Source organism: Carica papaya, chromosome 7, assembly GCF_054855325.1.
Source record: "Carica papaya isolate Zhongbai chromosome 7, ASM5485532v1, whole genome shotgun sequence".
NCBI classification, from domain to species: Eukaryota; Viridiplantae; Streptophyta; class Magnoliopsida; order Brassicales; family Caricaceae; genus Carica; species Carica papaya.
In genome coordinates this window covers 25,518,332-25,590,420 of record NC_142315.1, presented here as the reverse complement: position 1 = coordinate 25,590,420, position 72,089 = coordinate 25,518,332, and the positions used below count along the sequence as shown (strand labels likewise).

The following is a 72,089-nucleotide window of genomic DNA, read 5'->3' as shown; positions in this document are numbered from 1 at the left end:
CTATATATATATATATATATACATATATATACATACATATATACATATATGCAGAAAGAAAGTTGTTTTACAAGCATTCCTTGAGTTAGGTTTTCATGATTACAGAGGCTTCATTTTTCTTTTGTGGATCATCCTGCTTTCCCGTTTGCTGGGACCCTTTTGCTTTTCTTGTTCAATTATTTCAATATTCTGTCCCCATAATTTTTTAACTTCATCTACTCAATCTCTTTTAATATGTTAAAAACAATCCATTTCTTTTCTCCCAAACATGATTTTTTTATTTTTTTTTTCATATGCAGATAGTCTGAAAGAAATTTGCTAACTATTGTTTTCTACCCAAAAACTAAAATTTAATTTATGAAGTCTTAAGTTTGTATATGATATTCGAAAATTATAAATGCACTCGAATATCAATTTTCATTTTGAAACATAATCACACACACAAAAGATCACAAAAATACTCGAAATGTCATTTCTAAGGTTTTATCGCTCAATACCGTTTATGTCATCGTCGAGAAAATGCGAAATGAATTCTCCCATCGCATGGATAGCATACACACATAAATCACACAATGACCACAGCAGTTACGTTTGTTAGGTGACCTACACTCACACAAATATCTATTCACGTCTGAATTATGTTTTAGACACTATCCATGTGCAGGTTCACTATGTTTGCTGAACTTCAGCCACACTCACACACTCCCCACCTTGATTCAGACTAAACGATAAGGTATTCAAGATATCTACCATATTCATTCCTACCCTCTCATTTCAAAATCCTTAATTCGTTTACATGATCATTTCTTAATCTCAATTATTTCTTTTCTTTTCTATTTTTACATTTTTATTTTATTTCTTTTTCTTTTTTAATTTTTTCTTAATTGAAAATTTTTCTTTTCAATTTTATATTCATCAGTCCAAATAACTTTCAATCCATTGGGTCTATTTTCTAGTTTCGTCTCCTCATAGGGTTCTAATTACTTAAATTTACTGATCATAATTTGGATTCTATTTTTCCATCGAAATTGGGCCAATATCCGTTCAAATTTCAAAATTTATAATTTTTATAAAATAAATATACATTTCGAAATTTAACCTGATTAAGATTTAGAAATACTTACTCTCGTACGCATTTTTCTGGATCCGCTTGAATGTGCAAATTTTTCTGTACACACGACATAATTTAATTAAAATACTTCAAAATTCGAATTACGGTTTCAAACAACCACCCAACAGAATACTCGAAGTTATCGGGATCCGTGCTTGTACTCTCGTACGCGTCTTTCCAGATCCGCTTGAATGTGCAAATTTTTCTATACACACCACATAATTTAATTAAAATACTTTAAAATTCGAATTACAGTTTCAAACAACCACCCAACAGAATACCTGAAGTTATCGGGATCCGTACCTGAAAAATCTTCTTACTCTCTGTTTGGCGAATCAAATTCTCATTTTTCGAGAAAGACCTTTTAGCTTTTCAAACGGCAAATCAGATTCTCATTTTTCAAGAAAAATATTTTAGCTTCCCGAACGACGAATCAGAACACCAAAATGGTGGATCAGGTTTCCATGATTGGGGAAGACCCTTCAGCTTCCCGAATGGGTCAACTTTTCTCATTCTCATGGAAACCTCCTCGGTTCCCGCGTGGGTGGGTGGCCAGCTAAGCCCGTGCGGCTAGCCCGACACCAGCTCGTCCCATTGACGCTCAGCCACCCCCAAAACTAGAAAAAAAAATATTTTACCTTTCGGCTTGGCTCCCCGTCGCCTCCTCTCGGTCACCCCGTGGTGCTTTAGCTCCTAAATCTACAACACATACATGAACAATTGTTTGGTCAAAAGCACAAACCGAAAGAAGAAAAGGAACGCACCTAACTCAGGTGCAGTTTCTTCGAAAACCCGAATAACTTTAGTTTTGGATTCTACCGTCATACGGTGCTCATCGGCCACGATTCCCTTTCTTCTTCTTCCTCCTCCTCTATTCTCCCTCTCTCCTTGCCCTTTGTACGGTCATTCTTGGCTTCCCTTCCTCCTGCTCGGCCAATCCCTTTCGTATTCTGCCATCACACGGTGCTCCTCATCCACGATTCCTTTTCTTCTTCTTCCTCCTCCGCAATTCTCTCTCTCTCATTTCCCCTTATGTGGCCATTCTTGGCTTCCCTTCCTCCCGCTCAGCCACTCCCTTTCTCTTCCCTTTTCTCTTCTTTCCTCTTTCTTTTCTCTCTCTCAGCTTCCTAGCGCGACAGTTTCCTTTCTTCCCTCTTCTGCTCGGCCACTTTTTTTTTTCTCCTTCCTTTTCTCCTTCTCCGGTCTCCCTCTTCTTTTCCTCTCCTTTTTTCTTCTCTCTCGAATTCCCGTGCGATTGTCTTCTTCCTCGTCTCCCCGATCGCCTCTCTCTCTCTCTCTTTTTCCCTTCTTCTTTTCGGCTTCTCCTCTCAAAATGAAAAAAAAACCCTAATCTTTTCCCCTTTTACACCTGTTCTCTCAACTGTTGGATCTTCATTACTCGATTTAGACCGTCTGTTTTCTTTTAAATCTCCTCCATCCGATCTGGGCCGTCAATTTTTCCGATTTCCTTTGCCCCCTTCTACTTCTCCTTATTTACGTTTTTGCCCCCTTTTTCTTATCCACTTTCATTTAAGTCTCTAAAATTAATTAAAAATCTCAATTTTTTTTAAAAAAAATTCATTTACATCCAAACTCTAATTTTATTTTATTTTTCTTAGGTGGATATTACATAAAATATCAAAAAATAAATTTATTATGAAAAATAAAAGTTTATTTTTTATAGTTAGTATAAAAAATTAATTTAAAACTATAATTTTTAATTTTTAATTATAAATTTAAAAAATCTAAAAAATTATCTACTGCATAATATTTATTATTTTTATTTTTATGACATAAATAAGGTAAATAAATAAATTAATATATTATTAGAATTGTCTGCTTAATTTATATCTGATTTTTTATTTAACTTTTTTTATAGTAAAAATTTAAAAAGTGAAGGTACAATTTTTTATTTAAATACTTTAAATAGAAGCAGATCGACTGATGATTGATAAACAAATCAAGAAGAAGAGAAACAGATTGATAAACAAATCGAGAAGAAAAGAAAAAAAATAGGTTGGGCTGTTGAATAAAGGTTTTTTTGAGGGTAAAATGATAATTATAAAAATTTAATGAGTGTATAAATAGAACAAAAATGTTAGCCCATCAAAAATCACCAAATCAGTAGTTTTAAAAAATTGTCTAAATTTTTCTTTTAGATAACCCTACTATTAGCAAAAAAATATGATTTTGTCATCCCATTATCATACCCTACATTAATGAATCGCATTTTACTATAATCCAAACAAAGTCTAAGTAATCAATTGGACGTAAATTACCAACTGACCAAAATATCCCCAATAATGTTTATTGCTGAAGATAGCAATATTGGAGCATTAAAAACCTAAGTATTTATAAAAATACTGGTATGAAAAGTAAGAGACTAAAAGTTGTCTCAATTCAGAAAAAAATCTTTTATGATGAAAACTCGAATAATATCCATATGATAAGTAAATCAAGTAAATAGGTTGCATTAAAGCTCTCTAAAATGAAATAATGGTCCAGATCTCTAAACTCTCTATATGTCATGATTTTGATGCAGATCTTGACATAATCAGCAATAACAAACTCTTTAGTCCTTTATTTCACAACATAGCAAGTTTATAACTTATATTACAAATTGCAATCTTACATTTAATATCTCTATGCAAACTGAGAATTAGTTGGGTGATCAGATATGGTTGCTTAAGAAATATAAGAATCATCATAAATAACTATGAAGAAAAATAGGTGTATCAGTAAACATTAATGAAGAAAACTTGAAAGACATGATTCAACAATGGACTAGATAGCATAAGTGTTATAAGTAAATCTAATTGTAGCAAAAGCTTAAGCCCAAATGTCTTGTATTGATTCGAAAGTGCATTTAAACAAGTCCTCAAACTATAACTCAAACTACCTCTTTGAACACATTATTACATTGTTAAAAAGAAATGATTTAAAACATATCGACATTATCCAAGAGCTAGACACTTCATACTCCTTCACATCTGCAAATATTTTGGAGAAAGTCCAAAAACATCTCCTAAGGTGTGTATTACCTAATTTCTTTTGACTTTAAACCTCATAAGAATCCTAAACCTCATGATATAAGGAATGGTTCTGAGGAACGTGGGCTCTTATATCAATTGTAACAACTCACTATCTCTATTGAGAAATAAGCGTTATTCCACGTATATAACCTGATAATTATACGCAGCAATAAGCGAAAACTTAAGATTCAATCATCCACTATACGGAATTACAAGTCATGAGGCTTACAAAATTCTTTATATTATATCATTATAATATAATCAAATCGAATTTACAACACAAAATTCTTTATATCTTACATTTAATATCCCTATGCAAACCGATAATTAGTTGGGTGATCAGATATGGTTGCTTAAGAAATATAAGAATCATCATAAATAACTATGAAGAAAAATAGGTGTATCAGTAAACATTAATGAAGAAAACTTGAAAGACATGATTCAACAATGGACTAGATAGCATAAGTGTTATAAGTAAATCTAATTGTAGCAAAAGCTTAAGCCCAAATGTCTTGTATTGATTCGAAAGTGCATTTAAACAAGTCCTCAAACTATAACTCAAACTACCTCTTTGAACACATTATTACATTGTTAAAAAGAAATGGTTTAAAACATATCGACATTATCCAAGAGCTAGACACTTCCTACTCCCTCACATCTGCAAATATTTTGGAGAAAGTTCAAAAACATCTCCTAAGGTGTGTATTACCTAATTTTTTTTTACTTTAAACCTCATAAGAATCCTAAACCTCATGATATAAGGAATGGTTCTGAAGAACGTGGGCTCTTATATCAATTGTAACAACTCACTATCTCTATTGAGAAATGAGCGTTATTCCACGTATATAACCTGATAATTATATGCAGCAATAAGCGAAAACTTAAGATTCAATCATCCCCTATACGGAATTACAAGTCATGAGGCTTACAAAATTCTTTATATTATATCATTATAATATAATCAAATCGAATTTACAACACAAAACTTTTAAGATCACTAAAGATTCTTTAAGTCTTTTTTCGACCTTGAACTTATTCTTGATCTGGACTAATCTGCATTGGAAAATGTGAATTTGGGTTAGCTTCACGGATCAGTAAAGAAAAGGGGCAATGTCCATAACAAAGATATGCACATACTCAATCACACAAAATTTACAAAATATATGCATATTTTCTTTAAAACCAAATTCAATTAACACAGTAACCATAGTTTCACATATTTTAATAATTTTCTTATTTATATATTATTTTATAGACATCACAGATATCCTAACATCATATTTACATAAATAAATAATGTTATTCATTAGTTTCATAACACTTGCACTTATACTTTTTGACAATCATTTGTATTTATCACTAAATTACTTATCATTACATATGTTAGTATCACTTTTATTTTGCATTATTCACGTATCATTTTCAGTTGCACTTTCATTCTTAGTTCACATTTTTATTAAGATTTATAATTTTTATTTTTTTGTCTTTTAAGAGTTTCATCGATGTCGTTTCCGGCAACATCAACGATGGCACTAATGATCCCCTCTACCACGTGGATACATCACATATCACTTTTCACTTTTCACTTTTACTTTTACTTTTCACTTTCTCAGTATACCCCGACACGGAATGGTTATGCATTGAGTATCACTAATCATTTTCCACAATACCCAAACACGGAACGGTTATGTATGGGACTTCATAACCACGTCTGGCTATGGCCATATCCATGGGTAGGGTTCACCATACTTCACTTGCCAAAATGGCTACAAACACACCGTCCCTCTGTTGATACCGATTAAACAGATTTTCTCATCTTTTAAATGTCTTTATATTATTCTTTTACTAATCAAATCATCACTAGATGACCTACTCATGCATGCACCTACATATACATCATATGTATTGTACACAAACGTGCTTACATAATAACATAATATATATATATATATATCTTATATGCACGGTCATCGACTTAAACAAATATATGTATACACATAACACATACAACATAGGTATACTAGCATATTTACACATGGGATATATGTATTCCATAACATGTACATACAAGTCATTTACTCATATCCACTAATAGTATATATATAAATACGCCATACAACATACAATTAAATATATATATATGTATGCATCATGCACACATTCAACTAACAACTAGATTATAAAAAATCTGCATATGCATACATAAACATAAATCACACACAACACCAATCATATGCAATTGCACATGCACACATGATGAGCGGGCAAAAATCACATTAGAAAAATAATTTGTAAGATCTGTAAACAATTCATTTTAAAGGAAAATAAAGTTTTATAAAAACACAGGGGCCTCTGAATGAGACTAACCCAATCCCTTACATATAGTCGATCGGAAAAAGTATCAGAATCCTTATTGGCTCAAGTCCACACTCTCCTCAAAATCAAGCATTGTTTAGACAATTCCCTTATTTACAAATAGAAAATACGTGAGTTAAATGATGGACACATGTGAAAATAATTAGAATACAAAAGTAGATCGAGATTTTACCATATACATGCAATCCTAGTCATCGAAATCACCACACACCACCACACATATGTCCTTGGTTCGCCATCGGACCATCATCAGTCTACCGCACGCCGCTGCGAACCACCACAAAATGCTTCACGCACTCAAATCTAGTGCATATATGGTGAAATCGCACCAGAAGAAGCTAGGGATATGCAGAATCACATGACCAATCACAGTGGATCTCCTTCTTCTTAGGATGCATGCCATCGTGTGATTCTCCTTCCGATTTTCAATCGCACAGAGTGTTGACCACCCAAACTCCTCAGCTTATGGCAAGGAAAGTCGCGCATCATCACAGACCACCTCGTGCAGATCAATGGCAGCCACAACTCCCTCTCACAGGTCTCTTTGTCTCTCTTCGTACAACTCTCTCTCTCTCCATGAACTGATTTCTCTTTCTTTTTTTTTCTTCATTCTTCCCTTTTACAACCGGGAACAAGAAGATTCCCTCATGCCTTGCCTCCTCTTTCTTCTCCGGCGAGTTTCAAAGGGGTATACGCCTCTAGTTCTTTTTTTTTTGTAGAGGTGTATATCAGTCTTATTGTAACGACTTTGAAAATTCAAAAGAAAATACATATAATAATCTGAGTGCGGAAGTGAAATAAAAAATTAAGATTAACATCCCTTATACAATAACTTAAAAGTACTAAACAATATCTCGGAATAAGTTCTCTAAAAGTAATACGAGAAATGAGAAAAATAAAAGAAATTATAAAGCATCTAGCATCTACTCGCCGTATTCTTGTGGATCAGGCTCGGGAACTAGGCTCTCATAATCTGACATGGTTAAATAAGGAATGAACTACACTAATCCAGTAAGGACATCACACTATATCACCGTCACAGAAGCAAAGGTTGGTAGAAAATCGAAAACAACCAATTGAGCACAAATTTTAAACCAATACAATTATTTAAAATAAAACCACTTACCTTTTTTCTTACCATTGGAGAACCTGTGAAAACAACCTATAAAGACAATAACATCATATAAATCACAATTTCATACATAATCAGTAACATAAAACACATCATAAATCTGTATTCATTAACAATAATTGATTATCACCGTTTCTCATTTTCACCAGTCTACTAGTATCCATGGAGATCCATAAGGGTCCCCGCTACATGTCAACCATTCCCCTTAATAATCATAATTCTAGGACTGTCCCCATACCCCGTCCGATATGAGGGTTAAGCGGGCCGTCCCCATACCCCGTCCGGTATGAGCACCAAATGACCAAGTCTTCATACCTCGTCCGGTATGAGACAACGTTCACGGTAGGGTTTCCTATGAACCCGGTCCGTCCACCATCTCTCAGGATATCTAGTGAGGCTGTCATCTTATCCATTTATCAAATCATATCCCATTCCTATTTATCCTTAGTCTCCGTTACCAACTCAAACATAAATACATAAATAAGTAACGTGCGTCCAACAAAACAAGCAATACTTTAGATTCTCAAAATCAAACAATAGTGAAGTAAGCAGTTATACATGCATTTAAAATCATAGAATAGATAAACCAGATACCATAATGCATTTAAACTGTAAAATAAATCAAACAGGAATCGATAGAGAATAATGTCCAGTTTGGTCTCCATTAACAATCGTAATTAATTATGCATATCTATTTAATTTGTACAAAATACAGTATTATCATTTATTCAAACTTCAATTTCATGATAGAAAATAGATTGAGGGGGTCTTCACTTGATTTGATGCCAAAAACTAGATTGTCACTGCGCCTACGGGCGGTCCCTAAGTTTCCTGAATTTTTTCTCGGGAACTGAAATGCGCTTACGATACCTACAAATATCCCAAATAATCCAAAAATTAGACCCAAAGCCTACTCGGCCAATTTCAAAATTCTGGCACGGTGACTCCGTCGTGCTCCAGCGGCGATCCACCTCGGGTTGGCTGTTTTCGGCCGAATTCAGCCAAACTTGCATCAGCTCCTGTGAGAAAACACACTTAGGGCCCTCGATGGGCCAAAAAAACGTAGAAAACCAAAACTCACCGGCGGTGGAGCTCTCCGGTGCGGCTGCTCCTCCAACTCACGTTGCGGTTGGGTGTTTTGCTCCAGTCAACCTGTAGAGGAGGAAACGTTGATCACAACAGTGGAAAAATCACATCGAACGGGAATCAGAAAGGGCCTCATCGGATGTGAAAATTGAAACACCCCGCGGCGGCACGGTTGAGCTTCGGCAGTGTTTTTCGGTCAATTGGTCAGTGCTTTCGCTCCGATTTGGCCATATGTGAGTTTAGAGCAAATGGTAGAATTTTTACCTCATTTAGCGGCTAGAAATTACTTCGGTATGGCGGCGGATGGCGGCGGTCGATTCCCCGGTGGCTGGGCTGTCTTCTCTGGCGGCTAGGGATAGGATTTGGGTGCGAATGAGGTTATTTATACTCATCCGCTTTTGATCTGAGCCATCCATCACTTTTAATCTGGACCGTCCGATCGTGATTAAATAGAGAGTGAATCTGGACCGTTCATCGCGATTCAATCTGGACCGTCCGTGCGCGATTCAATCTGAGCTGTCCGTGCGCGATGCAATCTGGGTTGTCCGTGCGCGTTTTTGATCTGAAATGTCCGTGTGCGCGGGAACGGATCTCAGTCGTTCGATCGCGTGCACGCAGATCGCCCGCGTGGCTCCCTCCCGCGTCAGCATCTCTGCCACCTAGCACGTCCTGGTTGGCCGGGGCTGCTTACCGGGCAGCTGACGTAGTACAACTTTTTTAAATTGCGTTTTGACCTCAGTTTCTGATTTTTCTTTCAAAAATACCCCCAGAATCCAAATTTTCACCCCTTTTCTCCAAAATTATTTTCAATTAAATCCCTAAACACTTTTCACCCATTTTTATTATTATTATTATTATTTCTATTAAAATAAATTAAATTCAATTCAATTCAATTTAAAATTACATAAATAATAATTATATTCATACAATAATAATTAATAAAAGAAAAAAAAAGGAAATGTTGGGTATTACAACTCTCTCCCCCTTAAAAGAAATTTGGTCCCTCAAATTTGCCTCTTACTCTTGATCGAACAGCTGTGGGTACTGGGCTCTAAAGTCTGATTCTAGCTCCCATATGGCCTCCCTTGGTGTGTAGTTATGTCATACGACCTTTACAAAGGATATTTTCCGATTGCGGAGTAATTTACTCTTTCGATCTGTAATGCCGACTAGTACTTCCTCATAGGATAAGTCCTCTTGGAGTGGTAGAGGTTCGTGGGTCAAGACATGAGAGGGGTCTGGGTTGTACTTGCCTAGCATGGACACATGAAACACATTGTGGACCTTGAAAAGCTCTGGAGGCAGTGCTAGTCTGTAGCGGCGGTACCAATCCTGTCTAAGACTTCAAATGGTCTAATAAATCAGAAGTTCAATTTTCTCCTCCTGCCGAACCTACTAATTCCCTTGAAAGAAGTGACCTTAACCAACACCCGGTCGCCTTTCTCAAATGTTAAATTTCTCCTCCGAGTGTCTGCATAGCTTTTTTTCCTGCTCTGAACTGTCTGAATGTTCCTCCTTATCTTAACTATCTTGGATATAGTCTCCTCTACCAGCTACAGGCCGAACAATTTTTTATTGTCCACTTTTTCCCAACAAATCGGCAATCTGCATGGGCGCCTATATAACGTCTCATACGGAGCCATGCCAATGCTCGCTTGGTAGCTGTTGTTGTAGGCAAACTCTATCAGGGGCAGATGGTCATCCCAATGGCCCCCATAGTTAAGGACACAAGCTCAGAGCATATCCTCAAGTGTACGAATTGTTCTTTCTGATTGTCCATCAGTTTGAGGGTGGAAGGCAGTACTGAGGGACAGCTTCGTTCCCATGGCTTGCTGAAAGCTACTTCAAAATCAAGAAGTGAACCTGGGGTCCCTGTCGGACACCACTGGCACTAGGACTCCATGCAATCTGACTATTTCTCGAATATACATTCTTACCAACTTGTCCAAGGGATCGGTCATCCTGATGGCTAAGAAGTGGGAAAACTTGGTAAGCTAGTCAACAACTACCCAAATAGTATCATGTCCTGATCGTGCCTTAGGTAACCTTATCACGAAGTCCATGATGATATGTTCCCACTTCTATTCTGGGATCGGTAAAGGCCGAAGTAACCTGCCTGAGCGCTGATGCTCTGCCTTGACCTACTGACATACCAAGCATTTAGACACAAAGTCAGCTATGTCTCTTTTCATCCCATTCCACCAAAACTGGGGTCGAATGCTTTGGTACATTTTAGTGCTTCTGGGATGCATGGCAAACCTTGAGCTATGGGCCTCGGTCATGATGTCTCTCTTTAACTTACTGTCACCTAGAACACACACCCTGTCCTGAAATCGGAGTAACCCATCGGGGGAGACTCAGAATTTTGAACTAACTCCCTGTTCTGCATTGTTCTTGAGGGCTACTAGGGCGAGATCAGCTGACTAAGTTTTTCTTATTCTCTGGATTAACTTAAGCTGGACGGTCAAATGGCCCAAACATGTGACTATTCTCAAGTCCTAAAGTCGAACCTATTGTGTGACCCCAATTTGCTTGCATTCTGAGACCATCAAATGGGGTAAGATACCTGCACTTTTTTTGCTGAGTGCATTGACTACCACGTTGCCCTTACCTGGATGGTAGAAGATATCACAATCATAGTCCTTAAGAAGTTCTATCCACATTCTCTGACGTATGTTGAGATCTTTCTGAGTGAATATGTATTTCAGACTCCTGTTATCGGTATAGATTTGAAATATCTCTCCATATAAATAATGGCGTCAAGTCTTCAAGGCGTGTATGATTGCGGCAAGCTCTAAGTCATGGATGGGATAATTTTTTTCATGACTCTTCAACTGTCTGGACTCATAGGTTATGACCTTCTCATGCTGCATTAGAACACAACTCAGGCCTAGATAGGAGGTATCACTGTAAACTATATATCCCCCGATCCACTCGGTAAGGCCAGCACAGGTGCAGTAGTCAGCCACTTCTTTAGTTCTAAAAAACTTCTTTCACAGTTCTCATTCTACTCAAACTTGGTATTCTTCTTTGTGAGTCAGGTTAGGGAAGCCGCTAGACTAGAAAATCCTTCAACGAACCTGCGTTAATAGCCCATCATTCCTAGAAAGCTACAAATTTCTTTAACTGATGTCAATTTCTCCCAGTCGAGCACCGATTCAACCTTTTTAGGATTCACTGATACTTCATCCTTTGATATAATGTGTCCTAGGAAAGTTGTCTGCTCAAGCCAGAATCTACACTTACTCAACTTTGCATACAGCTTTTTTCTTCTGAGAACCTGCAAAACCTGAGCTAGATAGTGAGCATGTTTCTCTCTGCTTTTTGAGTAGACCAGGATGTCATCGATGAACACGATAACAAATTGATCTAAAAATTGTCTGAAGACCCTGTTCATCAGATCTATGAATATGGCTGGGGCATTGGTTAGCACAAATGGCATGACCAGAAGCTTATAGTATCCATACCTTGTTCAAAAAGTCATCTTTGGGATGTCTTCTGTCCTTATTTTTACCTAATAGTAACCTGATCGCAGGTCTATTTTGGAGAAGACCTAGGCACCCTGCAACTGATCGAAGAGGTCATTAATCCTGGGAATGGGATACTTGTTCTTGATTGTGACCATGTTCAATCCTCTGTAATTAATACATAGTCTCAACGTTCCATCTCTCTTCCTAGCAAAAGTGACTCCGGCACCTCAAGGGGACACACTATGTCTGATAAAACCACTGTCTTGCAATTCAGTGATTTGTTTCCTCAGCTCCTCCATCTCAACGCAACTCATGCAGTAAGGAGCAATTGAAATAGGCTGGGTGTCTGGCTGTAGATCTATGGTGAACTCGACTTCCCTATCCACTGGCAGTCCGGGTAGTTCATCCGAAAATACATCTGGAAAGTCTTGAACTACCGGAATCTCTTGAATACAATTCTTTTTCTTGGGTTTGCCTAGTTAGAGAAAATAGCAAGGTTAAGGTACTCGACAAATAAGAAAACTGCCATCAAGGAATAAGTACTAAATGATTTTATTAATTTGTAAATGGCTTCTCATTAGGAGGATTGAATATAACCTTCTTACTTAAGCAATTTACGGTGGCGTGATACACCGCTAGTCAATTCATCCCTAAAATTATATCAAAATCCCTTGTGTCTAGTTCTATTAGGTCTACACTCAGTTTCTTATTTGCTATCTCCACAGCACAAGCCATGTAGACAACTTCTCCCAATAGTGTTACACTCCCAGCAATAGACACAAATAACATTGAATCAAGTTTATCAAGTAATATATTAAATTTGGATGCAAAAACAGGTGAAACAAATGAATGCAATGCACCAGTGTCAATCAAGACATGAGCAAGATGGTTACAGATAGTGTACATACCCTGTACCACGTCCGAGTCGGCTTCGGCATCCTGCTGTGTGAGATTGTAAGCCCTGCCCTGGATAGGAGGTCTTCCCTGATTCTGGTTCCTTAGGCACTCTCTCGCATAGTGTTGGGCACTACCACATATGTGACATGTGTTGTTGAGGTGGTAGCATGGTCGGTCCCTGTGATCCCTGCCGCAATGCTGACAGATCTTACCACGTCCTGCCACTAGAGCCTGAGGGGGAGCCTGAATCACCGGTCTGGGCCTCTTGTTCTGTTGGACAGGCGCAGTAGGTGCTGGTCTGCGGGGTGGACCTGAGGGTCTGTGGTTCCCTGCTGACTGAGGGAGGGTGTGGAGGCTCTTTTCCACTAACTATGCCTTGGCCAGAACGGCCGAGTAAGTCCCGAGCTCCAGTACAAACAAATGCTGCTTGATCTCTGGGCGAAAGCCCCACTGGAACCTCCTACCTTCCTGCCCTCATCCATCAACATCTCAGGGGAGTATCGGCCTAATTTCAGGAACTTACGAGCATATTCTGACACCGTCATGTTCCCTTGGACCAACTAGACAAACTCCATCTCCTTCAGATGTTGGATGTGCTCTTGGAGGTACTCTGCATGAAAGGCTGTTAGGAACTGTTCCCAAGTAACTGGAACAGACAAGGTGCTCTGCTTGAGTTCCTACCAGCGGTCTGCTTCTCCCACCAGCATGTAGGTAATAAGGGTGACCCTCTGCTCGGGAGTCACCCTTAGGGTCTTGAAGGCCTTCTCCGTCTCCGCCAACCAGTACTGGACATCTTAAAAAGAGGATTTCCCTATAAAATTAGATGGGTTCACTCTTCTGTACCTCTCTATGTAGCTTGGGTCAATCATAGAAGGAGCTGAGTCCCACGGAAGAGGGACTGAGCTAGGCTGAGGATAGACAGGGGGGCTCTGTGGTGGTACTTGTTGATATGGTGAGGGCACTGGATTATACTGTGGTAGTGTCGGGCAGTACTGTGGCTGGGGCACCATATTATACTGCGACGGTGGTACTGTGGAGGAGCAGGCTCGTACCGGGGTGGCTCGGGATCCTCTCGCTATAGTAGTGGCTTAACCTGTGGCAGCGGGGGAGGGTCAGGTAGCTCCCTTCTCTCCTCTCGACCCTGCTGGGCAACAATGAGTCTCTCCAGCATCTCAAATATCTTGTCAACGTCCTCCTGAAGCGAACCATCCCGGGCTGCTCGGTTTAGTGGGTGTCTTCCTCTTATCATCTCTCTGTACCTACATTTCACAAGGAAATGTTGAGTAATGATTCATTGGTTTGGTGTTTACTTAACAATATCTCGGAATAAGTTCTGTAAAAGAAATACAAAAAATAAGAAAAATAAAGAAAATTATAAAGCATCTAGTATCTACTCGCTGTCTTCTTGTGGATCAGGCTCGGGAACCAAGTCCTCCTTATCTGAAATGGTTAAATAAGGAATGAGTTACACTAGCCCAGTAAGAACATCATACTATACCACCGTCACAGAAGCAAAGGTTGATAGAAAACTGAAAACAATCAATGGAGTACAAATTTTAAACCAATACAATTATTTAAAATAAAATCACTTACCTTTTTTCTTACCATTGGAGAACCTGTGAAAATAACCTATAAAAACAATAACATCATATAGATCACAATTTCATGCATAATCAGTAACATAAAATACATCATAAATTCGTATTCATTAACAATAACTGATTATCACCGTTTCTCATTTTTCCAGCCTACTAGTTAGGGTTTGGGTGCGGATGAGGTTATTTATACCCATATGCTTTTGATCTAAGCCGTCCATCGCTTTTAATCTGGACCATCCGATCGCGATGAAATAGGAAGTAAATCTGGACCGTTCATCACGATTCAATCTGGGCCATCTGTGCGCGATTTAATCTGGGTCATCCATGCGTGATGCAATCTGGGCCATCCGTGCGCGCGAGATTGGATCTCAGCCATTCGATCGCGCGCACGCGGATCGCCCACGTGGCTCCCTCCTTCGTGGCCTCCCACGTCAGCGTCTTTTTCACCTGGCCCGTCTTGGTTGGTCGGGGTTGCTGACCGGGCAGCTGACGTGACACAACTTTTTTAAATTACGTTTTGACCTCCGATTTCTGATTTTTCTTTTAAAAATACCTCAAAACTCAAATTTTCACCAATTTTTCTCAAAATTATTTTTAATTAAATCCCTAAACACTTTTTACCCCTTTTATTATTATTATTATTATTATTTTCATTAAAATAAATTTAATTTAATTTAATTTAATTTAAACTTACATAAATAATAATTATATTCATACAATAATAATTAATAAAAGAAAAAAAAAAAAAAAAAAAAGGTTGGGTGTTACACTTGTACTCATTTTGGGTTTATTTTTCTACCCACACTCTCTCGCACTTCATTAATTATGAACTTTTGTTTATCTCTTTTAAAATGAATTGGAGGTCACTCGCACCAATTTTCATCTCTATTTTGAACGACGACTACATATAAAAATTAAATTTAGATAGTCAAAATAGATAACATATTAATTTTTCAATTGCACTATACTTACGATGCAACATTAATAAGATATTATTTTTTAATAATCAGTAAGTTAAAATAATAAACTTAAAAATCTCATTGGAAAAAAATGGTTCGTATAAAAAAATAATAAAGAAAAAATCAATTTAACCACTAAGGCTATCATGTGGAGTTCAATAAAGCCTTTATATAGAGAATTAATGTAAAGAAAAAGACTTTCTTAAAAACAAAAAAAAAAAAAACAGTTGCAAGGCAATAATGCAGATTCCCTTTTAATCCTTTCTCGCTACTTTTCTTTTACATCTTTTTTGAAAAGGGAAGAATTGGGAGTTGTTTTTTTCTGTTTTATTTCTTTTCATTTGATACATCAAACATCTCTCCATTTTAAAGAATTATTATTTTATTTTTTATATAAAAAAAAAAAAGAAAAAGAATTAGAATTGTTTATCAAACTGGTCTGCTATTTGATTAAATTAATAATGAGGACCCACTGATAGACAGGTTATATCTTTAAAAACAATAGCATTAATGGAGAAGAGGCCAAACATATCCTTTTGCGATATGCTTATACTTAGTGCTTTATACATGTGATGATCATGCTTGTTAAACTTTATTTTGAATTGGGTATTAAATTATTAATGTTTCAAAAAGATCGATATATATATATATATATCTCATTGTATAATAGAACCTTTAAAGCTAACGAAAAAGAGATTATACTATTTCAAAGATGTTAATAGTTTTATCGTCTATAACATTATTAATATGTTAATTAAACTAACAAAAAAAAATCAGCATCAATTTTACTTGCTTCATCTAGCATAATCATCTTCCTTCCCTCTTGTTCTTATGAAAATCTAAGCATGATATGATGCCTTTGTTATAATTTTCTAATCTTCATAGTGATTTCCCAAATTTGATGTGGTAACTTTTTAGTATTATACAATAATTCATATAATACCAAGTTATAAGCAATTCTAATTGAATTAGCTAAATAGTATTATTCATTATTCAACTTGATTATAATTGAAATAGATAACTGCTTCATTCTGTGATTTAATTTTATCATAATTACAGTCCAAAATCTATATTTTTTTTAATTTAGTATTATTACTTTTAGGAGAAAAAATAATTTTATTTTTTATTTTTTAAATTATTATATTTAAAATATTTATAAAATTTTTAATATATTAATAAAAAAAATATTCTATTATTTTTCTCATAAAATTCTATTTATATAATACTAAATAATTAAATAATAAAATATAGTATTTAACACATCATTTCAAATTGGTGCAAAAATATTGCACATGTCAAACTTGTAAACTAAATTCTAAAGAGTCATCATGCAATCTTAATGTACACGCGTTTAACTCGTCTCAAAACCGTTACAGTCCGGCTCAAAACGACTCGGTTCTAAAATTGTTTGAGTTTGACTCTAAAACAACTCAACGTCGGCTCAAAAAATAACTCGAAGTCAGCTTGACTCGCCTTCTCCGAACATATCTCTGAACATGTGCAGAAAAACGGAATAGCACAGCCCTTTTTATCAACCTTTATAGATGTGCAGCCGTAACTTTTTACCAACGTCTGCAAATGTACAGCTACACCGTTTTACTGGCGCTTTAGATGTGTAACTGTACTTTTTATCAATGTGTAACTACAATTTTTTATCGACGACTTCAAAATGCTATTACATTTTCTATCATTTTCTATCAACGCTTGTAGATGTGCAATTCCACTTTTTTACCAGTGCATCACTACCGCTGAAAATCACTGTTTACCACAGAACATTTGGTTGGTTCAAAACTATTTTGGATAGTGATATAAATAGATCTAAATAAAATGGTACCAACTCAGTACATTGTACTATTTTAACATATGAAAAGAGTCATAAAATTATAGCCTTAAAATAATTTTATTTTATTCTGATGCTATGTTAGTTTTAAGAAAATAAATAATTTTTTTTATTTTTTAAATTATTACATTTAAAATATTTATAAAATTCTAGAACCTATTAATAAATAAATTTTTATTCCATTATAATTTTAATAATATAAAATTATTATTTTTATAAAATTTTAATTATATAATATTAAATAATTAACTAATAAAATAAAAAAATGACATTCAACTAATACAGTATAAAAGCTTTCTATTTTACATAAAATCATTTGTTTTCTCATTCCTAATCTTAATTTGGTTACTCTTAAACTCCATGTGTCTAGAAGACAAACAAATAGTTTAATGAAGAAAGACCACAGAAAAATTCAAACCACCTTCTACTAAACTTTTAAAAAAAAAATAACAATAAAAAATCATTTGAATTACACTAGACTGAAGCACGAGAGATAAGACTTTAACTTTCTCCTCAAAATTAAACATGATAATTATGCATTTTCCAAAACAAAACAAAACCTGTCATCAAAACAAAGAATCCACAATTCCAGAAACAAAAGGCAAAGTATGGAACTCCTGTACTGATCACCCAAAAAGCAACACCAAAGTACAATTAATAGAAGAACAAGTTCACAAAAGGGTATCCAAATGTGCAGAAACTTCAAGCTGGTGAAAATACAATCTGTAAAAAAATTGCACAGGAGCTTTGCTATAGGATTGGCCTCGAATATACAACATGGTTACAGGGATAAATTAGTAGGGGGGTTAGAACTGTCAAAGAATAAGACAAGCCAATAAAACCTTGAAACCAGGGAAAAGGAAGCTAGTATACAAAGAATGAAACTAAACTGAGGGCACTAATCTACAATTCTCCGTATATCTATGGGTTTGCCTTGATGGACATATACAAGAGGGTGAAATCAAGATAAAATATTCCCACCCCATAGTGTAAAGAGAATGGCAATTGCAATATCAACTCTGATCTAATTCGAAAGCATTATACCAGAAGAGGAAGAAGCCTCCAGAGGGGATGAAGAAGGATTTGAATTATCAAGTATTCTTTCAACTTCGAGAAGTGGTTTTAGTCTTCTCTCCACCTCGTTCCTTTGTAGATTAATCTCTTCAAGAATCATAGACAAAGCATTTTTGCATGATTCCTCGTCCCGGAAGGCTAGGGTCCATCTTCCATCAACTAAAGATTTTGACTTTAGTTTCCCATATGCACCACGTTTTGCAGGATCCAAAAATGGTAATGTGGATGGGCGGATACGCAAATGCAGCCATCTTGAATGCTTATCATCTATTTGAGGCTAAATGCATAGGAAAAGAAATATTATTTCTTACAATATTACCAATCAGATTATGTGTGTATGTGCACTCGTCAAAATCCCAAGTTGCCCTACTCAAGGAAAAACAATTCTAGATATGGAGTTATAACTTCTATCAAATTAAAAAAGGATATGGAATTAGCAAACACGCAAGCAAGCATGCATGCATGCAGACAAGGAAAGCTACAGGAATATGTGGATGCATGTCTCAAATCTGAAATTGTTCCATGTAATGTGTAAGGGGCAAAGTAGCTATACGTACATTACAGCCAGCTAAAGGTGCAGTAACCCGCACAATCCCATATTGCTCTGTCAATGGTAATTCTTCTGCAAGGACAACCCATCCGGATGTGCCAGCAGAGATTGCTAGAAAGGAAAAATGGCGTTCCTTACCCCTCTCAAATGCAATCCTGCAAGGCACAGCATCAGCTGCACAAGACAAAGACCATAGTGGCAACGAAATTACTTTATCATAACTCTCAATAGACTCAAGATAGTTTTTATTTTAAACAATAGAAAGGACTAGGAAAAAGAAAGGGGGAGACAGAATTAGTTGGGTCCATATGCTGATCATGTAGGCTACTAACCTAGTTTTAATTCGGTGCCTGGCATAGGACCTGAAGCATCCAGACTAGCAGTTGTAGCACGGGGGCTCACAGGTACATCATCTTGGAAATGGATAGACGGCTGCTCAGGCAAGGCCCTACCAAGTGAAAAAATTTGAAGTTGATGAAGAAGAACAAAAACCTGGAAGCAAAGAGTGAATATTAGCAACCTCACCAGGGCATTACGAAAACACTATAAATTAGACTTAAAAAACAAATTACTAAAACAAGAACTGATGAAGGCTATGTACCCCGAAGTACAGGTACTTTCTACTCCAGAGCTCCTCTTCTCAAGCAGGAAAAAGAAAGAAATGTATCGGCACCTCAGGGAGTGCCATCCAAGTACAGAATCAGACTTCCTTTTTACATGTTGTACTTGTAATCATACTAGAGAGTATTACACACGCCACACCCAAATATAAATTGCAGGTGTGCATAAATGCAAAAATCCAATACAGATGTGCCTTTGTCATAGCCTAATATTTTCAGGTCTATAGTAGAAAATCATAAGAGATATTCATTTAATTAACAGACCTCAAAGTCCTACAACGATTTAACAAGGCTCTAAACCTATATATGACATATTTTATGCCCAAACTTAAGAAATATAAATGCATATGCTCAAATAAAAGGATTTTTTCCCTCTATCATGCCTATACAATCCATGACACAAGCACAACCCAAGAGCTTGATTTTTATTTCTTTCAAACATTCACTGATTAAAACTGAGACAGACACACAGCTCCATGCTTCATGGTGCTGCAGTACATCACCTGTCCTACATTCATAAAGCTTAGGTCTATTGAAGAGATGGATGATATAAAGTTTCGGAACAAACCTTCACCAACTCGCACATTTTTTCGCCTGCTGTAAATGATGATTCGCCAGCAATAATATCTATTTGACAGGAACACCAAATTAAGCGCATATGACCAATAATGAAATAAAAGAAAGAGGACACTTCAAACATTTTTAAATGGAGACCAACTAATTCATTTAACAAAGTAAACCCTACCTCTGGTTGAGGAATTCTCAGGCGGTAAGATTATGTCCTTTGGCTCTTTCCGCGGAGATGAGGACTCTATTACTACAGGAAGAAATTTCATTGTTAGACACATCAAGGTCCAACCTCATATAACTAGTACCAGTGGAAGTCTTGTCAATCACCTTTTTTGCACTTTTTCCACTCATCAGTAAGCACCGTTACGAGTAGGTCGGGCCAAATACCTCTAATCTCCTGTTGAAGGGCATTGGCACATTTCTGGTATGAATCCTGCACATAACTCAACTAAGATCAGCATCCATTTATTGGCAGGATGGTCTTAAGATGTTCACTGATAACTCTTCATATAGACAACTTAGATTATGATGAGGAAACTTCACATAACCAGGCTTATAAGGCAAAGGCTCTAAATAAGGACAACTACTGATACCCACAGAAGCTTAGCATCTTCATACCACACATAGCAACACATGAGACAATATTAAGATACTGGCCATTTGCACTCTCTTAGTTCATAACTGAATGTAGAATACCTTCAGCAATTGGAGATGATCACTATTAAACTCTGCCTCGCTGTAGGGGAGCAACTGGCGTAAAAGCCAACCACCATCCCACAATGTTTCTGCAGATATATTCGATCGACAGAAAAGACCAACCAATGCATCAAGTACCTGAAGAAAATTCGATCTCATATGACATTTTTTTCTAGCAGAAGATAAGCATTTGAAATATTTGTGAAGATAATAATTAGAGGCAAGCGAAAATCATTTTTGTTCTTTGGACTCAGACAATTGGTTTTTGATTCCAACTTCTAAAGACTGTTATGTTTAATGCATCCAACTTCTAAAGATTGTAATGTTTTAGATACCTGATGCCTATGTTCACGGGAGCTCATTTCCACATCTGGAGAAGAACAGGACACACCATACTGCTCCTGTCAGACACAGCGATAACAGTTAAAAAAACCACTAAATCTTACGCAAGAATGGAATTCCAATGATAGAGGAAATAAGAAATACCAGATGAATATGGTAAAACCAAACAAGAAAAGAACGAAATAGAAGCAATTCTAAAGCCCATGCCTGTTGCAAAAGAATTACAGCTGGCAGAAATTCGACCAGGAGCACAACATTAAACTCATTGACAAAAATTGCATCAACATGGCAGGTTAAGAGAACAGAGCACAATAATTCCATGAACTAGATCTATCCTAACACAACTTTGCCAGTTAAGAATTCTAGATTTTTCTTTTTCTTGTGGAAGAAAATATTCTAAATTTGTGGTCAACTGAATCACCCCAAACATGTCTATAATATTGTATTCCTGGTGTATGGTATAGTAAATTACTAAAAGATACAGAGGAAATTGTGTCGGAGTAAAAGTGACAGGAGGTAGATACTCGCTGATTCCCTTCCCTGCACTTAGGTTCACATTGTTTTTTTTTTTTTTTGAGATAAAAGAGTACGGAAATATATTAGAGTAGGCACCAAGGGGGTGCTGCCCATGTACAGAGGATTTACAAATTTAAAAGTATATTTACAATAAAACCAAAATCATCAAGGTTACAAAGGTGATGTCCTAATAAGGTGGACCCAAAAAAGTGAAACCATTTGTCCTTAATGTTTCCAAAATTATCCTCTTTGCCTACAAAAGCACGGTTGTTTCTTTCTTTCCAAAGAATCCAAAAAATTGTAAGAGGGATAAGTCGATAATTCTTGTTTCGTTTGCATAAAAATTCCCAAGCATTTAGTTTTCTTTGTATTGAGCCTGCAGTACTCCAGCAAATGCCAAATAACCCCAAGACCATGGACCAAAGTTGACGGAAGAAAGGACAATGTAATTTACACAGAAAGCATCTGTTAGCCAGAATAATACCTTTTTTCATGAGGTTATCAAGAGTGAGAATCCTTTCTTTGGCAGCTTCCCATGTGAAAAAAGAGACCCAAGGAGGGGCAGTGCTGTCCCAGATCAATTTTGTAGGGAAATCCAGACATCTAATTCTATTGTATGGGGTCAGATAATGGTAGAAGGATTTGACTGAGAATATACCATTATTTCCAATTGTCCAGTGAAGTTTGTCATCGTTATCAGTGAGCTTAATTGCATATAAGACAGTTAATAAGCTTTCATATTCAACAATTTCCCAATCTTTCAAATTCTTCGAGATCACAATATTCCAGCTACCATTAACACGGTCAAAAGCATTCTCAACCAACATATTCTTATCTTTAGCAATTGCAAAAATGAGAGGGAATTGATGTTGAAGCTTGGAAGAACCACACCATTTGTCAGTCCAGAATTTAGATTTATTACCTCTGCCAACAGCCCAAGATGAGCAATCCAGTACCAAGTTGTTAATGCAAGAGATGCCTCTCCATAAGCTTTTTCCATAAGTGTTATAGCCCCCTCTACGGTGTGGATAATTCCACTAATGTTCCATTTGCAGACAACAATTTTTTTCCACAAGTTGTCACCTTCATTCCAAAATCTCCAAATCTATTTGCCATATAAAGCTTTATTCATAATGGTTAACGATCTAAGGCTGAGCCCCCCTTGATTTTTGGGCAGTTTTACATCCTCCCATTTTACAAGATGGAATTTCTTTCTATTTTCCTTGCTGCCCCACAGAAAATTGCATTGAATTTTTTCTTATCTGTTAGCAACATTGGCCAGAATAGGGAGGACAGAGAGGTAGTACATTGGGAGGTTGGCAAGTGTACTTTTTATGAGGGTAAGTCTCCCACCTTTGGAGAGGAAATTCCTCTTCCAAATTGCAAGTCTTTTTTTGAAAATATTGCTGACCGGATCTCATGAAGCACTGTCTTTATAGTTAGCACCGAGCGGGACTTCAAGATATTTAATAGGGAGCTGTGACACTTTGCAATTTAAAACTTGGGCTAATGATGTATCAGTGTTAGGACCCAAACCAACCAGCTCAGATTTTGCCAAATTGATGCGCAAACCGGACACCGCTTGAAAACAGAGAAGAATACACCTTAAGTGAAGAAGAGTACTGATGTCAAGTTGGCAGAAAAGTAAAGTATCATCGGCAAAGAATAGGTGCGAGATCTCCATTTTTCCCACATACCCGACAATGACACCTTTGATAAGATTTGAGTGTTCTGGCCAGCAATAGCAATTTATTCAAAGCTTTCATTGTTAAAATAAAGAGCAAATGGGAGAGAGGGTCACCCTATCTTAAACCTTTGGAGGCAGTGAAAAATGATGAAGGGCCACCATTGACCATGACAGCAAAACTAGTAGGGGAAATGCAGGTTCTTATCCATCTCCTCCATTTGATTCCATATCCAGTTTTTTTCGAGCATATAGTCAATGAATTCCCAGCTGACATTATCAAAGACTTTCTCCATGTCCAGTTTGCATAGAAGTCCGCTATTCTTATTGCAGGACAAATCGTCAACCATTTCATTTGCAATCATAATTGCGTCGGTGATTTGCCTTCCATTGATGAAAGCGTGGTGACTATCACCAATAATGGATTTGAGTGATTTGGAGAACCTTTTGGCCAATACCTTTGATAAAAGTTTATAAAAAGAACCGATTAAACTAATCGGCCTGAAATCAATGATACAGTCGACACCCTCTTTCTTGGCAATCAAAACAATGAAAGTAGAATTTATTGGTTTCACAAAAGAGTTATGCATGTGGAACTCATTGAAGAACTTAAGCACATCCGATTTAATTTCATGCCAAACGTCAGGGCCAGGGGTTTTATCACCATCACAATCCTTTAAGCAGGAAAAAATTTCATCCTCGGTGAATTTAGCTTCCAGTAGTAACCGCTCCGACTCCCCGATTTTGTCAAAACAAATGTGATCCAACTTTGGCCTGTTATGTACATTTTCTATGTAAAGGGATTGGAAATGAGATTTAGCAAACTCCCGGCCTGTTATGTACATTTTCTATGTAAAGGGATTGGAAATGAGATTTAGCAAACTCCCGTAGAGCCTTGTTACCAATGATGATCTCATTATTGACCAATAGACTTTCCACGTAATTGGCTCTTCGGTGATGGCTGGCCAAACAGTGAAAGAATTTGGAGTTTTTGTCACCCTTGCGGATCCATTTTTCCTTACCTTTCTATTTCCAAGAAAAAGCTTCCCAATGCATTCTATTATCGAGTTCTACTTTGAGCACGGTTCTTTTGTCTCTGTCATCAGAATTCAAAACCACGGCCTCAGTGTGGTCCAGGTCTGCCAGTTCATCTAATAAATCATTAATCCACATCTGCTCCTTCAGCCCCACCTCTTTGGTCTAGTTTTTTATTTCAGATTTCATATGGCGGACTTTGGAGTGAAGACAATAGTTTGCCGAACCCTGAAAAGCAGCTTCCATCCAGACTTTGGAAACCATAGCTCTAAAATTATCAATCTTTAACCATTTGTTGTAAATATGGAATGGGACCAATCCCCACCTGAGACCATCAGAACCTAAACAAATGGGAAAATGGTCAAAGAGAGGGCGGGGGAGTACCTTTTGTTGCAGACTCGGGAGGGAGTGTAGAAAATCGGAAGAGACAAGAAATCAGTCAATGCAGGAATATGAAGGTACATCCCTCTGGTTACTCCAAGTCCATTGTCCACCACTTAAAGGTAAGTCTTCCAAACCGAGATTATCAATACACTCTTTGAATTCCTGAGAGTGGAGAGTCGAGAACTGACTTCAAGATCTTTCACAACGCCCAAGGATCATGTCGAAGTCACCACCAATCACTCCAGTCGGACCCCACAACGCATGACATTGAGAAAGTTCTGCTCGCAAGCAGTGTCTTTCAGTGGCGCCTATGCAAAAAACACTTGTGAAGAACAACCTTTTGCTGTTGTTTGTGTTTGAAAAGTGGCAAGACAGTGTGCAAGACCACGTGAGATGGTCAATGCAGCTCAAGATGTCCTTATTCCACATAATCAAGATGCCACCCACTGTGTTATTAGCCGGTAGAGATAACCAGCCAAACTCTTTGTAATTCCATAAGCTTTCCACCAAATAGTCATTGATCGAGTCCAGTTTGATTCCTAAAAACAGAACAGATCTGGCTTCCATCGACTAAGGCATCCCGTGATGATGTTCCTTTTTTTCAAATCATTCAGGTCTCTAACGTTCCACGAGATGATTTTATCAATCATAGATCAATGGCTAGAGGGTCCCCACTATCCTTATCGTGTCTCTGTTTACCATCATAATTGATGTCAAATTACAGTCTTTTCAATTCTATGGAACCACCTGCTGTCGTCTTCTTCTTTTCAGATTATGCCCTTTCTTCTCTCTCAAGCATTCCTTTTTCAAGCTCAACAAACAGAGCCATGGCCTGGAATTCATAGCCTTCAAAAGCGACGCCCAACAACTTGCCAACTCTGAGGATCTTTCTGCGCACCCATGAGGAGTAGAAAAACTATGCGTCCGTGTCATCAGCTAACGAGATATCTGAGGGAAGGCCTGTGTCCAAATGAGAGCTTTCTGGAACCAGGGTCAGCTCAAAACCAGATGGAGTATCAGAGTTTAATGGGAGAGTATTGAGCTCAACGGTGGGTTCAACGACTGAAACAGAATAAATTGCTTGCTTGAATCGGGAGGGAGCAGAGGCATTAGTAATTAGGGTTTTGGATTGCGAGGGGGTTTGAGGAGAAACTGAATTTCGAGTGAGTATATCCATAAGTGGTTCCGGGTCAGTAGATTTCGTTCGGGTTGAGGATGGCGCGGTTTTCTTTTTGGGTCTCCATTGCCATAAGTTTTTCTGATGTTTGAGCTTTGGACGAGCGACAATTTAGAGGCCTCCTTGCTGGATCCGATGTGATCAACCCATTTTCCTTTTTCCTCCCTCGAGTATCTAGGTTCCTGAGTAAAGATGGGTTTAGTCAGGCCTGGTTTTGGGTAAGCCCATTTCATAGATATCTGCAATGGAGGTGGACGCCCGCGAAGTCCATTGCGGATTTGAAATTCAAAAGCTGGTTTTTTTGGGGCCAATGATGGGTCAAGAGTCTTCTTTGTCGCCCGACTAGGGTTGATCGAGGAAAAAGACAGAACTTCAGCAAACGACTTCTCAAATAGTGTTATGAGAACAATGCGGACACTGTACTGGTATTTCGGGCAAAATAAGGAGAAGCGTGGGGGTTCAACTTGGACTTGATGAGCGCATTAGTCTTCAACGATAGGGGCCGCTTGTACACGTATATGTGTGAAAGGATTTTTCAGGAGGGTGTCAGTTAGCTCAAAGATAGCTTTCAAGGTTCGCCACCATCCACCTGCTTCAAAGCCGTCAGGAAAGAAGATTCTTTTAACAGAGCGGCCTCTAAAAGCACGAGTTTACGACCTCATCTGTTCCTTACCAAAAGCAAGGAAGAATTGGCGACGATGACCCATGAAATTTCTCCCCCAAGCTTTACCACCTTTATTCCAATAAACGTCACTGAGGTATTCGACCAACTAATCTACTTCTTTCTTGTTGAGACCAATTGAGATTCTGCTTCCTCTTCCATTTACAAAAATTCTTAGTCCGTCAAGTTTTTTTCCTTCACAAACAATGTCAAACAGTTTCCTCCCTATGAGGATAACGCGCTTGGTGTTCTCGTGAGACATTTTGGAAGGACAGGGGATTTGGTAGGCCACGACCAAGAGGTGTACCCCGGGGGCGTGTTGGAATGGTCAAACAGGAGGTGGGGAGAGCCCTTGGTTAGGGTTTGGATGAGCTGTGCGGGTAACAAGTGTAAAGAGATTTTTAGAGAAAGAAGATAACAAAAGTAGAGAAGTATCTTGTTGTGGATGATTAACCTGCTTTCAATCTATGGACGAACTTGCTTTTAAGGCTTGAGCACTGTAAATTGGGAGGAGTCAAAGGATCTGAAAAAATATGCTCTTTGAAGATGACTTTAATTCCCTTTTGCAAGGGTAATACATAAAATGGTTCTTAATTTTCATTTCTTATTAATTTGTTTTCAAGTTTCACATTGTTTATTGGCTAAATACATTAAAAAAAACCCATCTACTTTCCAAACTTATTCAAATAACCCACTATACAATTACAGCCTGTACTCTAAAAATTTATCCAAATAAGTCATTATCCTAATACTCTATATCATTTCACCTAAAAGCCCTTTCTTCCTCATGTTATTCCTTCCTCCTCTACCAAAAAGATTCCCCATCTCCTGAAAGTCAAGACTAATTAATATACCATGACTTACTTCAAAAAAAAGTTAATATACCATGACACCTATACAGCATCTTTAGATATACTCATCTCTTCTGGCTGAATAATGATATCCAGGCATTAAATTCCCAGCATGACTATCAGATTTGTTCCGTCAATGAATACCTGACACTTAAGCTGCTAAATTCACTTTACAGGCTAGAAAAACTTTGTTGGCTAAGGTTCATCAAGAATATCATCACCATGGATCAATAACGTGGTGGAATAAGAAGTCAAGAACTTCCCTCTGTCAGCAAGGTAAGTCCCATTCAGGACGAAGCACTCTGTTGCTTCTGGTACGTGAGTGTATGGGCCAGCATTATCTGGTAAATCCAGTCAGAGTGGGCTGCTTCTATGCTGCCTTCTTGAAACCTACTTATACACATTTGTAATAACACTGAAATTATCCAATCCCAGGAAAAACCTATCCTTGATTCTGCGGGTAATGTAGGTGTCTGAGCTCCCCCTCAGGGCCGAGATGGGGAAGAAAGGACTTTCAGGCAGAAGGTTTGTCGCCAACATGGCATCAAAGTTGATGCTGACCAAATGAAGGCTTAGAAACCTAGGGTAAGTATCTGAATAAATTTTGAAAGTACAGATTTTATTTGAACACAAAATCATAGAGGGGTGGATTTAAAGAAAGTCTGAAGAATATAGGGGCTTTTTATGTATTTAAACCCAAATTCAAGAGAAATGCTCCTTTCTCTGCCTGAAAGAGCAAAAGACTTCAATACCTTCAACTTCTGGAGATAGCCATCAAGCTCACTACTGACACCATCTCTCATAGAGCCCCCTCCAGATGAAAAAAGCTGCTCCTCATCCAAGCCCTCGCCAACCAAAGCTTGCTGCAGGAAGTCAACAACCAAGTTATTTTCCAATTAAAGAAACCTACAAGTAACTAGATTTCATATATTTCCAGAAACTTAGTATAAAAACTTTAAACGGGTGCTATGCACACAGATTAGTAGCCCTAAAACATCCCATTGATAAATTATCAAGTTAGTTGTTAAATAATAAACACTCTCACAAGTAATATTATGGCAACTTTTGTAAAGCACATATTAAATGACTAACAGCTTGAAAATCCAGAAGACTCAGTACCAGAATGTGAGAATGCACAGTGCAAGCTTGAATTGTTAAGAACTCCAATATGAACACATCAGTCAACATCATATAGACCTTCCAATTTAAGATGTTCCCAAATGTAGAAATTTTTTAGTTGTATATATGATATATATCAACCATGAAAGAAAAATTGACAAACACATTTTACCTGTATAGTTCCTTTGAAGTAGATTGGACTCTGAATGTTAAAAGATATTTTCAAGGGGAAAAGACTTCTAAAGCTAATATTTATTTGTAAGAAATTTATTAAAATATTACAAAATATTTTTATGTAATTATTAGTTGATTTCCTATCATTAATAGAGTGACTTCTGTTTTCATATATCCATCCCTCTTTCTCTCTCTATATATATATATATACCTCTAACTCTATGGAATGAAACACAAGAAATATTTTTTTTATTTTTTCTGTTATTTTACATAGTATCAGAACTAGAGTTAGGGGTTTAACAGTCAAATTAGATCAAACCAAAAAAGGGTTGAACAGTTCATTCTCGGTGTCGGAGGAAGTCGACCTCCAACTAGTTTAGATTGCGGCCGGCACGGTGATACACTCAGAAGAAGCGGAGGAAGTCGTTTTCTCAGTTGTTTGAAGTTCGAACGCGTCGGGTGGTGCAGGAGGAGTTAGTTTCACATGCGGGTCGCATCCTGCACTAAGTCAGAAGCTCGGCCACCCGGTTTTGAGCGTGAAACCAGAAGGCCAAAGCAAAGAAAGCTAACACAGAGCAAGTCACGCAACAACAGCATTTTTCGGTTCTCCGGTGCAATTTGAGGTATTTTGCAAGCTCCATTCCAGATTTGAGTGCACGTTTAGATTCTGTGGTGATTTCCGACTGAAAGGAAGTCATTTGGTGATGTCCGGCAGCAATGCATGGCTTCTAACGGCGGCGCGTATGGCAGCGCTCGGTCTTCGATGATAGTAGTGAGGTTTTGAATGTCCTGTTGGCAGCCGTGCGTGAAGATATATTCTATTTTCTTAGAACTTCTTGTTTATTTGCAGTGTTTTCCATGTATCTCTAGTTATTGTGTTTTGAATATTCTGGATGGTATTTTTGTAGTTCTTGAATTAAAATGGGTGATAATATTGTCTGGTACTACTGCCGTGAACAAAAACATATAAAGCAGTACTGTAAGAAATTGCATACTCGCAAGATGACACAGACTATTAATATTATTGCTGCCACGACTAACTCATCTCCTGAAAAAACTATTATGATTTCAGCTAATGAATATGCTAAACTCTCTCAGCATTGAAAAATCTTTTAATAAATTTTCTACTTACTGAATTAGAGAAAAAATATTTTATCTTCTCCTCGAACAGATGGGTGATTAATTCTGATATTATAGATCACATGAAAGATAGTTATAATATTTTTTCTAATTTTCGACCACACAAAGCACCTCTTCCAGTAACCATTGTTGATGAGTCAACCTATAACATTGTGGGTTCTGGGATGACAAAACCAACTTTATCTAATACCCTGTCATCTGTATTAAATCTACCCAAATTTATTTTCAATCTAATTTCTGTTAGTAAACTAACTAAAGATTTGAATTGTTGCATTACATTTTTTCTTGATCATTGTATTCTTCAAGATCTTATGACGAAACTGATTATTAGTAAAGAAAAATATATCAAATTATCCATACATTCTTAATACTTGAATCTCTCGATCGATTATCTATTCTAGTGTTATCTCTCCATTTGAATCACATTATCAATTAAGACATCTTTCTCTACCTATGTTGAAGAACCTATGTCCTCAATTTCATGATATACCCTTCACTGAATTGCGAGTCATGTTGGTTTCCAAGACATCATCGTAGTCCGTCGGTCTAAGGGTCAATAGACGAGCTAAGTCTGCTTTTGAGTTAATTCATTTTGATGTTTGGAGTCCATGTCATGTTCCGTCCAAAACAGATATGAATTATTTCGTTACCTTTGTGAATGGATTTTTCTCAAATAACTTTAATATATTTTATGAAAAATTATTCTGAAGTATTTTCTTATTTTTGTGTTTTTTGTGCTGAAGTGAAAACACAATTCAATATTTTTTGTGCATGTAATGAAAAGTGATAATACCAATGAATATATGTCAGACTCCTTTCATAACTATATGATTCAACACAAGATCATTCAGCAATTCTCGTGTGTTGATACACCCTCTCAAAATGGAGTTGTTGAGAGAAAAAACAGATATTTACTTGACATAAATCGAACCCTCTTGTTCCAAACGTAAGTACCTAAGCAATTTTGTATTGACGTTGTTTCCACGACTTATTTCTTGATTAATCATATGTCATCTACAGTACTTAATAGAGATGTTTATTATAGTTTTCTTTTTCTAAACAAATCTTTATTTTTGGTGCAACTTAAGATATTTCGTAGCACTTGTTATATTCGATATGTGCGACCTAATGTGACAAAATTAGACCCAAAGATCTTCAAGTATGTATTTTTGGGATATTCTTACCTTCAAAAAGGATATTGGTGCTACTCTCCAGATCTCAATAAATATTTGGTATCGATTGATATAGTTTGTTAAGAGAATATACCGTTCTTCTCCCTATTGTTCAAGTTTACAAATCAAGGGACAGACGATGAGTGTCTCATCTATAGTTTCACACCAGGTGCCTCTACTGAGCAAACAAATAATAGTATTTCTCAAGATGATGTGCCTCTTGCTCTACTTGAGCAAGTTGATAATAGTGTTAGTATGCCTGTGACCCAAGAACTACCACCAATTATTCATGTTTATTCCAAAAAACAACAGACTAATGATATATATCCTGCACCAGGTCTGTTGTCATTTGATTCTGCCTCATAAGACCTTGATTTTGCCATTGATCTTTGTAAAGGTAAACGTCAGTGCACTATTCCTAAGTCATCTAACTATTTCAGTATTTCAATAGATTCAATTTCCATATCCAAGACAATTAAGAAAGTTTTGAATCATCCTGTTTGGCATAATGCAATATTTGAGGAGATAAATACTCTCAATGAAAATCATACTTGAAACTTGGCGGGTTTACTCAAAGGAAAAAGGGTCATGGGGTGCAAATAGGTATTTTTAGTCAAAATAAACCTACATAACTCAGTAACAAGACTTAAAATCAGACTTGTACCAAAAGACTATGCTCAAACTTATGGAGAGGATTATTCTGATGTTTTCTCTCCGATGGTCAAATTTACATATGTCTGTTTATTCATCTCTATTGCGGCATCTCGAAATTGGCTCTTACACTAATTAGATATCAAGAATGCATGCCTTCATGATGATCTCTTAGAAAAGTATATATGAAGCAACCACCTAGGTTTGTTGCTCAAGGAGAGTACAAAAAAATCTATCATTTGAAGAAATTTTTATACAGTTTGAAGCAGAATCCCCGTGCGTGATTTGGCAAATTTAGTCAAGTAACTCTAAAATTTGCGCTAAAGAAGAGCAAATATGATCACCGATCTTTTATAGATAGTCAGCAGTTGGTCTTATAATTCTTATTATCTATGTTGATGATATTATCATTACAGAAGATGATTGTGCAGGAATACCCTGTCTCAAATCATTTTTACATACCAAGTTTTACACTAAAGACTTGAGTCAATTAAAATACTTTTTGTCTCCAATGAAGTATGTACTTAATCTACTAACAGAAACTGGAAAGTTAGGAATTAAGCCATATAACATACTAATGGTACCAAATGTACTGCCTCAAATTTGATAACCATGAAAAAATCAAACATATTGAAATTGATTGTCACTTTATTCGTGAAAAAATTCAAAAGAACTTGATTTCTACTGATTATGTGAAAACAGTGAAACAACTAAAAGATATATTCACAAAAACTTTAAATAGAACCCGAATTGAATATCTTCCTTACAAGTTGAGCATGATTAATATCTATACTTCAACTTGAAGGAGAGTGTTGGAATATTACAAAATAAATTATGAAATATTCTTATATAATTATTAGTTGATTTCATAGCATTAATAGGGTGATTTATGTTTGCATATATAGATCCATCTTCTATGTATATATACTCCTAACTCTATGGAATAAAACACAAGAAATATTCTTCCTATTTTCTCTGTTATTTTACAATATTCATATGCTATGTCTAGCACTACCTTGCGTAAAAAAAAGATTTGGAAAGTGATCACAGCGTCCATAGATCATTGCCTAAGAATGAAACAGTACCACAAGTAATATAGCAAACCTAAAGTATTTGCACATGCTAGATTAACTTTGCAAACACCTATACAAAATGGAGCAGCAGTACCCCAGCTCAAGTGGTATTAACCACTTCCATACTCAATTTATAAACTTAACAAGTATATACCTTGAAGGGTGCATCAAAACAGATGTACTATGACAAAGGTGGTGGGATATCTTTTTCTAGTTCAAACACAGAAATAAGTTTCTCAATTTCAGAAAAAGTACCAATGACCATAACTCACCAGCAGAAGTTTCTTATGCTGTTTGCGCTGAGGAAGGATCCCAAGAGCATCAAGCATTGATTCATCCAATTCTACAAAACATGGACATAAATTAGAGAGAAACAAAATGCAGTGAAGACAATGAAATCATAAAAATAGTAAAACAACCTTTTGTTTGCAATAATGTAGCCAGCACACTCAAGGAACCCAAGGCCTGTACATCATTCCCATTCCGTATATACGAAAGCAATGCCTCCCTGGACATATACAAATACAAGTGCATTGAAAATATAAAGCAATTCCGAACAGATACAGCAAAAGAAAACTTTATAAGTTAGTAGGCAAGAAACACTTGTAAATAAAAGATAACCATCATAGATGGAGACATATACAACCATGCAAGAGAGAGAAGCATAGCCAAACTTCATATAAACACCAAAGCAAGCAAATGCACAACAAAAAATCGCATGAGAGAGAGTGGGATAGAGAAAATGTTTGAGAAAACCCAAGGAATTAGGATTCCCTATCATCTCTCCTTCTACCAATTCATACTTACAAGAACTTTTGCAGACTCAAAAACTTGAGGATCAAGGAATGTCAGTAAGCAATCTAATCAGACAACAGGAAGGTTAGCAAAAGAGAAGAGATGTTTTCTTTTTGGAATATTAGAATTTTATTTACTGATACCAAACACAACAGAACCAAAGCAGAGAAGTTTTAGTGAGAAAACCGATTTGATAAAGAACGCCACTAATATCCTTTTATGTTTAGGAGGAAAATTTTGCTTGACGGAATAATTAGTTACCCACAGTTTCTTACAATACTAAATGAGGACGATGACATTAATTTATCAACATGTTGCTAATATCTGATGAATGAGGCAGACAGACTTGTTCTTTTTGATAATCATGATAAAACTCTCATATGTAATGCGTTAAAATTACCCCCACCACCAAGAATTACTTGATGATTTTTTTCCTTTTGAAATAAGAATTACTTGATGATGAGAACTTAATTCCTAACATTTTTGTTTCTTGATAAAAAGATGTGTCATTAAGTGGCGGCAAGGTGGTGCCACCAATGAACGATTGGAAAGGTCATTTATAGTGAGGTTGAATTTTTACATATTAAGGAGGAGGTTAAACTCCCACTGTTGAGGAATTTTTACATATCAATCGCAATAAATTATCTTATACTTATGCATATAAAATTTATATGAAAGTTAGAATTAGGAATTGATGGGATATGAACTAAATGCAGGCTTAATTTTCTCTACCAAGAATTTTACAGTCAAGTCAGATCAGCAGATCCACATCACCTCTGCATGGTTCTGAAAACTGGACAATTATAACATATTAAACAGAGAATATATTCTTTTGTCAATCTCCACTTCAGTCCTGTAACAAATAACACATTACCTCAAACCCACATCTGAACTGCTACAACTACTTTGCGTGGTACCATCTTCAACATGAATTTGAGAACTAGAAGTTCTAGGCACTCTGACACTTAAATGCGCAGTATCCAACTTTCTAACACAATCACTGTCTTGCTGTTGGTTTTCATGCGGCATATTATGACTAGGAACATACCCATTGAGTTTCACTTGAGAACATGGGGTGAAAGCTTCTAGGGGACAGAATAAAGCAGCAGCAATGGTGTTCGCCAAATCTTTGATTTTAACTATTCGTAAGATGCAACAAAGTAGATACAAGGAAGTGATAGAACTAATCCACATCTCCTGGATTCATAAGAAATCAAAAGCTAAGTAAGAAATCATTCTGCCTTCTTTCGACCAAAATGAATGAAAAAAGGAAATAAGAACAGAGAGAAAAAGTCTGATACATGAATCCCATCTGTACATAGAGATGGAAGAAGCAATGGAAGAATCAGATGCAGCAGAATGTTGTCTGTTATCAGCCTCCCAACATCTGGAATGCCAGCAGAAATAACGTCACTAAAATAATAGAGGTTGTCTTCAATTTCATCTACAGCAGCAGAAATTGTTGAAGTTGAATCAGGCCCTGGGGTCCTGTCTCAGTAATCAAAACAATAGCTCTTACGATACAGGAAAGTTCTATCAATTGTCATCATAATATCAATCATTCAACTCTTACTTTAGAGCGTTAGACACCAATCTATTCAAATCTACGCACTGCTGACGGAAGAATGAAACTAAATTTGAAAAATAATCCGCATGAGGGGCAGTTGTGACAAATTTATTGACAGAGTCATCCCCAACTGACAACAAAAGATAGAGAAATTAGAAATTAAAATATAAAATAGAGAAAGAAAAACAAATTGAACAACGATGTAATGCTGGTAGCTCACCATGATAAACATTAAGTGTCAAAGCACGGACGGCAGTGCGAACCATGTTCTCTTCATGAAAAGCGAACCGTATTGCCTCAACATACAGTGGAAAAGAGACTACCTCATCCTAAATTCCACAAAAGAATTAGATGAGCAAAGCAGAGAAACCTTGAGTTTTAAAAACCATAGCTAGTATGTGAGGGAAATTGTAACACACCTAGTTATTTCCTAACACACATTATACTCGAACTCCTTACTTATAAATTCATCCAAGACAAACCATTCCCTGTGCATTTCATCATCAAATCTATCTAAAGAAATCTTCACAACTCGTTTTTCAACTCAACCATATCAAGATAGCAAATGAAAAAATCAGGAAAAGTTTCTATTTACTACAGAGATATAAAATGAATGAATATCCAGTATAATCCAACATGCATCCCGCTTCCTATTAATTCACTTCCCCTAGGTTATGGTCTCACTGGCTAGGGTTTTGGTTCCGTCTCCTGTCCTACTACATCTGCAAATGGTATACAGTGAACATACTCTAACTCAGTAAAATAAATTCAAAACTCAAACAAGGTATAAAAATATATTTTGAACATCTAGCCCATTGTCACATCTAACTCCCACCCTTACATTCCTCTCACCACACATTCTAACCCCATTCCGCCATTCCTGGTTCCACTCTAGTTCTAGCCCCAGCACCACCCGTACACATATAATCCCACTACCTACACCGCCTCCAACCACTCAACGCTCCCACAATCCTAGTCGGCCACCCACGCCCACCCCTCGGCCTCAATCTAGCCACGTACGCGTCCTGACTTTTCAGCCATACATACACACCATCTTTGGCCTTCGCTAGCCACTCACGCACATTTAATTTCCACCACTCCACCATCGGCTCTACTCAGCCATCCACCGGCCTTTGCTCGACCACGCCCGCACACCGACCTTTCCTGGCCACGAACATTGGCAGTATACTGCCACACACGCACACATCGGCCTTCCTGTGGCCGCACGCACACACCGACCCTTCCTGGCCACGAACATCGACAGTATACTGCCACACACGCACATACTGGCCTTCCTGTGGCCACACACACACCGACCTTTCCTGGCTACAAACATCGGCAGTATACTGTCACACACGCACACACCGACCTTCCTATGGCCACACACCCACACTGACCTTCCCTGGCCACGAACATCAGTAGTATACTGTCACACACGCACACATCGACCTTCCTGTGGTCACACACACCGGCCTTAACCCAGCCATGCACACACACTCACCGACTTCAATTTCGGCCACACACACGCGCATCCCGGCCTCAACCAGCCACACACCGGCCTTAACCCAGCCACACACACACTCACCGGCTTTAATTTATGCCACACACGCACACGCATCCCGGCCTCAACCAACCATACACCGGCCTTCACTCCGCCCCACACACACACATCCACCAGCAGTATAAACAAATTACAATATTCAAGCAGAACATCACTGCAAAATACACAATACACGTGCACACCCACCGGCCTCAGTTTGGCCACACACGAAATCACCTATTAGCACCAATATCAGCACCGTAACTTCCCTCCCTGCCGTTGCCAATATTGGCGCACCCGTATTCACCTCCACTAATACCAATATCGACACCTCGATGTATCTGACCAGCAAAATCGCTCCAATCCCGCTATACAACTCAACCTAACTCCATTTCGGTCAACTCTTTTCCTTCTCCCTCACTTCCACTCAGTTCGCTCACCATTCCTCATCTTTCTACTTCCTCACCACTCAAAATCCTCCATCAAACAACCTAAACAAAACTTCAAATCATATTACCATAACAACATTTGAGCATTCAAATTTATTTACCTCTAGCCTCCATCTCTTCCTAGCTCAGTAAAGTCCTCTCTTCTGGTACGTCTCTTCAACCTCTGTAACCGATCTCTCCTTCCCTTCTTCACTCTCCTTCCTTCACTGTCGAGCATCTCTCTCTTTTCCCCCTTTTTCCTGTTTTTTGTTCTTTTTCTTCTTTTTTTTCCTCAGCCCACTCCTCTTTATATATCTCCCTTCCCATCCAATCTCAGCCCTTCATCCTACCAGTCCAATCCTCACCGTTCGCCTAGTTGACTCCTAAACCTACCAAGACCTTACAACACCCCCTCCCCCTTTTTGCTGTGTTACAGGTGAGAAGAGTGGGGCTGGCCTATGGGCTTGGGTCCTTTGGATTAGGCCGAAGAAACATTGGGCTAGCTGGATGTTACAAAAACTTAGTAAGCACAGAGAACACTAATCACCCTAGAGCATGGATATAGCAAATACTTGCTAAGCATCTCATGCCGGTTAGATACTGTAGCATGTGAATAAATGATCTTTTAACTAAGATGAGTTATGTCTCCTTACACCTTCATGGTCAGTCCAAAATCTATAACCAGCCTAACAAGAAAAATTTGAAATCACGATGCAAAAGGCAAATCTGGTACCACATGGTCTTCAGCAAATAACTATTCTCCCAAAAGTATATTTAACCAGATTTCCAGGTAAAAATAAATAGAGATTATTAAGGCATTATAAAATTGAGGATTCACACCTTCACGTTAGTATAAATTTTAAAGAAGAGGAGAAAGGAAGTGACAGCAATGGCTCCCCTCTACTTTAGAAAACTTAACAAAATGTAATTCTGAGGTCACCTTAACAACCTAGGAAGGTCACAAACAGCCACAATGATTATATCTACTTATGACCCGGGCAGAAATCTACCCAAATCTTGCCCTAGACATTCATCACATGCAGCTGCAAGCAAGTAGTAGCTATCAATTTTTAAATAGCTATTTATCAAACACAACAATGTTTTTTCTAAGTAAAATAATGAAAGAACACCTTCTCAAAAAAATAATGGAAGAACATGCCATAATCAGTACAGACTTGGAGAAGATTTTTCTAAAAAAAAAAAACACTTACATCATGTGTCTTTACAAGCAGAGAAATTGTACTCTTGTTTAGCTTTCCACTTATTGCTCTAAGCAAAACACAATATGCAATCAACAAAGATGTTAAAAAGGTGCGCCATGATAAAATTAATAAAGAACCTAAAAATAGACACTATGCTAGAAGAAAAGAAAACAAACCTTAAGAACGATATGTAATAAGATAATAGTTCTTCATTGCGAAAGTCAAATGTATAAGTTATTAAGTAGTTGATATGTTCGTTACTGAACAAGTAGTCTGCAAAAAGTTACATGGGGAAAATCATTAAATGAGAACTTAAGACTTTCATATATAAGTCCTTTATTGAGAACTTACATATAGCATGTTCACTTCTTAGGTTCTGGATCATGATGCTCATTGTCTGCAGCAACTGAAGAGAAACAGAGAGCGTTCTGCTAATACTTAGTAGACGTACAAACTCCCCCATTACTTGCTTCTCCATGAAAATTCTGCAGGAAGCAAGGGTGAAATTTGCCAAAACTGGAATAGTCATATCAAAAAAGCCGTTAACCTTGAGAAGTCTTACTCAAAAAAAGACGAATCGTGCTGATCACCATATGTTAATAACTCTGCTATCGATCTCAATGCCTCTATAACAAACTCCTTCATCAGAGAACATGAAATCAAATATTAGAGACCATGAGGAAAATTCAGATGCAGCAACTAGTTGAAGTACTAGAAAAGAAGTATATTGGCTACCTTGTTAACCTCATTAACAATTTGAACTTTCTGCAGCTGCTCAATTAAATATCTGCAACAAGCAGAGCAAAAAATTAAAATTGTCATATCAAATGGCATAATATGGCATCAGTGGAACAGAGCTCCTGAAATAGACATAGTGTAATGAAGTTTTATGAGCTTAGCGCTCAAACCTCTACTGTAAGCTTTATACAGACTGACACATGAGAGAAATATGTTGAACTCCCACCTAAAAGTTGACATATTTGTTTAAGAATTCTAATGTTTACATCATCTCAAAGCTTTTTCCATAAGTAATGGGATCTATATTAATTATAGCTGTACATAACAAAAATTAAAGTTTGAAAGTTCAGAATAACAAAAATATCTACAAATTAAATTTCATAATGTCCAAGGAAATCTCAGGCCCTTGTTTATAGTAACCCTTACACATTTTCATATACAGTTGCAGAGGGCACAGGCATGACTAGTCATAAGGCAAAGTTTCTGCTGTAAGATCAATACAAGTCATAAACTGTGGAAAAAATTCTTTGTTTAAGTTTCTTAATGCACCAAAAAGAACATCTAAACTAAAACATGACCAAAAAATCATTCAAACTAAATAAACAAAAAGAACAAATGAAAAAGGTTAAGAGTATGTTCGAAAGAAATGACCTGTTTTCATTAAATCCATTTGGAAATATACATTTAGTTCAATCATTAGAAAAATTATAAAATTTGAGATGTATTACTTAAATTTCCTTTAGAAGTCATTTCGGGTTGAGTTTTTCCTCTATTCCATTCATGCTTAAACAGAGTCGTAAATATTAGCGTCAGTTAAACATTCCCCTAAGCTAAAAAGCTCCAAAAAACTCAAATCACATTGCTTAAACTCTACATGTACGTTAGTGACCTAAGGGTGTATCCATCTATAAGAAAGGGTTTACATAGTTGAATTCTCATTTGAAAAAAATCCTAAGAAATCTATTTCCACACTCCTCCTGTCCTCCATCCACACCAACCAGCCAAGTGAAGAAGCAGTTCAGTGTTTCATAGCGGCTAATGTATGTATTAACGAGCTACAATAAAAATACAAATGCATAAATGAATACGCGTATACGTGGATATAGACATACAGTGGCTACAAATATATGCATTAAAATAGCTCCCTTTTTATCAATTTTCAACAGAAATAGACTCTGAAGTTGAACTTTCTAATCAGCCAAATTCTCGATCAAAACAGAGTTAATTTCACCGACACGTCATACCAAGCAGTACTTAACTACAACAGTAATTCCTTAATAGACACTTGCTGACAATTAAACGATCAAAAAACAGAAACCCTAAATGTTACAAAATCGAAGTCATGTAAAAAAAAAAAAAAAAAGAATACATTAAGAGTCTCGAGAAAAAAACCTGAGTTCCACTGCGGAGAATCGATCTCTGGATCGCCAGAAGGAGAACCACATGGTTGAACGATCAAACCTCTGAACTACGCTCACTGTAATTCATTATCACTCCCGATTGCAATCCGTTCTTTATTCAAAAATAATTCCGTTTCCAGAAACCCCCCAAAAACATAAACACCGAAAGAATAAAGAATTAAAAGTGTGTTTGTATCGATCGAAACGCAGCTTCGAGAATAGAGCGACAGGGTATCGACTTTTGAGTACGGAGAGGGAGACGGTGGATCGTAATGGAAAGAGAAGATTGTTGAGGGGAAGAAGACGACAGAGTGTGATTGTATAAAGTTGAAGTCGTGGAAGAATTTGGTGAAAGATTGTTACAATTATCGCAGTGAAGAAAAACACCAAACAAAATAAAATTCAGAAATTGCCAGAGAGGCAAAAGGATCTTCTTGGATGTGAGGGAGCTGGCATGCTTATGGGTTTCCGGGTCCGGGTTTCGGTGCGGATCCGGGAAGAACGAGTGGATGGTGGATTTTTATTGAATTTTTTTAGGAAAAAAAAAAAAAAAACTGTCTGCTAAATTTTATTTTGTAACAAAAACACATAACCCTTTTAGATTTGGATTTTGTTGCTTTCCTTTTTTAAAGTTAAAACTCTCCCTTTTGGATTTTTACAAAAATAATTATTACTTATTAAAATTGAAAAAACTAATTTAAATTTTTAACTTTATGATTATTTAATTAAAAAATATAACTATCACAAAACAATTATTTAATAAAATTTTCAATTAAAACAACTGCATAAAATTACAGACATAAATATCAAATTGGATGATTATTTTATAATATTTATTTTAATAAAATTAAAACTTAATTTATAAATATATTAATAAAATTACAGTAATAAAATTAAATTTTTTTAAATAAATTATGATATATCTTAATAAAAAAATATATTTCGTAGTAATCAAATTATTTACGTTATGATAATCATAACGGTATAAAAATTTGATGATATAAAATTAATTAAGATTATTATAAAAATCTTAATAGATAAATATTAAAATTTTAAAATATGCATTCACTATCTTTAATAATCAATTCGTATTCTCAACGATGATATTGGTTTTTACTAAAATTAAATAATAACTCAAATTTTAATAAATTGGTGTATAAATTATTTGAGAAAGTGCACGTAAAATATATATAATTATATACAATCATACTACATTATAACACTCACTCGTCTCATGTAAAGGTTTAACTTGCGAGACAATCGTGGGACAAATGGGTTTGAATAAGATTTGAAGCATCTCTAGAAACAAACATTCCTTGCTGATTCCTTACTCCACTATGAAATCAATTATTTATATAAAAATATGCATGCATTTAATTAAATCCAAAAGGATCATTTGGCGTAATTTGAAAGCCTTGTTTGTCACCATGTAATATAGATTAAATTTTGTAGTTGATTTACACGAATTGAATTACAGGAGGTGTTTGAATCAATTTTTAACTTTAGCATTTGTGTTTAAAAATATGAGTAAAATACAATATTTGTAATAATAATTAAAATCTAAAAAATAATTTTAATTTTTACAAAACACCAACTTATTTATACAAGTATTACATTTATTTACCATAAAAGACAACATCGACATAACGGAAATTGACAGGCAGTCAGACAAGACAATCATCAAACACTTACCGTGCATTTTTCACTTCTAAACACACAAAGCAACCTGCAAATCTCCAAACCCCAAAACAAAATTTACAGTAAACGCCATTAACAAAGAGCTCAACACCGAGATTACAACTCCTTAATACTAGCACACACAAACTCATCAACCCGTGATTTCCACAACCCTAATATTACGCGAGTTCGCGGCAACCTCCTTAGCCACACTAACAATAAGAAACCCATTATCCATAGAAGCTGTCACCTGGTCAGCTCTCGCGTTATCGGGCAGCTTGAATCTGCTCGTGAACTTGTTGTCGTCGGTGGAAATTTGCAGCACGTTGTCTTCGTCGACAAATACAATCACCTCGTCGCTCGTGAGGCCCGGAAGGTACGCCTTGAAGACGTGCGCGTTACCTGTCTCGGTCCGTGTGATCTGGGTCTCGACGGAGGGGAAAATTTCTCGAGGAAATTGAGGGAAGAAAGAATTTGGAGGGAAAGGGAAATCAGTGAATGGGTTCCAGATTTCAAGATTCTTGAAAGGATCCCATGTGTCTATGTAGGAGAAGGGATTATAGATGGAGCCTTGTTGATCTCTGATGGGTATTAGTGACATGGTCCTTGTTTGGGAGTGGAGAAAAAGAGAAGGAAAGTGGAGGGAAAATGGTGGAAAATAGGAAAATTATAGGTGTGATGATAAATGCTCACCCACTCGGGGAGTTTCTAGAAATGTCCGAGGGAAGTATCAGGCCCAGGCCCATGCGTTTGACCCTGGTCAGCGGCAGGTGCATGGTCCTGAGCTTTAAAACGAGTCGTTTTGGGCTTTAGGGGGAATATAAATCTTTGAAACGATCTAGCCCATGTTCTGAACTAGATAGAGAGAATACGACCTTAAAACGATTCGTATTGGGGCCTCGATTTTGAATTTTAGTAACACAGTGCGTATAAATTTGTTCAAACTATAATATAAATAAATAAATAAAATTTTAGTATAAAATAAAAAATGAAAATTAAATTTTAAATCAAATCCAATTTAAACTCACTGCTGTAGCCATCAGACAAAATTACCTAAATTTTTAAGTCAAGATTAAATTTTGTGAATCAAAATCCGCTATTCAAGAGTGGGAGAATGGCTGGCGCCATGTCACTGTGAAAATTACGGGCCGCTAAGTACGACGGAGTCAATGGTCTAATTAACATGTGTTTTATGGTTAAAATTCATGCTTTGATTAAGAATTTCCCGCGATGCTTCCAATTTTCCTTCCCATTAAATTATCTACTCAGCCTACAAATTTGTACGTTTAAATGATTAAATTGCACATTAATATTTATCAATTAAAATTAATTATGTAATAAGTTTTAAATTTTAAATAAATTATCATTGGATTGAAAGGATACAAATCGATTAGTTTCACCGTTCCCATTAGTTGTATGTCAAATAAATCTATTTTTTTAAAAATAGATTTATAAAATTAGTAAGAATTATGAAAATTTTATTTTGTATGATATTAGACTATTCGTGAGGTTATTTTGTTGGCTAATTAATATCATGTTTTATTAATTTTGACCATTGTAGTTTATATTATATTATATTATACGGAAATATATTGAACTTTAGTCAGAGGGTGACAGTTAAAAGTTTGCATATATATAATATGTATGTTAAAGATGCGGGGAATATATATTTGAATATCTTAGGTCATAGCCATTGTAGTGAGTCGTATTGGATAGGCGATGGCTTTGGACATTAATTTTTACGGTTTTTATGTAAATTAATGTCATTTATTATAAGAATTAGTCCGTAGATAATTATTGACAAATATTATATACATATATATTTATGGTTTACGTCAACAATTAATAAAATTTGATAAGATTTTAATAAATTAAACAAATGATGGGAAATTTTACTTTATGTTTTATATATATTCTTATTTTATAGAATTGAACTCAATATTTTAATAATAAATTATTTAATCTTAACCAAACAAACAAAAAAACGTACACAACATCAACATGCAAATTCTGATCCGAAATTATCGGATAAAATAAAAGGAAATATTAAATATTGATAATTTATTATTGAGGAAAAAAATAAATTAAAGAGGTTTTCGTTTTCAATAAGTAAATACCAGTTGTAGAAAAATACAAAGTTGAAAGCAAACAAGATTTGTCTATTTGCTGTGATAAAGTTGTGATATAATTAACGGCTTTGTCGAACGACGTCGCATTAGCCAACTAATCCCGTAGGCGCTCACGTCACTGACTCTCGTGCGCCGCAGTTCGCGATTTCTCTCGCACCAATACCATCACTTTCTTAACCGCCAATTTTTATTTAATTGTTTAATTATATATTTTAAATTATCATTTAATTTATTTAAGTTACGATTATTTAAAAAACTAAAACCGAAAATATTTTTTAAATTATAAAAAATAATTAAAAAAATGTAAGTGGGAGAGAGCATAAATAATAAAATAATAATTTATTGAATATTAAATTAATTTATTTTAGATCAGGAGTGAACGACGTACAAGTTTAATAAAGATAAATAATTAAAAAATGAAGTTGAATCTGACGGTCAAAAAATAGCACGTGGGCCATCATATTGCAGTTTTGTACTGGGACCCACGGTCATCCGGTATGATTCGATGAAAGTGCCAAAATTGCCACCGTCCAGATTAATGTTTTTCAGACACACAAGATAAAAGTTGTTCGCCTTAATAAGAAACGTGTACATCTTTGCCTCCAAATTTTAAAAATCTTCATTGAAAATTAAAATATTTTGACAAAATTATATTAAAAAAATAGAAAAGAATATTCTAAAATATACTTTAATTTAAAATTAACATTAAATAATAATACTTATGAAAATTTTAAATTAAAAAATAACATTTAAGTTAACAATAAAATAAGTTCAGTAGAAAATCTCAAAGAGTTGGATAGAATAATGTACTAAACTTTATTTGGTTATAATCAATTCATTAATGATGTACTAAAATTTTCCAATTTTTATAAAAATAAAAAATTTGCCAAATTTAACAAGAGTAATTACCTTAAAAACTCTAATTATTAAATACTGATGGACATCAATTTATCATTATTCCCGCTTCTGTGAAAAAAAATAAAAAATTCTAAATTTAACCAAAGTAATTATCCTAATCACCTCGATGATTGATTAATGATTTATAACAATATTCCCCATTATTATTCCCTTAATCTAAAATTAATTTTTTGATAATTGAGTGTTTACGTGTATAATGATTTTTCTAACAGTGATAATATTGCGAGGCACACTATAATTAAGTATTTACTATAATATTTTAAATACGCACTTTCTTTAAAAATCTAAAATTAAAATTATATTACAACTAAATTATATAAAAAAAAATTTAAAATAATTAAAAAAAAAAAAAAATAGTGTCCCGTCTCGAAGAAAATTGTAAGAAACAGACTGATGACTCATCAATCATCGTGTACTATATATAATTGTGAAGAGATTGGTGATTAGAGAAAAAGCAGAAAAGAGTATCGGAGTGGGACCCACTTGGAAAATTGCAGTTGGGAAGTGGGGCCCAGTGTTCTTCTCTTGTCCCCAAACTGAAAAAGTAAAATAATATTTGTGCTTCATTTAAACAAAAATTAAAAAAATAATATTTTTTCATTTGTTTATTGAATGCTTTGTTTGAATGATAAATCATTATGTTAATTTAGTGAGCTTGTCTTAATTGAATCATTTTAAAATAAATTATATGGTTGGTTGGATGATTTTTAATAGTAAATTATTTTTAAATTTTTCAAAATGCTAATTCATTAATTTTTAATGGTTAAATATTTTTTTTTATTTTATCCTCACAATTATTTTTTAATTTTCGTTTTATTATTAAATTTAAAATTTTATTTTTTTATATTAAATATTAAAAAATTAAATTTTTAATTTTCATAATAAATTTATTTTTTAATATTTAAAAAAAATTTATTAAAATTACAATTTAAATAATTTTATGAAATAATTTATTTTTTATATTAAATATTAAAATTAAAATTTTATTTTTCATAACAAATTATTTTTTAATATTCTAATAAAAATTATTAAAATTTTCTATTAAAATAATTTTATAAATTAAATAAAAAAAATTAAATATTTTTTTATTTAATATTAATATAATAAGATATAAATAGATTAATAATTTAATTTAATATACAATAATATTATCGTATCAATTTAAACAAAACAGTTAGTAATATCATATATTAATACATAATCTTTTTAAATATGATATAATTTTATAATTATCATCTCATACAATTGTTAAACCTTACCGTACATTAATTATTCATAAAAAATTAACCAAATACAGTATAAGTGTTAGGTTTAATTTTTTATTGGGTAATTAAATTCTTAAAAACAATTTTAATAAAATAAAAAGTAAAATTAATAAAAATTTTGTATAAAGAAGTTAATAAAAATTAATTAAAATTAAAATATATATTTGTTATGACGGTAACTAAAACAGTAAAAGTAAAACTTAAACAGTAAATTTGTGCCAACAAACCAAAAACAATTCTTTAAATACTCCCGCTAACAACATTACATTTTCCAAGAGCCTTTAGTTTCTCTCTCCATTCGCATTCACTGTACCAGTCCAATTTTCCCATCAAACAATCAAATCCCGAGAAGCCGAGCAGAGTCGAAACAAGGCAGTTCTGGAGGCGGAGAAAATCAAGCTTTTGCATAAGAAAATGTGTCTGATTTTTCTATGTGATGAAGAAGAGAGGGAGCTCGGCCGGCAACAAGCTCCCGGGTCATGTCCGTACTGCGGAGGCAAAGTTGAAGCTCTGGATATCGAGAGTCAATGGCGTTTCTGCTTCTTGCCGATCTGTTTCAAGATCAAGAGGAAGTATTTCTGCACTTTATGCTCCAGGCGTCTGGTTTTGTATTACTAATTAGTAATTTCTAGAAAAATTTGATGGGTGAAATCTAATTAACCGTGGAAAGGTCTCACCGATTTGCAGTTTTTCTTTCTGTTCTTCTTTTTTCTTTTTTGTATTTCTCATCTTTCTTCTTCAATTAGCTCTCGAATGGGAGTTACAGAGGATCTTCTGTAAATATGGTTTAAGAGTCTGTCGGACTTTATTGGTTCAATTGGTTTCAAAGCTGTATAATCTTTATCAGTTATCAGCATCCTGAAAACTGTAGATTAATTGATGCCATTTTAATTATTTTTTAAAGCTGTTTATCTTCTGGTTTCTGTTGTTTTCTTCTTTTTTTTTTTTCTCTGAAAAAAAAAATGTGAATACTGATCTGGATATTGGGTATATGTGCAGTTGTGCATTGAATTTTTGAGGACCACAGCAGCTTTATGCCATTAAAGAAGATCTTAACTGAGTATTTCTCTGATTTTGATGGGTTTTATTTACTTGCTTTACCCTTAAAACTCCACCTCTTCTCCTCCTTCCATTTTCTACTTTCTCAAATTGAAAATCGAAAACCGCGTCTGAGAATTTTAGTTAATGGGTATGTAAAAAGAGAAAAAAATAATAATTTCTCCAAAAGTTCAATAGTTGTCGGCTTAGATTTGGGCTAAAAGTGAGAGAAAATTTTGGGTTATTGTGCCAAAAAACTAACTGGGGAATACGACGGTATTTCAAGTGTATATTGATCGTATATCTAAAGGTTTACTTGAAATTTATTCAATTGATTTGAATTGAGAAGGGGTGTTGATCTCTAGAAATTATTGTTGGATTAAGAGGAAAAATTTGGGAGAACGCTGCAGTTTGGGTCAATCAATAATTAATTGAATGAGATTTAATGCTTAATTCATTAAATATATTTCAGTAAAAAAAAAAACACATATTTTAATGTTTAAATTCCTTAGAACAAAATTTAATTGAGTTGAAATGGGAATGGGTGATGAAGTGTAGAGAATTAATGTTGGATTAAGAGGAAGAACTTGCAACCACCAAGAAATGAGACTTACTAATTATTTCATTAATATGTTTCGATCAGAAAAAAAAAGCCATCTAAATTTTGTTAATTATAATGAAATTAAATTTTTATTAGGGCAAAAACAATAAATAAAAGAAGTAAATTAGTAAGAAAATTTGACAATGGAAATGAATGGGCGAGTTTGTGGGTGCCAGTTGTAGTGATTTTGGATTTTTGTAAGTAATTACAAGTACAAAGCTTAACGCTAGAAGTGGCTAATATTTCACTTTCTTCCTGGATATCGATTTAGTACAGCACAACACAGATCTCCCCACTCAGAAATGAAAAATACTTGAAAGGATATACGCTACCCTTCATATATATATATAGACACACTCATTTCTGGCAGCAGAGCAATATTTGATGTGGATAATGTTTGTTTCCTGAGAAAATTACTTAGTCTTTATACATAAGCTCTTACATAAGAAACTAAATGGCGTCAAGACATTTTCCTCCTAATTGCTAGTTCCGTGACTGTAAAAAAAACATTTTTTGTCATGCAACTTTAAATCAATGCATTAATACGAATGAATAATAATTGAAATTTTTTTTTCGAAAATTATAAATTTAAATTTTATTAATTATATAAAATTTATTATTTTATGTATGTATTTAATTAAAATATTTAAGAATTGATTAATACCCGGACTTAAAAAACTCGATGTCGATACATTCGGATTGCATTAATTTTGTGGGGCTTATAATTTATAGTTAGAAATATTGGAAGGTGATGTATTGAAGGATTTGAAGGAGGGAAAGAGATGGAAAAGGGGAGAAAAAAAGGAAGCAGAGAGTCCCATTCCAATCTACTTTCACGTGCATTTCCCACACCTCACTCTCCAATTATTTGAGATACTCCCATGCCCATCCACCATTCATATATATACATGTACGTATATATATTATCGAAACTTCTTTTGCGGTATGATTGATAAATTTATTTCTATAAATTATTTGATGGTCTAAAATTTTATGCTTTAGTATTATAATAAGTGTGTAAGTATTATTTAATTAATTAAATATGTGTTTTAGTAATATATTTATATATGCTTAAAATGTTATTAAAATACATTAACACATTAATTGAATAATTATTACACAAGTTTTAAGAAACTATTTGTTTGAGTTAAATTGTATATTACTATCTTATAATGATTATTTATTTATTAACTAATTAATGAAATATCTGTTTTTATTAATATATATGTGTACAAATATCTACACTTAAAAAATTTAATTATTAAAGTATAGTTTAATAAAATTTTCTTCTCATATTATTGAGTTTTGTACATTTAAAAATTGGGTCGCTCGTAAAAATAAACTAAGAAATACATTGTAAAATTCTAAAATCTTAAATTAAATGAATTTATAATCTAAATGCGTAAGCAATTAATGAAGTTAGGGTTTATATCCCTTACACAATAATTTAAAATGTCTAATACGTTTACAAGAATATACATTCTAAAAAACAAACAAAAATTAAAAAAATGAAATAAAAAACGAATAACTAAACATCTTATAACAACCTTCACCAGCACTTGAAGGGAATCCGGGAAGTAAACTTGTAACGGCCCCAGAAATTAAAAGGAAATGTATATAAAAATTCTAAGTGCGGAAGCAAAATAAAATAGATTGTGGTTAACATCCATTACACAATAACCAAAACGTATTAAAAATATGAAAGAACAAGCTAACTAAAGAAAATACTAGAAATGAATGTCATAAGGAAAACTATAAAATCTTTTAAGCTTCTACTCGCCGTCTTCATGCGGAACAGTCTCGGGAGCCAACGTTTCCGGTAGAGTTCCCTATGGACCCGGTCCGTCCACCATCTCCTAAGATATCTAGTGAGGCTGTCAACTTACCCAATTATCAATTCAATCCCATTCCTATTTATCCTTAGTCTTCGTTACCCATTCAAACATAACTATTTAAGCAAGCAGCGTGCATACACAAGGCAAGCATATATTAAATTCACAAAATCAAGCAGCAGTGAAGCAAACGGTGATTTATGCATTCAAAATCATAGAATAAATAAGCAACATATCGTAACACATTTAAAACTGTAAAATAAATAAAACAGAAACTGACTAAAAAGGTATATCAAATTCAGGCTCCATTAGCAACTTCAATTAATTTTGCATATCTATTAATTCATAAAACACCGTTTTATCATTTATTAAACTTTAATTCCGTGATAGAAAATAGGGTGAGAGATCCTTACTTGATTTGGAGTCTAAAACCGGTTTTTCACTGCACCTATGAACAGTCCCTAATTCCCTGAATTTCTGTATAGGAACCGAAACATACTTTTGGTACCTACACATGTCCCCAAATAACTAAAAAAATCAGACCCAGGGCCTATTCGACCAATTTTTGAATTCCAACACGGCGGCTCCACCGTGCTCCAGTAACGGCGGCGGCGGCGATCCGCCTCGAGTTGGTTGTTTTTGGCCATTTTCGGCCGAATTCAGCCAAACTAGCACTAGTTCCTGCGAGAAAACACACGTAAGGCCCTCGGTGGGCCCAAAAAAACAAAAAATCGAGACTTATCGGCGGCTGAACTCTCTGGTGCAACGACTCCTCCGGCGCAAGCCGCGATTTGGTGTTTTGCTCCAGTCAACCTGAAGATGAAGGAACGGTGGTCACAATGGTGGAAAAATTACATTGAACAGGAATCGGGAAGGGCCTCATCGGAGGCAAAAATCGAGGAAACCCACGGCGACGCCGCTGGGCTTCGACGATGTTTTCGGGACAATTTGCCGGTGGTTTGGCTCCGATTTTGCCACAGGTGGATTTAGAGTCGAAATCCGAGCCAAAGAAAAAATTTTTACCTTATTCAGCAACTGAAAAGTGCTCTGGTGCGGCGGCAGGTGGCAGTGGTAAGTTCTCCCGGTGGCTGGGCGGTCTTCTCCAGCGAGGGCTTTGGCGGCTAAGGTTTGGGTTTGGGTGTGGATGAAAACATTTATAACCTTCTGCTTTCAATCTGGGCCGTCTGCACGCACTTTTGATCTGAGTAGTCCGTACGTGCGAGGACGGATCTCAGCTGTTCGATCGCGCGGACGCAGATCGCCCACATGGCTCCGTTCCACGTGGCCTCCCGCATCAGTATCTCTGCCACGCGACGTGTCCTGGTTGGTCGGGGCTGCTAACAGGGTCAGTGACGTGGCACAATTTTTCTAAATTGCGTTCTGACCCCTGATTTTTGATTTTCTTTTCAAAAATACCAACAGAATCCGAATTTTCATCCATTTTTCCCAAAATTATTTTCAATTAAATTCTAAAAATAATTTTACCCATTTTTATCATTATTATTATTTTTATTTCTATTTAATTAAATTAAACTAAATTAAAACCATATATTATTACATAAATAATCATTTAATTCATATAAAATTTACAAAAAAAATTAAAATAAAATAAAATAATATTCATAAAAATAATAATAAAATTTGAGGTGTTGCAGAACTACTCATAACCCTCCTATTAATGGGGATCTAGATCTTGATACTCTTGATTTGAAATAATTAATTAAATAGTGAGCTACACTACTTCAGTAAGAATATCAAACTAATCACAGATACAGAAAATAAAATATTGGTAAAAATTAAAAAAATAATAATGGAGTCATTGCTTTATTTAAATACATTTAAACTTCAAAATATTTGATTAATATTTACCGTAACGAGTTTTCTAACGACAATCTATGAAAACTTATGTTTATACACTTTTTATTTTTCCATATAAGATAACAAAATACGATATCTTTCATTTCTTACCTACTCCCTAGGGATCCACATGGGAGTTTTTTTTACCCGTGAACCTGATATCCAATTTAAACGATTAACCAGTCGTCCCCATACCCCGTCCGGTAATGAACAATAAACATTTAATCGTCTCGATATCTCGTCCGGTATGAAGGTGAACCATATCTGTCAAACCTTTATGGTAAGGGACTTCTCAGCCCTGTCTGACTGAAGTAATGTTCACGATAAAGTTCCCTATGTATCGGGCCCGTCTACTATTTTTCGGGTACCTAGTAAGTCTTTCATATACATATTTTCATTAACAAAAAAATCAACTATGTTATACTAATATCTCATCGTATATTCACATATCAATAAAATAACATTTAAACAAATTGTAAAAGTCCGAAACTCAAATGAAAATAAATTCATAAATTAAATGCAGAAGTGAATAATAGAGTTAGTGTTAACATTCTTTACATAATAATTTATAATACCCAATATGGATACGGGAATAAAATAACAAATAGAAATTAAAGAAATAACCAAAAATCGAATAACTAAACATCCTAAAACGACCTTCACTAGCTCTTAAATGGAGTATGGATGGTGAAATACTTACAACATTCCTTTTTATCAAGATCTGGATATTGGACCACTCGATCTGAAATAGTTAATGAAATAGTGAAATAACTAACTCTGTAAGAATATCATACTAATCACATATACGAAAAACTGAATATTGATAAAAAAATAAAAAAAAACTAATGGAGTCCTTAATTTAATGTAAATTCATTTAATATAAAGAAAATAATTTATTTCATATTTACGTAGTAAGTTTTTCCAAAAACAACATATGAAGACCCATATTCACACACTTTTTATTTTAACATATAAGATAACAAGAGACCATCAGTTTTAATTTTTAGCCGCTTACCAATACCCCTAGGAGTTCATAAAGATGTCATCCTACTCATGAACCCAATATCCAATTAAACAATTAACTGGTTTTCCTCATATCTCGTCCAATAATGAGCGTCAAACATTCCACAACTTCAATATCTCGTCTGATATGAGTGTGAACCATATCCTTCAAACTTTACTGGTAAGGGACTTTTCAGTCCTGTCCGACTGAGATAACGTTCACGGTAGAGTTCCTTATGTACCAGATCCGTCCGCCCTTTTTCGGGTGCCAAATACGTCTTTTACATACAGATTTTCATCAACATAATAATCAACAACGCAAGATAAATATCTCATTTTATATTCACATATCAATAAGAGGACATTTAAGCAAGCGATTAAACTTATTATAACCAATAATCGAGTAATTAAATAGCCAGATAAATTATGTAGAATGGAACTAATTAGCCCAGATAATCGAGAAGACTATTTAAACTATAAATGTAAGCATACACAATACAATAGTGAGAAATTTAGGCAGTACATAAAAATAAAATGAGAATCATGATAAATGTACACTAATCGGTTCCGGCTCCACTAGTAACTTGTAATTATTTTTAGAATTTTTTAATTTTTTATAAAAATACGAAATTACACATCATTAAGACTCAATTTACCGTAATAGAGAATAAGGTGATGGATCCTTTCTCGAATCAGTATTTTGAAATGTCGTACTATCTACTACACCACTTAACGGGTACTGAATTTTCTGAATGATTTATGCAGAATCCAAAACACTTGTCATGTATCTAAAAATATCATATAAATCCACAATTGATGTTCAAAACTCATTCCGGCACGGCAGTGCCGCCGTGCTATGGCGCCGGCACTGTCATCCACGACAACGGTTCAACTTGGCCTAGTAGGTTTTTGCCCATTTTTTGACGATTTTGGTCCCATCACTACAAAAAAACACGTTAGGGGTCTCAGTTGGTTTGAAAATAAAAAAAAAATCGAACTTACCGGCAGAGAGGACCTCCCAATGTGGTGGCTCTGTCGGTTTTCATTCGTGACTGAGGTTATTTCTTTATCTAACCATCATAGTAAAGGACAATAAAGATAAAGATAAAAAAATAACGTTAAACGGGAATCGGGAAGAGACTCATCATAAGGAGTTTTGAGATTTTGCCTGCAGCAGCTCTGTCAGACTTTACCTGTAATTTTTGACTCACTCGCCGTCCCTTTTGCTCCGATTTAGCCATAGGGGTACTCAGAATAAAATTCCGAGCATGTATGAGAAATTTTTACCTTTTTTGACGATCGACGGTGGCTTTGATGTGGCAGCGGCTGTCGACGATCAGCCTTCTTCTTTGGGTTCTGAGTTTTCTTCTCCGGTGGGAGCTAGCGACTAGGGTTTGGGTTTCCGTATGATGCGAGATATTTATATCCATCCTACATTGATCTATACCGTCCATTGAGATCGATCTCGTCCGTTCGATCGCACATAAGAAGAAAAGAAAATTGCATCGTCCATGTTTGATCTCGACCGTCTGATCATACTTAGGGAGAAAACAAAACCGGGTAGTCCACGTGTGCGGAATCGATCCTGGGTCGTCCGATTGCAAGACATGCGAATTTTTACCATTTTTTATCAAAATTATTTTCAATTTCATCTATAACCTATTTTTTCCAATAAATTCAATAAAAATTAAAACAAATTAATTTAAAAATAAATTTATATATATTTTTAAATGTTAAAATTGATCCTGAGCCAAATTCTGGGTTTGGGTATTACACAAACAATATGATTTCGTACCTCAAATATTAAGAAACATAGTTGAGACTTTTATTTTAAATTAATGAATCAGATAAAGATCACGATCAGATAATCAATTAATGAAAAAAAATGATTTAAAAGTAATAATTTTAATAATACGGTGGATCAATCAAGCAAGTAGAACAGTATAGAAAAATAAACGAAAAATCTATAGAGTTGTGAATTAACCGGTTCCAGTTCTACTAGTAATCAGTAATTATTTTTAGGATTTTCAAATTTTTTATAAAAGCATGAAATTATATATTTTTAAGCCTCAATTTACCACAATGAAAAATAGAGTGAGAAATTGTTATCCGGATCGGTGTTCTGAGACATCGAGCTATCTACTACGCCCCCTATCAGATACCAAGTTTTTTGAATTTTTCATGTGGAATCTAAAACACTCGTCACATATCTAAAAATACATTAGAAATCTAAAATCGGTGTTCATAACTCATTATGGCAAAATTTTTTGTTTTGGCAAGGCGGCGTCGCCGTGCTTTGACACCAAATACGACGGTAGTTCGCCTCCGCCCGGCAAGTTTTAGCCGTATTCTTGCAAAAAAATCCATTAGGGGCCTCGGTTGGCAGAGAAATCTCAAAAAAATTGGACCTACCGGTGAGGAAAACCTCCGGGGGGCATCTGTTCTGCTGGTCCTCCTTCGTACCTGAGGTTCATTATTCAACTAACCCGCACATAAAATGACGGTAACACGCTGATCGAAAAATTTCGTTAAATGAAAATCGGAAAGGGGCTTATTGGAGGAATTTTGGGGTTTTGGGCGCGACGGCTCTGCCGGGCTTGACTTGCAGTTTCTGGCTCACCTGTTATCCCTCTTGCTCTGATTTGGCCACATGGGTGCTTAAAATCGAATTCTTATCGAATTGAAATTTTTTTTACCTTTTTTGGCGGTCAGCAGTTGCTCTGATGCAGCGGCGGTCGGTCTCCTTCTCCAGCATCTGATTCTTCTTCTCCTGCAGGGGTTGGCAATTAGGCATCGAATTCTCGTGTGATGCGAAGTATTTATACCAATCCCGCGTTGATGTAAGCTGTCAATCGCGATTTATCTTGTCCGTCTAATCGCACCTAAAGAAGAAACGAATATGGACCATCAATCATAATTTGATCTTGGTCATTCAATTACACCTAAGGGAGAAACGAATTCGGGCCATCAATGCGCGCGGGATCGATCCTAGACCGTCTATTTGCGGGGCACGCATATTGCTCCTGTGGCACCGACGTCAGAGTACCATGCTACGCAGCATGCTCTGATTCATTAAGACTACTACTAGCCGATTTTACGTGGCCGGACTTTTTCTATTTACACTTTGACCCCTTGTTTTCAATTTTTTTTTTGAAAACACCATTAGAATCCAAATTTTTACTAATTTTTTGAAAATTCTTTTTGATTACATATTTAACCTATTTTTTTCAATAAATTCGACAAAATTAAATTTAATTAATTTATAAATAAATTTTTATTTATTTTTAAATTGTCAAAATTAATCTCATACTAAATTTCGGGTACAAATATTACAAAAATAATATTTATTTGTGGAATATATTGAGATATGTTAAATAAATATATATATATATATATATATAATTTATATTTATGTATGAACGTATTGGTGCAGATGGCAAGGGAATTAATGAATCCTATCCAAAAAAAAAAAGAAAAAATTAAAATAATCAATTATTCAACAACTTAAAGTCTATCAAAACAATAAAAATATTATATTAAATTATTAGTTTTTCTTTCATATCTTAAGAAATCTGGTAGGCCTATGACTTTTTCGCTTCTTAACATAAGGTAGGTCCATGAGCTAAATACGATAAAGATTTAATGAATATATTATATTAATCACCTTCGTTTCTTTAATTTATCAATTAAATTTGATAATTCAATACAATATTTTTCACACATAATAAAATAAATACCATTTAAAATTACCTGTTAACATGAATTTGATAATAAACTTATATTGTATTTTTATTTAAAAATATACCCACTGGGCTTTACCGTTGGTTGTATATGTTTTGTACACATATATATACATATATATTTATATATATATGTGAGGAGTTACAAAAGATTTTGAAGAACCCACATTCAGCACGACCTCAAATTAAAACCCCTTTACACATACCAATTAAATCTTATTATTATGCGTATGATTAGTAATTTATATTTTGAAATTTAATGCTTTATAAAAGAAGAGAAAAATAGTGTATGTCCGACTCAATTTACACTTCCATTACTTGTTTGTTTGTTTTTTAGTTATAATAATAATAATAATAGTAAGAAATTTAATTATTTTATCATTTTGTAATAAAGTGGTACTTTAATATATCTTTATATATATATATATATGGTATGTTAATATTGTAACACCCCGTTTTTTTTTTTAACGGTGTACGATAAAGCACTCATACAACACAATACCGAATCCATATTATTCCAACCATGCACAAGAGAAATTTGTCCACCTTCCATGTTCCAAATCAATTGTACATACATCTCCACCTCTACAACACATAGTAATACAATATCAAATATTTCTAGATATTCAATATCCAGACTAAACCATCCTTTCAAACTACTTTAAATCACAATAAAACTTGTGCCCTATGGCACTACCGACGGGGCTCCGTTACCAGCCGTTCGGATCCCAATTCCGTCCTTACTCCACCTGTGAATGATGAGAAGTGAGTTCACATAACTCAATACGATAAAAATCAAGTTGTAAGTGTAATATGCAGTGACAAGAATTTCCAGAAATGTCTATATGCATTTATCCTACCCAACCCCAACAACTCATAACCCTCTCCCTACACTAATTATCAAGGTCCTATTCCAAGAAAATAGCACGGCCAAACAACCCCACCCACCCAACAATCATCCATTAACTCCCGTCACCAACATCGGCGACTCATACACTCTTCCCCCATCTCCCGACCTCACGAGACCACACACACACACACCCAACCACCTTCATTCCACGTCACCAATATCGGCGACTCATACCCATATCTCCACCTCTCGACCTAATAGGCCACGCACACACCCACACACCATTATTCCGCGTCACCAACATCGGCGACTCACACTCACTCCTCCACCTCTCGACCTAAAGAGGCCACACACACACACAAATACCATCGTCTCGCGTCACCAACATCGGCAACTCATACTCACTCCTTCACCTCTCGACCTAAAGAGGCCACACACACACACAAATACCATCGTCTCGCGTCACCAACATCGGCGACTCATACTCACTCCTCCACCTCTCGACCTAAAGAGGCCACACACACACACAAATACCATCGTCTCGCGTCACCAACATCGGCGACTCATACTCACTCCTCCATCTCTCGACCTCGTTGGGCCACGCACACACACAAACATTTCCACCTCCCGTCACCACCATCCGTGACTCATGCACCCTTCTACCCCTCTCGGCCTTGCTAGGCCACACTCACATACATATCCCCTCCCTGCTCCACCAACATCGGCAACTCAACCCGCCCCTACCAACGGCCTCCAAATCTCCCCTCCCAAACCGCATGCTCCCATCTCCCCTTATACCATGCTAGTCCCAAGCGTTCTAACTTGCTAACTCCTACTGACCACATTACTCCCCTTCTCCCATCCAATCCCCCTCAAATCCTGTTTCCTAGTCCCCACTGCCGTACCTTCCAGCTCCCTTCCCCCTCCCACTTCCCCCTACCCGCTACCTCCCCCATCCTCCTGCCTCCTCCCGGTTCCTATACACTTTTGCCTACCTAGGGCGATTAACCTCTCCGCTTGCACCGTTTCACGCCACATACACGCCCTCACCACCGTGTATTTCGGGGAAACACATCACCGCCTATTAGCGGCTCCCTCCACATCCCCACCCACGCACACACCTCTTCTGTCCTCTCGAGTTTTTATCCCACCCGCGCCCCCTAGATTGTTCTCTCACATCCTCCTCACTCTGTTCTACCCGCACCACCCCCATCCTTCCCCACGGCTCCCCACACGCCTCCAACACCGCCATACTTTCCATTCCTTCCCCGATCACCTCCGTGAGCGCGCGGGACAACCCCACGCTTACGGCCTACCTTCACTGCTCCACTCCGTCGCGCCATTGCCGACGCCGCAACCTGTAACAAAATTCTCTACACACACACACCACACCAAACAACTCAAATTTTCACCGTACCTCCCGTTTCCATCTTCCTTCTTCCTGCTGGTCGCGTCGTCCGTCCACGGCCTCCTTCCCTCTCCCTTCTCGCTCCCCTCCGCCCCGACTCTCTCCTCTCTCCTTCTGGAACTTTCCTCTTCTTCTTCGTCTCCGCTGTCCTCCTTCCCTCCTTTTCTCTTTTTCTCTTTTTCCTTTTCTTTCTCTTTTTTTTTTTCTTTTTCTCCTTTTTTTTCCTTCTCCCTTTCCCGACCTCCTTTTATATTCTGCCAGCCTACCCCAAAACGACGTCGTTTTCCTACATCCCAAAACGACGTCGTTTTCCTTTCTTTCAAAACAACGTCGTTTTTTCCCTCTCTAAAACGACGTCGTTTTTATTATTATTATTATTTTTTTTCTATTTTTTCTACTTTCTAGTCCTTACAAATATACTCGTAAAACATTATTGAAATATATTTTCAACTTTTATTTTCTCATTTAGTTTATATGAATCAAATCAATTATAAGACATCTAAAATGTAGTAGGATATATTTGTTATATGTGATTATTTAAATTTTTTTAAAGGAAAATTATAAAAATTTAATTACAATTTTATTATTTTTATCGTTTTTTTATAGCTATTTTAACATCTACTTGGAACAGTTTTTAAAATAACTTATATGGTTGTGTATATTTATTAGTTTTTTAATAATAAAAAATAGTAGAGGAATGAATATTGGCTGCTCAACTAACCCGCATGATAAATAATAATAATATTATTGTGGTGAATAAATATTTTGTACGTATGAATTAATAAGTTGGGAAAGATGTTTGGTAACAAATTGAATTACAAATTTAATGCTGCAAACCATATATTATATGCAACATTTTTTATTGTGTATACCCATGTCAACTTCCAACAATAAATAGATAGGAAAATTAAAATAAATATATATATATATATATAAATGTGGTCAGACAAATAACTATTGTGTGATTTAAAAAACATATGTGACTTGAATTGATTGAATCAAGTCTGTCAGACATTAGGGTTGAACATATATATATATATATATATACATACGTATATACACATATCATATCAAATATATATACATATAGTGGGACAAAGAAAGCGATGTAGGCCCAATTAGGAAATTGCCTCACATGCATGGGGCTGGGCCTGGGAGATTCCTAATAAATCGAAACCTTTTTTTGTTTCTTCCAAATTATCCATCATTTTTATACATGATTAATACAGAGCTAAAAATGTATAATAATTTATAAAATAAAATTTAATTTTTAAAATATAATACAAAATATCTATATGGGTACATATTTTTTATAAAATAAAAAATTTAATTTATTTTAAATTTTATTTTATTTTTATGTACAGCCTAAATTATTCCGAAATTATATTAAAATGAAATTATAGGCAGGGTGGTCCTTGGTGGAGAAATGTAAATTTCCCAATCTTACCCTCCAGCAAAAATGTAAATCGTGACTCTCCAAATTTCTCTCGATCAAAATGCTTCCGCGCTGGGCCCACAACTTCTTTTGTTATTATCCGCCAATCATTGACAGCCACATGTCCACCTCTCCAATACCCATCGCCTCTCAGTATCTATGTGGTTATCAATCAACTATATTTGTGTTTTCTTTTTCTTTCCTGTACTTGCATGCAATTCCCAAATACAAAGCCTTTCGGAAACATATATTTGAAATCAGTGACCCACAATTATGTAAAAGTACACATAAACTTATATATATATGTATATTATAGTTATATTATTATTATAAAATTTATTAATCATGGTATCATTGATATTAAATTATTAAACAATATAAATTTCATTTGAAAAAAAAAAAAAGATTACATCTTTTCGTTTACAATACAAATCTTATCAAGTTCAGATTAAAAATTTCTATACAAAATATTATATATTACTCAAGCGAATAATCGATATTCTGAACTGATCTCAAAAAGATAAGAACATCGTCTAGATCTTGAGCGCCACCGGTATTCTTAGCGTCAACAGTGTTATCGGTGATGATTGATCTACAAATTAACATTTTTGCAACTGGATTAATTCCCGTCGTCCGATCTGTTGAACTTTTTATTGACCCAACTCTATCGTCGTCGATCTTCTTTTCGAAGTTATTTCCTGTCTTTTTCTGTTGCTCGTTTTTCTCCATCATGGCTTCCAGGATCTCTCCGGTATTCGTAAATTTTTATACGAAAATTGTTATAAACTATTATAAAGATAGGCTGGTACACGCGTAGTGTGTTTGGTGTAGTAAGTGGCGCGCTCTTCCATGCAGGCAATAAATAGATGCCACGTGGATGTGAGATCCTCATCGTTACTTGTAATATATTTAATTTATATTTAATTTTATGATTTTTAAATAAAAATTATTTATAAAATAAATATTCATAAAATATATATTTATTGAATAATTTATAAATACAACCACATACGTTATGTACAAGCATAGGTCATTCCGTTAATTTTATAGTTTGAGTGTGATTATAATCAAATTTATATTTTCTAATAAATATATATCAGTTTAAATTTATTTTAATAAATGTTAAATAATAATTAAATAGATATCACAAGTTAATTACGTGATTATAAAATATTAGAAACAAAAAAGAACACTTATGTTTCAAAATGTGAAAATATAAAATTTTATTTATAAGATAAATAATTAGCAAAAACGTGTATAAAAAGAATTAAAATATTTATGCAAAAGTATTTACGTAAATTAATTAAACTAATATTCAATTTACTAAAATTATCAAATCGATATAATTGTAAGGACATCCGGTAGCAAGTATTTATACCGAATTTAATTTTAAAAATAAATAGATCTTTAACTATTTTCTAAAAAAAAATAATTTTATTGGTTTAAATCGAGTTAGGCCCAAAAAGAATCTAATTGGATCTATTTGAATCGGTCCAACCCAATCCAACTGTCCAGCCCAACTCGACAAACCTTTCTATGCTGATCCCGGGTTAATATTCGGGTCGGGTTTATATCATTTTCCATGAAACCCTAATTTCCTAAACCCTCTCGTCAGGGAGTTTTATCATCGTCTTCCCTCTCAAGCTCTCACCCGAAGTACAGCTTTATTTATGCCCGAAACCCTCACAGCTTCACTCAACTTTGTGAACCCTGCTCTCATAGCTTTCATGCCTCGCCAAGTTCTGCTTTTAAAACCTGAAATGAAGGGAAGCAAAATTCAGAAGGACAATATCAACAAAGATAAGAAAACCACAAAGGCTCTTCTTCTGGACTCAGTAGCTCAGTACCTTGAACGCAATGGTTTTTCAAAGACGCTGAAGAAGTTCCGGTCTGAAGCGGGAATCGAGGTAGGTTTGGTAGTGGTGTTCTGTTTGGTTGCCTAGGAAACAGAGGAGGAAAGTAATGTAGTAGCGTATGATGTATCCAGACTGCTTAATGTGTATATTTTTCTGATGCATTTCTAATGCAATATTTATCACTGAGAAAATGCTTTAAACGGAATAATGAATCATTGAAATTATAGAGACGCGATGACTTTCAAACTTTGATGATGTCTTCCCTTACTTTTTGCACAGAACCTTTTCTCCTATCTTGAAATTTCAATGTAATTGGTCGTCGGTATAATGAATTTGACCTTCTTCCTATATGTTAAGCTATTCAAATCATGTTTTATGGGTTAGTTAGGCATGTCTGAATTTAGCTCCGAAATCTTATTAGTTTGATATGTTTATGAAGTAGATACTGTATATAGTGTTTTTGGACTAAGAATGGAATTGAGCGATAGTAATTTTATAATAGATTGTTTAAAAATTTATGTGTTGATTTTAATTTATTTTATTATGGATGTTAAATGAATTATTCATATCCGTACTGAGGATGAGGATTTAGTAATGAAATTCAAAACCACTTATAACGGGTTAAGTACAAATGGGTATAGATTGCAGTGTAAGACATTAGCCAAGCCAAACCTGCATCAAAATTCTAAGAGTAAATAATGTGATCGTCAAAAAATTGTTTAAACCTATATGGTATTTGAATCTATGTGGCATTTGGCTTATAAAATTCGTTATATTTGTCCTTCACAAAATCTATATGGTACTGTTAAGACCACATGTAAATCTTCTAGTTTGTAGTGTGTTTCTTCGTATGTGCTTTCTGCTTTATACTTATCTTTTGCTTAAATCCAAACAAGGATATCTTTTTGCTTTTATATTGCATGCCATTTTGTTTTTATTTGATAAGATTGCTTAAACATTGGTTATTGAAATGTTCTTGTTATTACAGAAGGAGGATTTCAGATCTTCTTTTGACCTGGAAGAAATTTATTGCAAGTCCTTGGAGACAAGGTATGAGAAGACATCTTTTGCTCTTTCATATTTCATAAAGGCATTTAAATAGTTTAGGAATGTGATTAAGGGCAATATTGGTGCATGATCTACTCACACATGTAGTTTTTTCTATGCAGTTCTTACTGAATTTGGTGTAAGGTTTTTACTTCCAGACCTACAGTTTTATTGTCATAGACATGTAATAGGTGTTGTGGGAATCTAACCAAATTGTGGACTGGACTAGGTCTAGCCAATAATGTCTTTTTGTTTGGCGCAACATAGTGGGTTTAATGTTTGGATTCTAGTCATCTAGGTAGATGTGTTGAAACATTTCTTTTGTTATATTAAGCATTTAAGGTTGATACAGTTTTTTTACGTGTTCACACTTGTAAAGGACTTTTGGTATGGTCAAATGTTTCTACTTTCATTTTTAGCATCATTGAGAAACATCACTTGCTTGACTCCATCGCTTGGATACTCGTTAGCACCTAAAATTACATGGGAATAATTTTAAAGAAGAGGGGCAATATGGAAATAAAGTAGGGTTTGGGTTGTAAAGATTTTAAAAAGAGAAGAAAAAATTGGGAATTTAATAACAAAAAAGAAAAAAAAAAAGAGGAAATTGATGGCTCAGATTCGTCCTGGAGATTGGACGGTTCTGGGACACCATATTTAAGCTTTCTTTCCCCTACTTGTTCTGGTAGAAGAAACCCTAGAGGGAAAGAGGGGTGAGGGAGGTGAAACAGAGGCTGGGAGAGAGGGAAAGAGGAGAGACGGCAGTGAAGGAAGAAGAAGAAGAAGAAGATCAGCGCGCATGCAAAACGGAGGCCAGTCGACAGGGAAGGAGGTGGAGTGAAGAAATTTAAGGAGAGATCGAGAGCAGAGGTTGAAGAAACGTACAAGCGAAAAAGATCTTACCTAGTTAGGAGGAGATTGAGGTTAGAGGTAAATAAATTCTGATACTTAGATGTTGCTATGGTGATGTAAATGGGATTTCTGTTTAGGTCATCAATGTGGAGGAGTTCGAATCGGAAGGAGGTAGGGAGGGCAAGAATGGTGAGTGAGCTGAGTGTAAGTGAGGGAGAAGGAAGGGAGTCGGCTGAGATGAAATTAGGCCGAGGTGTAGCGAGATTTGGAGGCAATTTTGCTGGTGATGTGCTGATATCAGTACCGGAAAAGATGAATATTGGGGCGCCGATATTGGCGATGGTAAAGTGGGAGGTTGTGGCACCGATTTTGGTACTAGTACATAGTGGCTTGCGTGTAGTGCATATGGTATGGTGGCATTCGGGTTGAGTAGTGTAGGATGTGTATATTGTTGTTGTGCGTGTGCGTGTGGCCAGGAATAGGCCGGTGCGTGCGTGGTTGTGGTCGGGGAAGGCCGGTATGTGTGTGTGGTAGTGTATTGCCGGTGTGCTTGTGACCAAAGTAGGGCTGGAGTGTGTGTGTGGCTGTATATGGCTAGTGTGTGTGCGGGTGTGGCCGAGGAAAGGCCGGTGTGTGTGGTTGAATGAAGCCGATGGTGGCGTGGCATGAATTGAGTGTGTGTGTGTGGCCAAGTGAGGGTCGGTGAGTGTGTGTGGTTGTGTAATGCCGGTGTGTGTGTGGCCAAGTGGAGGCTGGTGTGTGTGGCTGTATACTGCTGATGTGTGTGTGTGTGTGTGTGTGATTGAATGAAGCCGATGGTAGTGCGGCGAAAATTAAGGCTGGCGCGGGTGTGTGTATGACTATGTTAAAGCCGATGAGTGGGCATGTGTGGCTAAACTAGTGTCAGAGAAGTGTTTGATAGTTGGTGGCAGTGTAGTTGTTGGAGATATGTGTGTAGGTGACATTGGGGATGAGTTAGGACTAGAGTAGGTGCATGGGTGGCCAAGCAAAGCCCGTTATGTGTGCAAGGGAGGTACTAAGGTTCTATTTTGGTTATACTATTATAGGAATGTTCCTTCTGGTATGAGAGTCTAAGGTGAAATGAGGTAGTAGGAATTCTCTTAGTGTATAGAAGAATGAAGAAGTCGGTGTACAGAGTCGATAAGTGCAATAGGTGTCTAGTAAGTGTATAGATGAGTGACAAGTGGTAATAATGTTGACAAGAGCTCGAGCGGGTTGTAGAGTAAACCAAGAAGCGGTAGGGTAGGGTTACAGAGAGAGGAAAGGGTGAGAGGGACATTAGGATATAGGTATAGATTTAACACCGGGGTAGAGGTCCAAATATATTTTCGTACCTTATTTGAGTTTTGAAATTTATTTTACTAGATTAGAGTGTGCTCACTGTATGTCATTTACAGATGCAGTAAGACAGGAGACGGAACCCAAAACCCCAACCAGTGGAACTATACCTAGGGAAAACAAATTAATAGAAAGATCGATGCGTGGTGGAAGATACCGGATCGTTCATTCATTTATGTCTCTGTAGTAAATAGAAATTTTTCCTGATTCTTTTTCATTTGCTATCTTGAGATGATTTAATTGTAAAACGAGTTGTAGAGATTGCGTTAGATAAACTTGATGATTGTAATGCACATAAAACGTTTGGTTTTGGATGAATTCATGAGTAGGGAGTTTGAGTATGATGTGTGTGTTATGAAACACTTAGGGGTATTACAAGTAAACTGCTTTGAAAGTCCAGATGGTTCTCTTGAATGTAAAGAGTGGGCAGCACGGCTTAGCTTTTCCTTATAGACAGTAGGAAAGATACAGTCCGCAATATTGGTTTTTTCACCTCCTCTTTTGATGAATCTTTATATTTCTGTTTCCACTCATATTTTGGTGAATTTATTTTTGCAGTCATCACATTGATGAAAGTTCCAACAAACACAAAGTTCCAGGTGTGCTTAAATTTTGTTTATTGTTTATGCTAGTAAAGTGATTTGACTCATTTTACTTTTTCTTTTCCAGATTTACAAATATGCTCTATATGGTAGATTTCAGAGAACGGTGCTGATAATGTGTTTGTAAAATTGCAAACAGATGAACAGACAAAATCTGATGGTGCTGTGGTAGCTACTGGTAAGAAGGAGAAGGAGAAGAGGAAGGAGAAGAAACTTGATGACAGTTACAATGATGCTAAAGACACTCAATCTGAAAAGAAGATAATAGATGATTTAGCACCTGATTTAAATGTGAAATCTAACCAAGGAAAGAAAAGAAATAAGATTCCTAGTTATCCTGATCGGGCAGAACAAGTCCATGCAGACACACAGAATGAACCTGCAGACAAGCCTGCTAAGAAACGCAAAGACAAAAAGAAGAAAACTAACTTGGATGCCAAATCTCTTAATAATGTGGAGCATCACAAATCATTAGAATTGACAAATGAACAAAAATTGAAAGATATAGTATCCTCTGAGAAGAGAGTGGCAAATTCCGAGGTGGAAGATAAATTTAGAGCTAAGAAGAAGAAGAAAGACAAGCTTTCCAAAGGCTTATCCGAAGGCGATCAAGAGGAGCTTAAGAAAGAAAAAGCAAGTCAAACAGAGTCCAAAAAGGATGATAAAAGAACTTCAGAGGAGGATGCATATAACAAGGTTTCCAAGAAAAGAAAAAGGTTGGATTCTGAAAATAATGATGCTCGGCCAGATAACAACAAAGAAGGTGAAGAACTGAAACGTAGAAAGAAAGATTTTTCAGATGAACCTGACAGAACTGGGCAATCTGTAAAACTAAAGGCATCTGCTGAGACTGAAAAACAAGGTGTCAATGAGATTCAGGAAACACCTATAGGACAACCTGATGGGCAGGCAAATGGGAATTTGGTGAAGAACGAAGCTGAATCAGCCCTGGAAAAATCAGGGAAGGGGAAGCAGAGTGGTCGAAAAGAGGTAATGTTCCTCTTTAATAGATTGAACATACATCTTTAATCAATTCCCCATCCATGTGTCCATTTATTTATTTTGCAATTTGGACTAGTGCTAATGTATGCTCATTTCGCAGCCACCAAAGCCTTTCCAAAGGGTAAACATTGAGGATGTGATTTTTGTTGATGAGAGGCTTCAAGATAATTCATATTGGGCAAAGGTTTATAGGCTTCAAGTTCTCACGTTCTTATTCTATTTTTAACTTTGTCTACCATTTCTATGTTGCATCTAGTTCAAACAAATTATATTCTCATTCAATTCCAAAATCTTAGTTAGTTGATATGTGAAAAATATCATTATAACTTACAGGTTTGACACTCAACTAAATTAAGTTTCCTTCTGTCGTAAGTTTTATATCATGGATTTTATATTCTCCCCGGCCAAGAAAGGAATAAAACAAATGTCTAATTTGAATTGAACCTGAAAATATCTTTAAATTAGATTATTGTTCTCATTCAAATTTTATAGTATTAATTATTTCCGTTCCTAAAGCGTAATTTCTTTGATACTCAATTTTTTCTTCCTTTGCAGGGTGGTGCAGAGAGTGGCTATGGTGCTAAGGCACAAGAGGTTCTCGGACAAGTTAGAGGAAGGTACATTTTGCATTTTTATGTTTATACGAACTGATCTTTTTCGAAGCTGGACAGCTTGACTTTTTAATATTTTTTTAGAGGGTGAAAAAAGGGGTTGGGTTGCGATTTGGAGGGTGAGATAACAAGCACGAGTCAGAAAGTAGCATTTGTTAGCATTATATTACAACACCGAACAAACATATGGTACAAACAATAACGAGACTATTTGTGTGCATTCTCCATGACGCCATGTTAGAAAAAGCTTGTCTCAAATTTCAATAGTTACTGGAGAATTGACATGTTTCTATCCAGTATCAAGTTTTTTAGCTATCAAGCTTAGGATTTTACATTTTCATGGTAACTTGTTCTGTATCAAGCGCAAATAAATTATCGGGTAGAAATAAACTTCTACAGTAAACAAGCACAGCCCAAGTGAGTTATGGGACTCAGCATGTAGGGTGAAATAAACTTCTATTATTATGACTGATGAACTTCTTTTTTTTTTGTTGTTCTTGTGCATTCTAAATTTGTTTCAGAGGTTTTCGGCACGAGAAGACAAAGAAGAAACGAGGAACATATAGAGGAGGGCAGATTGATATGCAATCCCACTCGATAAAGTTCGACGTGTCCGATGATGAATAATTCTGGTAAATCATTTTTGCTGGGTGAGGAATTCAGTTTTGTGTTTGATTGTAAGAGAACGGCGGATTGCTTTGCTGATTCTTTTTGTTGCGGTGACAACTCACCTTTATATATCAAGAACATAGAGTTTTTAATCTGATCCATTTTTTGCTTTTTATATAATCTCACTCGAAATTAGGAAAAAATTAATGAAATATATAAATTACAATATTAATTAATGAGAAATTTAACTTAAATAAATCCATTATTAGAAGATAACTGGGCACTCGTTGAGTTGACGAGTACTTTTGCGGCCAACTCAGTTGGGCTGAGACATAAGCTACTAAGAAGTTCGGCCCAACATGTCATCTGCCAACCTGAGATGACACGAAACCAATTTGTCTTTTTATCATCTACCAATATGTGTGTGTATTTATTAGGGTGATTATGGTATTTGTCACACAATCTTTCTCGTGTAAAATGGGTATCGCATGGTTCTTTTAAATTTTTTTTGTGGGAGAAAATATTTGATGCTCCAAATTTCTTCAAATATACGTATGTGTGTATTTATGTATGTATGTATGTGTGTATATAGTGGTTCAACCAAACCACTTACAGTGTCTTTAGGTTATTAGGTATGCATGAAATTGACCAAAATATGTCATTATTATAAAGTAACCACTAAATTGAACAAAACAAAGGAAATTATTATTTTGTTTATTAAATCCTTTAAAATAATTTATTTATTTATTAGTTATTTCAAAATTGAATGTAATAAACATAATTTAATGCATATTCCATGCCATAAGTGACAGCAATTATTAAATTGAAAGAAAAAAAAAAGGTTCGAGCATTTTGCGTACAATGAAATGATATACAAAACTCCACAACACATCATGACTTCCTCTCTAACCGTTGATTTGATGCGAATGGGATCTCCAAGCTCCACGTCATCATGAAGTCATTATTATTTTTTTAAAGAAAATTACTTACAAGTCCTTCAAAAATTTATAATTTTCATTTTTCTCCCCAAATGATGTTTTTCAAAAAACTTAAAAATCTTTATACCGCTAAAAGCAAACATATTTTTTTTTTTATGTGGAAAACCTACATCATTAAAAGCTAATACATGTATTTCACGTGTATTAAATTTACATGGAGTTGAAACGAAAATTAAATAGAATATATTTAAAAGATACAAGTGTAAGAAACAAAAATAATAAAAATAAAAAAATCACTACTTTACATTATTAATCTAAAATTAATATAGTCGTGATTGTCATCTAAATTCAATTAATATGTAAACAAATAAATTCAGACGTAAATCTAATGTATTTTTCATATCTTTCAATGTTATTGTAAAATCCAAATTAATATGTACACGAGTTGTTCTAATACCTATTACATACGTGTGATTAGTTTTGCTCACCTACAACGTACTGAATTTTTATGAGTTATATTTTAAAAAAATATATCCACTCAAAATAAGTGTTAGTAACTTTAAGCAAAGTTTAAGTTACTAATTTTGAACTTAAATTTTTAATTATAATATTAAAATTACATAAATAAATTATCAAATCAATCCCTAAAATTTGATACAATATTTTTGTAACACCCAATTTATTATTTTTATTTTGTTTTAATTTATTTTAATATATATTATAATTTTGGTTTAATTTTTTCAATAAATAATTTATAAGGTTTTAATTTAATTTAATGAAAATAAAAATAATAATAAAGATAAAATAGGGTAAAATTATTTTTAGAATTTAATTGAAATTGATTTTGGAAAAAATGGGTGAAAATTTGGATTATGGGGGTGTTTTCGAAAAGAAAATCGGAAACCGGATGTGAAAACGCAATTTAGGAAAGTTGTGACATGTCAGCAGCCCCCGGCCAACCAGAACACGCCGCGTGGCAAGGAAGCTGACGCGGGAGACCATGTGGGACGGAGCCACGTGAGTGATCCGCGTGCACGCGATCGAACGACCCAGATTTCACACGTGCGGACAGCCCAGATCTCACGCGGATGGAGGGCCCAGATCGCATCCCGATGGACGGTTCAGATTTATTCCTATTTTAATCGCAATCGGACGTCCAGATTAAATCGTGATGGACGGCTGAGATTAAAAGGGGAATGTTATAAATAATCTCACCCACACCCGACCCCAAACCCTAGCCGCCAGTACCCTCGCCGGAGAAGAAGAACCAGTCGCCGGAGTAGTCGGTCGCCGCCACCCGCCGCCGCACACGAGGTAAATTTTCTCCCATTTGCTCGTTTTTCGATGCTGAATCCGCCTATGCCCAAATCGGAGCCAAACCATCGGTCAATCGGCCGAAAAATACCGTCGAAGTCCAGCAGCACCGCCGCAGCTTCTCTTGATTTTTGCCTCCGATGAGGCCCTTTCCGGGTTTGATTCGATGCAATTTTTACACCACTGTGATCACCATTCTTTTCTCTATAAGTTGACAGGAGCAAAACATCAAACCGCGACTCGCGCCGGAGAAGCTGCCGCACTCGAGAGCTCCACCGTTGGTAAGTCTCGGTTTTTCGTGATTTTTTTGCTCACCGAGGGCCCTATGGTTGTTTTATCGCAGGAACCAATGCAGGTTTGGCTGAATTCGGTCGAAAACGGCCAACCCGAGGCAGATCGCCGTCGCGGGCGGCGATGCCATCGCCGGAGCACGGCAGAGCCGCCGTGCCGAAATTTTGATATTGGCCGAAAAGGGGCCCTGGGTCTGATTTGGAGTTTTTTGGGACACGTGCAGGTACCGGTAGTGCGTTTCAGTTTTTCGGAGAAAATTCAGGAAATTTAGGGACAGCCCGTAGACACACTGTAGAGGCGATTTCAGACTCCGAAACAAGTAAGAATTTCTCATCCTATTTCCTATCACGGTATTAAAGCTCAATAAATAATAAAATGACATTTCGTGAATTAATAGATATGTATAATTAATTAAGGTTGTTAATGGAGCCCGAGTCTGATATATTTTCGGTCAGTTGCTGTTTTAGTTATTTTACAGTTTTAAATACATTATGGTATCTGATCTATTTATTTTATGGTTTTGAATGCATGAATCACTGTTTACTTCATTATGGCTTGATTTTGTGAATCCGATTATATGCCTGCCTTGTTTGGTGTCCATTACTAGTTTACGTATTTGTGTTTGATTGGATAATTGAGATTAAGAAAAACAGAAAAGGTATGAAAATTGATAAATGGATAACCTGGACAGCCTGACTATATATCCTGGGAGATAGTAGACGGACCGGATCCGTAGGGAACCCTACCGGGAACGTGGTCTCTCATATCGGACGGGGTATGGAGACCTTATGTATTTTGGCGCCCATACCGGACGGGGTATGGGGACGGCTCTGGAATCAGGTTATTAATGTTAATGGTTCACGTATAGCGGAGACCCCCTATGGATCCCCATTGATACTAGTAGGCTGGTAAAAGAAAAAATTTGTTGTCTGATTATTGAAGTACAAAAGTATGACATGTGCTATGTTACAAATATATATGATTTTATGATGGTTATCATGCTATTGTTGCCACACGTTATTTTCACAAATCTCACCGAGATAAGTGGACAGTAAAGGTTTTTATTATTAATAAATGAGTTTGTTACAAATTATGCTCCATTGGTCGTTTTGTTTTCTACCAATCTTTACTTTTGTGGCAGTGAGATAGTGTGATGTATTTACTGGGGTAGTGTAGCTCATTCCTTACATAACCAT

At 35.6% G+C, this 72,089-nt stretch overlaps 4 protein-coding genes and 1 long non-coding RNA gene across 6 annotated transcripts; 2 read left to right on the top strand and 3 right to left on the bottom strand.

Moving 5' to 3' along the window:
• Positions 1-18,124: 18,124 nt before the first annotated feature.
• On the bottom strand, positions 18,125-41,094 carry LOC110809842 (CLEC16A-like protein). Of its 2 annotated transcripts, none has more exons than XM_088208684.1 (21): positions 40,653-41,094; positions 39,258-39,309; positions 39,085-39,161; positions 38,874-39,007; positions 38,699-38,795; positions 38,532-38,589; positions 35,573-35,681; positions 35,359-35,482; positions 35,087-35,273; positions 34,660-34,982; positions 33,410-33,498; positions 33,263-33,333; positions 28,414-28,524; positions 21,347-21,412; positions 21,012-21,149; positions 20,643-20,748; positions 20,491-20,562; positions 20,314-20,372; positions 19,458-19,617; positions 19,133-19,299; positions 18,125-18,842 (listed from the first exon to the last, which is right to left on the bottom strand). In XM_088208684.1, exons 1-21 carry the CDS (start codon positions 40,703-40,705, stop codon positions 18,750-18,752), a joined length of 2,346 nt encoding a protein of 781 aa, XP_088064810.1. In that variant the 5' UTR covers positions 40,706-41,094; the 3' UTR covers positions 18,125-18,749. The 2 variants fall into 2 exon arrangements, with proteins under 2 accessions (XP_088064810.1, XP_088064809.1); XM_088208683.1 differs by having other exon boundaries at positions 18,125-18,852; positions 40,653-41,092.
• A 1,119-nt stretch (positions 41,095-42,213) lies between these two features.
• On the bottom strand, positions 42,214-43,016 carry LOC110825556 (HSP20-like chaperones superfamily protein). Its single transcript, XM_022056024.2, has one exon. It carries the CDS (start codon positions 42,936-42,938, stop codon positions 42,489-42,491), a length of 450 nt encoding a protein of 149 aa, XP_021911716.1. The 5' UTR covers positions 42,939-43,016; the 3' UTR covers positions 42,214-42,488.
• A 3,890-nt stretch (positions 43,017-46,906) lies between these two features.
• Positions 46,907-47,552, top strand: LOC110825557 (uncharacterized). Its single transcript, XM_022056025.2, has one exon. The coding sequence runs from the start codon at positions 47,064-47,066 to the stop codon at positions 47,265-47,267; it is 204 nt and encodes a 67-aa protein (XP_021911717.1). The 5' UTR covers positions 46,907-47,063; the 3' UTR covers positions 47,268-47,552.
• A 9,653-nt stretch (positions 47,553-57,205) lies between these two features.
• Positions 57,206-59,182, bottom strand: LOC148253096 (uncharacterized). The gene is made up of 2 exons (XR_015813637.1): positions 58,987-59,182; positions 57,206-57,468 (listed from the first exon to the last, which is right to left on the bottom strand). It is a non-coding gene; the product is annotated as an uncharacterized LOC148253096 (long non-coding RNA).
• A 2,822-nt stretch (positions 59,183-62,004) lies between these two features.
• On the top strand, positions 62,005-68,507 carry LOC110809824 (nucleolar/coiled-body phosphoprotein). The gene is made up of 7 exons (XM_088207829.1): positions 62,005-62,319; positions 63,257-63,318; positions 66,085-66,125; positions 66,268-67,118; positions 67,231-67,314; positions 67,686-67,747; positions 68,263-68,507. The coding sequence occupies exons 1-7, from the start codon at positions 62,083-62,085 to the stop codon at positions 68,366-68,368; spliced, it is 1,443 nt and encodes a 480-aa protein (XP_088063955.1). The 5' UTR covers positions 62,005-62,082; the 3' UTR covers positions 68,369-68,507.
• The last annotated feature ends 3,582 nt before the right edge of the window (positions 68,508-72,089 follow it).

Coding starts and splice junctions, on each gene's coding strand:
- LOC110809842 (XM_088208683.1), bottom strand. CDS start 40,705: ATGTGGTTCTCCTTCTGGCGATCCAGAGATCGATTCTCCGCAGTGGAA. Junction 35,682..38,531: donor TGCTTGTAAAGACACATGAT/GTAAGTGTTTTT, acceptor TGTGGAATTTAG/GATGAGGTAGTCTCTTTTCC. Junction 34,983..35,086: donor TATGTACAGATGGGATTCAT/GTATCAGACTTT, acceptor TTATGAATCCAG/GAGATGTGGATTAGTTCTAT.
- LOC110825556 (XM_022056024.2), bottom strand. CDS start 42,938: ATGTCACTAATACCCATCAGAGATCAACAAGGCTCCATCTATAATCCC.
- LOC110825557 (XM_022056025.2), top strand. CDS start 47,064: ATGTGTCTGATTTTTCTATGTGATGAAGAAGAGAGGGAGCTCGGCCGG.
- LOC110809824 (XM_088207829.1), top strand. CDS start 62,083: ATGCCCGAAACCCTCACAGCTTCACTCAACTTTGTGAACCCTGCTCTC. Junction 62,320..63,256: donor GGTCTGAAGCGGGAATCGAG/GTAGGTTTGGTA, acceptor TTGTTATTACAG/AAGGAGGATTTCAGATCTTC. Junction 67,748..68,262: donor CTCGGACAAGTTAGAGGAAG/GTACATTTTGCA, acceptor AATTTGTTTCAG/AGGTTTTCGGCACGAGAAGA.